The sequence below is a fragment of the Carcharhinus amblyrhynchos genome, chromosome 3 (assembly GCF_965287045.1).
Source record: "Carcharhinus amblyrhynchos chromosome 3, sCarAmb.v2.hapA, whole genome shotgun sequence".
Lineage (NCBI taxonomy): Eukaryota > Metazoa > Chordata > Chondrichthyes > Carcharhiniformes > Carcharhinidae > Carcharhinus > Carcharhinus amblyrhynchos.
Genome location: NC_137326.1, coordinates 77,014,231 through 77,086,319, shown reverse-complemented (window position 1 = coordinate 77,086,319; position 72,089 = coordinate 77,014,231). Strand labels below are relative to the sequence as shown.

At 43.7% G+C, this 72,089-nt stretch overlaps 1 protein-coding gene across 1 annotated transcript; it reads left to right on the top strand.

The window, feature by feature from the left end:
- The first annotated feature begins 25,393 nt into the window (after positions 1 to 25,393).
- Positions 25,394 to 48,441, top strand: map6d1 (MAP6 domain containing 1). The gene is made up of 4 exons (XM_080186350.1): positions 25,394 to 26,131; positions 32,938 to 33,163; positions 37,127 to 37,718; positions 47,664 to 48,441. Exons 1-3 carry the CDS (start codon positions 25,584 to 25,586, stop codon positions 37,208 to 37,210), a joined length of 858 nt encoding a protein of 285 aa, XP_080042476.1. The 5' UTR covers positions 25,394 to 25,583; the 3' UTR covers positions 37,211 to 37,718; positions 47,664 to 48,441.
- The last annotated feature ends 23,648 nt before the right edge of the window (positions 48,442 to 72,089 follow it).

The window sequence follows — 72,089 nt, the reverse complement described above, 5'->3', positions numbered from 1 at the left end:
TGCAATAGAAAGTGTAGGTATGGAGCTGACCTCATTCTAAGGCTGAACCCAACAGTGTCCACCTGCAGGCTTTGGGTCAGATATCTTCATACATCACTGTATGCAGTCCCACATTAACCCTTTCACTACCGTGAGGAGGGATGTCAGTATTGGACAGGTGATTGAGTCTTATGGGAACAAAGTTCCGGATGTACTGCAGGAAATGAGGACAACCAAGAAAGCAGTAGTGTAGCTGAGTTGGGAGGTATGGATTAATAGTTTCAGCAGCAGGTGGACTGATGCAGAGCTGTAACAGGCAATGTTTGAGGTGGCCATTGTAATGGGACATATGAAGAGGAAAGCTTAGGGTCAAGCAGGCTGCTGAAGTGAGGGATAAAATCAGTGGCTCTCTGACTAGAGTTTGGATCGGGGATGAAGGTAATGAGTTTAATCCTAACGATGCTTAAATGAATGACATTATGGCTAATTTAAGAGTATAAATCAGGCAAGCTGCTGTAAATGGCAGTGGTCAATTAAACAACTTACCACAGAAAATACAAATAAGAACATAGGAAGTAGGAGCAGAAATAGGCCATTCAGCCCCTCAGGTCTCCTTTGCCATTAATTAGATCATGCTTCATCTTCGACCTCAACATAATCTGCCTGGGCTATTTATGTACCCCTTGATGTCATTGATATCTAGAAATCTGTTGATTGCTGCTTTGAACACATTCAATGACTAAGTTTCTACAGACTTCTGGGGCAGAAAATTCTAAAGATTCACTACCCTTTGATTAAAAAAATCCTCCTCACCTCAACCCGAAATAGCCTACTCCTCACTCAGAGATTGTATCCCCTGGTTCTAGACTCAGCCACCCCCCAATCGGGGGAGAAGATCCTTCCTACATCCATCCTGCGAGTATCTTGTGTACCTTTCATTCTGCTAAACTCTAGAGAAAACAAATCCAGTTTCTTCAATCATTGTTCATAGAACAACCTCGCTTTTCCCAGAAATTAACATGGTGAATCTTCATTGCATTTCCTCCATGGCAAGTATACTTTGTATCTTTTCAAGTATCTTTTAAGGCACTAAGCCCAGCTGGGAGTTTGTGACTAGTGGGGTCCTGCAGGGATCAGTGCTTAGGCTCCAGCTGTTCACAATCTATGCCAATGATTTGGCTGAGGGGACCAATTCGTGATTCCCCATGCAGATCATGGGGGTTATCACAAGGGGATTATCAACCTTCGGCCACATTAATTTCTCTAGCATTCTCTGATAGTGGATGCCTTGGTGGTTATTTTCCAAACGTCGTTGGATTCCGGGGAAGTGCCGGAAGATTGGAAAACGGCTAATGTTACGCCGTTGTTTAAGAGAGGGTGCCAGGCAAAAGGCAGGGAATTATAGGCCGGTTAGTTTAACGTCTGTTGTAGGTAAAATGTTAGAATCCGTCATCAAGGAGGAAATAGCGAGGCATCTCGAGGGGAATTGCTTGATAGAGCAGAGGCAGCACGGTTTCATTAAGGGGAAGTCGTGTCTGACAAATTTACTGGAGTTCTATGAGGATGTGTCTAGGGCGGTGGATAGAGGAGAGCTGGTGGATGTGGCCTTTCTTGATTTTCAGAAGGCGTTTGACAAGGTACCTCACAAGAGGTTATTACAGAAGGTAAGGGGGCATGGAGTTGGGGGTAGGGTGTTAGCGTGGATAGAGGACTGGTTGTCAAATAGGAGGCAGAGAGTGGGGGTTAATGGGTGCTATTCAGATTGGCGGTTGGTGACTAGTGGAGTGCCCCAGGGGTCGGTGCTGGGGCCTCAGCTATTTACTATTTATATAGATGATCTGGAGGAGGGAACCAAGTGTATGGTGTCGAAATTTGCTTATGACACCAAGATTGGTGGAACGGCAAATTGCGCGGAGGGTGTGGAGAGTCTGCAGAAGGATCTAGATAGGCTGGGCGAATGGGCCAGGAACTGGCAAATGGAATTCAATGTTGGCAAGTGCGAGGTGGTCCACTTTGGTAGGAATAATGGTAGGAAGGACTATTACTTACGTGGCGAAAAACTGCAGCAGGCGACGGTGCAGAGGGACCTTGTGCATGAGTCACAAAAACCCAGCCTGCAGGTGCAGCAGGTGGTCAGGAAGGCGAATGGGATGCTGGCCTTCATAGCGAGGGGGATTGAATATAAAAGTAGGGAGGTCTTGCTGCGGCTGTATAGGGCATTGGTGAGGCCGCAGCTGGAGTACTGTGTGCAGTTTTGGTCGCCGCACTTACACAAGGATATTTTGGCCTTGGAGGGAGTGCAGAGGAGGTTTACTAGGCTGATACCGGAGTTGAGGGGGTTGAGCTATGAGGAGAGGCTGAATAAACTAGGCTTGTACTCGTTAGAGTTTAGAAGAATGAGGGGAGATCTCATTGAGGCATATAAGATGATGAATGGGATGGATAGGATAGAGGTGGAGAGACTCTTCCCGCTCAGAAAGGACAGTAGGACTAGGGGGCACAGCCTCAAGATAAAGGGGGGGCGGTTTAGAACGGAGTTGAGGAGGAACTTCTTCACTCAAAGGGTGGTGAATCTCTGGAATTCTCTGCCCGTTGAGGTGGTGGAGGCTGCCTCGCTAAATATTTTTAAGACGCGGGTTGATGGGTTTTTGATAAGCGAGGGGATTAAGGGTTATGGGGAAGGGCAGGAATGTGGAACTGAGCCATGACAGATCAGCCATGATCTTATTGAATGGCGGGGCAGGCTCGAAGGGCTAGATGGCCTACTCCTGCTCCTAATTCTTATGTTCTTACGTTCTCTTTTTACTAATACCAATTTATTTCATATCCTTAATCTCACCCTTGGCCCCCCCAACGTTTTTTGAGCCTTCTTCTATGAAGACAAAGTGTTTGTTTACATTCTCCACCATTTCCTTATTATCCATCATAAATTCTCCAATGTCCTCTTTTATAAAGGGTCCATAAATGTCTTTAATAATCTTTTCATTTTTATATCCGTACTGAAACTTTTATGATCCATTTTTATGTTCCTCACTAATTTACTTTTATATTCTTTTTTTCTCTTTCTTTCTCAATTTCTTGGTTCTCCTTTATTGAATTTTAAAATGTTCCCATTTCTCGGGCTTACTCCTATTTTTGGCAACTTTATATGTCTCTTTCTTTGATCTGATAGATCCCTAACTTTACCTGTTTGCCATGGTTGGATCACTTTTCCTATTGGCTTTTTGTGTCTTTAAAGGAACATAAATTTGTTGCAAACTATTGGTTAATTATTTAATTGGCCATTGCCCATCTACCTTAATACCTTTTAATGTTCCCCAAGTTACTTCAGTCATTGCCCCTCATACCTTTGTAGCTTTCCTTGTTTAGATTAAAGATACTGGTTTTGAACTATATTATTTTCAATTTTATAGTCACTGTTCCCTAAAGGCTCCTTTACAACAGAATTATTAATTAGCCCTTTCTCATTGCACAATATTAGATCTGAAATAACTCATTCTCCAGTTGGATCCTTAACAAGCTGTTCTAGAAATCCATCACATATACATTCCAGGAATTCATCCTGCTCAACATTAATGCTTATTAGGTTTACTCAGTCTGTATATTGAAGTCACTTATCATTACTGTGTCACTCTTGTAACATGCACTTCTAATTTCCTGATTTAGACTTCCTGTATGTTGCTACTACTATTTGGTTGCATTTGGACAACTCCCATGATAGTTACCTGCTCCTTGCTGTTTCTGATCTCCACCCAAACTGATTCTACACCTTGACCAGCCAATCTAAGATCCTCTCTTACTAATGTATGGATCACATCTTTATTAACAATGCAAACCCCCCACCTTTTCCTTTTCTAAATGCTGAATTGCTTTGAACTTACAGCTCCAATCACTGGTCACTATGCAACCATGTCTCCGAAATGGCAATTAGATCATCTCCACTCCTATTCCTACTGTCAATTCATCTAACTAGTTGCGATGTTGTGTGCATCCAGGTAAAGTGCCTTTAATTCTGCATTGCTATTTTTGGAATCTTTAGCTTTAACTGCTGGAGCACTCTTATGTTTTTACATTCTCTCCCCTCCTGATGAGGAGGCTAAACAAATCTCCCCATCCACGATGTTGGGGGAGCCAGTACGTCCAAAAGACAAGGCTGAAGCCTTTAGAAACACTTTCAGCCAGAGGTGCCGATTGGATGATTCATTTTGGCCTCCTTCATAAGTGCCAGTCTTTAGTAAATTCAATTCATTCCACATGATATCAAGAAATGACTGATTAAATTCATTTAATGACTGCAAAAGCTATGGGCCCTGGCAACATCTGGCCTATGTGCTCCAGAACTAGTAATGCCCCAAGCTATGCTGTTTCAGTACAACTAAAACAATGTGGAAATTGTCTGGTATGTTCTGTCCACAAAAAGCACAACAAATCCAATTAAGCAAATTACTATCAAATCAGCCAACTCTCAATGATCAGTAAAGTGATGGAAGATGTCATTGAGAGTGCTATTAAGTGATACTAACATAGCAATAACCCACTCACTGATGTTGAGTTTGGATTCTGCCAGGGGCATGCAGCTTTGAACATCATTATACCCTCAGGCCAAACATGGACAAAAGAATTGAAATTCAAGAGGTGAGGTGAGACTAACTGTTCTTGATATAAAAGCATTAAGTGTGACGCCAAGAAGCTCTGACAAAATTGAAGCCAATGGGAATGAGGAGAACACTCTCCACTGGTTGGAGTCTTAACAACAACCAAGGAAGATGGTGGTGTTGTTGGAGGTCAACCACCTCAGTCCAGGATACCTTAGGGTAGTGTTATAGGCCCAACCACCTTCAACTGTTTCATCAATGACCTTTGCTCTACCATAAGGTCAGAAGTGGAGAAGTTCAATGATGATTGTATAATATTTGGTAACATTTGCGATTCCTTAGATACTGAAGCAGTGCATGCCCAATGCAACAAGAACTGAGTAATAGCAGGCTTGGTTTGATAGATAACAAGTAACATTTGCTCCAGACAAGTGCCAGACAACGACCATCACTAACAAAAGAGAATGTAGATAGACATATTTCTAATTTAAAAAAAAGGGAAGGAGGGATATGGGGAACAGGTGGACAGGTGGAATTGAGGCCAGGGAGAAATCAGCCATGATCTGATTGAGCCTGCTGTGCCATTCAAAGGGCTGAATTTGCCTACTTCTACTGTAATTCCTATGTAACTATCTCCCTTTGACATTCAATGACAATATCATCGCTGAATCCCTCACTATCAACATCCTGGGGATTACCATAACCCAGAAAATTAACTGGGTCAGCCAAAGAGTAGAGCAGAAGCTATGAATATTTGCAGTAAATAACTCACCTTCAGATTCCCTAAAGCTTGTCCACAAGTCAGGATGATGAAACATTTGCAACATGCTTGAATGTGTGCAGCTCCAACAACACTCAAAGTTTGGCACCATCCAGGACAAAGCTGCTTGCTTGATTGGTACCCCATTCACCACATCCACCACTGATGGACAATAGCAGTAGTGTATACCATCTATAAGATGCATTGCAACAACTCACTAAGGCTCCTTAGACAACACCTTCAAAACCTGCAACTCCTATTATATAGGACTAGAACAACAAATGCATGAAAGTTCCTGCAAGTTCCCCTCCAAACTTTACACCATGCTGACTTGGATGTTTATCACTGGCCCTGGGACAAATCCTGGTACTATCTTCCTCACCAGATTGTGGGTGTACCTGCACCACATGGACTGCAATGGTTCAAGAAGGCAGCTCTCCAGCCTTAACTAGTGACATTCACATCCTTTGATCGTATATAAAAAACCTGTCTGACAACATAGAGGTGGTGGAGGGGTTTAGAAAGAGGTGGCAGAGAGATAGAACTATTATTCAAAATGACGAATAGAGAACGAATGATGAATAAGTCCACCAACAAGAACACATTATCATCTATCACCCACATTTCAGTAAATTACAGAATAAACATTTGTAGATTACTGAGAGTATCATTAGTAGTGATATCAAATAGAATGGCTGAATGTGGACAAGCTTACCTCACTTTATTCAAAAAAAGTTGAGAGAATCTCTAACCTATTCTACATATCAAGGAGGGCCCTTTAAACTGGAAGATACAGGATATTTTCATCCAATCACCCTGCACTTGATACAAACCCAAGTCCTTATAGTGAAGGGCCTAACTGACTGCACCACCCAGTTGGCTGACTTTTTTTTATTATTGTTTCCTTGTTAAATTGGTTTCTGTAGCATTGCAGTGTGGTTTGATGTCTTTCAGTATAGTCCCGCTGTGGTTGTGAAGGGTTGAGCTGTGGTTCCTGTTTTCTTTTATACCAACTTCTCCCCAGAGATTCTTATGTAGTCAATGTGTCTCACTTAACTTGTTATTAGCGTGGAGCTGTAGTGCCAGCCCAATAAGGAGACTTGGAGCCCTGCCTTTATCACAGTTCAACATGGAAAACCTGTAAAATGCTCCCAACATTAGAAGCAGTAATGAGCACCATGCAACCCCAGCTCTGGGAAGCCTACAGCAGCAAGTCCTCAATGAAGAGCAAAGAGGAAGGACAGCGCCATCTGGTGACAGGCCAAACTGTCCCAATTACACAATACCCCCAGTGTCAGCCAGGTGGCACAATGCTCCAGGGGAAGACCAGGACAATGACAGTCAGTGACAGTGCAACAGTTTGCAAATGCTAACTCTGCGGAGGAACATAAAGTACCAAAACAAACTGCACAGTTTAAAAGGATTTAAAGATTGTCTCCAATAAGATGCATAGAGTTAAGGCCACGGTGTAGTTGCACAGTACCCTTGGGGTACCTTGCCAAAGTTAAAGCTGACTTATTATTTCTGCGTAAGTGTGGAATACCCCACCTCTGCACCCACATGGTGGGTTAGAATGGGGATCCCATGTGCCATCAATCAGGTAAAGAAGAGTCGAGGCTGGTTCCTCAAACCTGAGTATTCTGCTGCAGGGAGGCAACTTCATCACCTCCAAAGTTAAACAGCTGATCAGCAATCACTTCCCTATAAATGATGTAAAACCTAAAGGACTAAAGTCTGACAAATCCCCAAGACCTGATGGCCTACACCGTAGGATTCTAAAAGCGATAGCTGCAGAGATTGGAGATATTGTAATAACCTCGCCCAGTCCTCCGGCACAAGGCTGTGTCCATGACTTATGACAAATCAAGGCCTGAACTCTGGACTTACATAACCTGGTGTCAAGGCCATGAGTGCGGTTTTAAACCCATGCTGCCTATCTCTCATTGGGCAAACTCATGTGTCCTTCATGGTCACTATGATAGATATCCTGCCTACGATTTTCCAGAATATTTTAGATTTGGTGTTGGTAGTTTAAAAATCAACAGTTTTAGTGTTGCCCAACCAATTTCAGCTTAATGTAAGTTATATTCATTGTAATGAAAGGTTAACATGCCATTTCATGCTATTATTTGAGATAAGCTATTTTAAAAAAAAACAAAAACCAAGTTACTGTTTTATTGGAAACCAGCCAGATTGGTCAAATAATAAATTGTGAGACAATTAAAGAATAAACAATCAACCAATAAATGTATTAGCAAGGCTGGTAATATAACCTGTAACACAAAGTTTGTAATTATACATAATTAACACATGATGTTAAGTACAGTAGTCATAAATCATAAGAATTGTAAAATAGTGGAAAGACGAAACTTTTGAAACATTTATGGCCTTGGCTCAATGAAAGAATGGGGCTTTATCCAGGCTGTCTCAATTGTAAACTGACAGATAGTTAAACTCACCATTATAGTTTGACACTTAGACTAATTTAAGATAAAATATATAGCTTGAGAGAAGCCATTGTCTCAATGTCAAGACAATGTACATAATTAACTAAAACCGATGGGATTAACTCTTATTTCATTATTGATGCATTATAGGCCAGTTGGTTATTTCTAACAACCTAGCTAAGGGGGCTTACAGCATCTTTTAGGTATGAAATAAAGGTCCCATTTTGTTAACATGCTATCTTCATGTGGGAGTTTTCACTTCATCTTTCAACCTTCATCAACCGATGGAGTTTGGGAAATCTGTTTATTTGTTTAAATTTAAGCTTTCTTTTCTTACTATTAATTACTGCTAATTAGTGTTAATTGACACTGCTTTTTATCTTTCTGACTTGTTACCATCGTAGCTTTCAATGGTTAATAAAGCTTTTGAATTCACCATTTAAAATGTTTCTTCTGGCCGGACCGTTAAATCTTGTGATTTGATTTATAGCTTGGGCTTATTGTAAATAACGAAAACCCCATAAATCACAGAATCCCTACAGTGCAGAAGGAAGCCATTCAGCCTATTGAATCTGCACTGATTCTCCAATAGAGTATTCTACCCAGGCCCAATCTCCAAAACCCCACATATTTACCCTGCTAATCCCTGATCCGTGCATCCTGGGACACTAAGTGGCAATTTAGCATAAGCAATCCACCTAACCTGCACATCTTTGGGAATGGTCCCATTAGTTCAGAGGTTGGCAAACGTACCACCACTTTTCAAGAAAGGAAGGGGGAATATAGTTAACTACAAGCCAATTAGCCTAACGTCAATGGTTGGGAAAATGTTACAATTTACCATTAAGCAGGACTTAACAATGCACTTAGAAAAGCATGTTGTATTTTTTAGAGAGGCTTTGTGGATGATCTTGAAGCATTTCCTCTGTCTCCCCAGGGGTCACTTGCTGTGTCAAAGTTACAGGTAGAGCATTTGCCTCAGGAGTCTCATGTCAAGCATGCCAATGATATAGCCCGCCCAGCAGAGCTGATCGAGTGTAGTCAGTACTTCAATGCTGGAGATGTTGGTTTGAGCAAGAAAACTGATGTTGATGTGCCTATCCTGCCAATGGATTTTCAGGATCTTGTGGAGACAGTGTTGGTCGTACTTCTCCATGATTTTGAAGTGCCTGGTGTACACAGTCTGCGTCTCTGAACCATATAGTGGGGTGGGTATCACTACTACACTGTAGATCATAAACTTGGTACCTGGTCTTAAGTCCTGGTCTTCAAACTCTCTCTTTTTCAGGCAAGGGAAGGCTGCACTGGCACATTGAAGGCAGTGTTGAACTTTATTGTTGATATCTGCCACTATTAACAGTAAATTCCCATGGTATGGGAAATGGTCCACATTGTCCAAGATTTTGTTGTAGATTTTGATAACCAGGGGCAGTACTGTGTGGCAGGGCAGTAGAGGATGTTTGTCTTATGGATGTTTAGTGTAAGAACACTCTCACGGCCTCCTTGAAAGAGTGCAACATCTTCACCAAAATCTGGGAATCCTTGGCCCAAGATTTGAACTGTCACTTATACAAATGTTATGATAAAGTGTATTTTTTTAATAAAAGCCTGTAGAATGCTTTAAAAATTCAATTTCAGTTCGTGTGGCTTTCAGATTTGTGTTTTTCTGGTTATTCTGTTTTATTCAATCCCACCAGAAATACATAGTGCAAAACAGGCTGGCCAATTAAGCACTTGCGTGGTTTAGGTATTGGCCTTTCACCTCTCTGTCCTGACCTGAAAGTAGCCCCATCTGCTGGTCAATTTGAGCAATGCCTGCATTGCTTACTTGGTTGAAGTCATTAGGTTACATTTTAGCTTCATTTGAAGCAATTTTTAAAAGCCTTTTGGCTAAGATGCAAATTGGATCAAGCCTTGGAGGAGGTGCAATGCCTACTCCAATCAGCTTGGACTGTGTAAATCAAGCCCAAGGCAGAAGGTGAGAGCCCTGTCTTGTCAGCTCGGATCAGGAATGTCTCAACTTGTTTAGACTCTGAATTGGACTTGATTTGATTGAATTGGATTTAAAAAAATGCCTGCATTGGGGACAAACTACAGTGAGCATTGCACGTTCCCAGTTCATGTTCAAAGCTGGACGGAGGGGCAAAGGGACCTGGGGGGGCAGGGGGGAGCAGGGGATGGTGGACGCATCTTCAAATCATTAAAGATAGCAACACAAGATTTAAAAAGTTGTAGAGGTGAGAGCAAAGCACTGGGGTTCATTTCTAGAGGGCTGGAACTGAAAAATACAGAAGTTCTAATAAATTTGTAGAGAAGTACTAGACAGAGATCTGGGCTCCATTTTACAAGAAAAAAAATGAAGAGACAAGCGAATGTGCAAAAATATTTTATAAGGCTAACACCAAAATTTAGAGGTTATAACTATCAGATAAGTCTAACCAGGCTGTGGTTCTTTCCAGTGGTGTAGCTAGGGGGGTGTGCAGGGGGAGCGACCACTCCCCTGACCACATTGATCTGAAGTGGCACCTTTTTTAACGGGGTGTTCCTCATGGGCCCCTACCAAGGTGCGAAGGAGAAAAGCAACCACCATAATACAGTCGACACCAAGCATCCCTCACCGACGGACATCACCAGCCGAGATTGGGTGAGTACATTAAATTTTACATACATTGCAAAGATCAAGTTAGTTTAATCAATCAAATTAGTGAATGATTTAGTGAAAATATTTGGAGCGTAATTTATAGTTTTAGTTACCATTCATTTACTGTGATACACACTATTGAATGAATGGTGACTAATACTATAAATTACGCGCCTGTGTATCATTCGAGTTAACTTCTCCAAAGCTGAACCAGAATCTGGCACTTTGTATCTCTCCATTTGCATGAACATTTGATTGATTTGTCCGTTTTAAGCACAGGTTATTTTGAGCTAGCTGTGTCTCGAGCATAGCCAATGAATTAATGAGTTTACAGAAGTGACATGATTGCTGTTATTGCCATGATTTCCAGTTTCTGGAGGGTACAAGTGCGCACGCCCTGCCATGTGTGCTCAGCGGGTACAAGTGCGCACGCCCTGCCATGCGTGCTCAGCAGGTACAAGTGCGCACGCCCTGCCATGTGTGCTCAGCGGGTACAAGTGCACACGCCCTGCCATGCGTGCTCAGCGGGTACAAGTGCGCACGCCCTGCCATGCGTGCTCAGCAGGTACAAGTGCGCACACCCTGCCATGCGTGCTCTGCAGGTACAAGTGCGCACACCCTGCCATGCGTGCTCAGCGGGTACAAGTGCGCACGCCCTGCCATGCGTGCTCAGCGGGTACAAGTGCGCACGCCCTGCCACTCAGGAGCAAAGTGAGAAAGGCGATATGGATTATGGGGTTGTTCAATTTAATATAAGGCATATATATTGCAAAGACAAGTTTAAGTTGCTTTTTCGTTTCATTATGAGGGTGTTATATGTCTATTGTTAAGATTGCCTAGAAATACTATCATTTTTTTCTGATAAAGAAATCCATGGAGAAAAACAGGAAGAAGAAGAAACTATCTGGGTGGGACAGAAAAAGGATAAAAGAAGTTGCAAATCGAGAAAAAGAATTGTCAAAATGTCAGAAATTGGAGGCCTACTTTTCATGTGGCAAGCACATGACATCCACTGCGCCAGAGATGGAACCCTGTGAAGACTTGCTAGTACCTATTTTGTCGGTGACAGCACCCTGGCTGCTGTGGCTGCACAGGTGGTGGAAGTGGAGCCCCTAGAAGACGTGACCACTTCAGCAGACTATCATCCAGGGGACAATGATGACACAGCAAGACTATGTGCGATCATTGTCACACATATAGAATACCTGATAGATCCATACTTGTTTTGTGAAATACCTGTAACACCTGATCTAGTAAGTGCTCTACTTGAGTTAGGCCCTTGTCAGCCAGGTCTTAAAGATAATTTTGACAGTTTTCCAAAAGATGAGGCTGGATGTCATTTCATTGTAGCTTGGTTCAAGAAACAAGTCAAAAGTGGTTGTGAAATGGATAGGCACTGGCTGGTTTACTCACCAAAAGCAAACACTATGCTTTGTTTTGCTTGCTAGCTTTTTGCAAATCAGTCAGATAGTTGGAGTGATCCAAAAACTGGTTGCAAGAATTCTGTTAAAGGTACACACAAAATAGATAAACATGAACAAAGTGAAAGTCACAAAAAAGCGGAGAAAATTCTTTTCCTTACCGAATTTTGTTTGTTCAATGACAGAACTGTCTTGGTTGGCCTTGTAATGGTGAGAAGGAAAGAGATAAAGATAAATAGGATTATTCTAACCTGTATTATAGATGTGGTTCTTTATTTGGGAAAACAGGGATTGGCGTTCCGTGGTCATCACAAGTATCAAGGTTTAGGTTCCCCAAGTACAAATGAAGGCAATTTTTTGGAATTTATTAAGGTGTTTGCCAAAAGTAATACATTACTGGAGCAACATTTATTACTGAGTGATCGAAATGCAGTAAGAAGTCTGACAACGATCAAAATGCAACGTATCTCAGCCCTGACATACAAAATGATCTGATACAGTCCTTATCAACCCAGATTCTATCAAAGATAATAGCTGAAATCAAGGTGGTTTAGTACTTTGCGATAATGGTTGACTCTACTTTTGTTATCAACAGAACTGATCAATTTTCTTTATTTTTGTGATATGTAACAGTAAACGGTGATGTAGTGGAATGATTTATACAATTCAGCGAATTATCTGGAACAAGGGCTGAAGATTTTTTTCAACGTTCGTTTTCCGGCAATCAAAAACTTAGGGCTGTCAATGACTATGTGTTACGGTCAGTTTTACAATGGAGCAAGCACCATGTTGGGTGAAATATCTGGTCTCCAAACAAAGATTAGGGAAGTTGCTCCAAATGCACTCTTTATGCATTGCTGTGCACATAATTTAAATTTGATTCTAATTGATGCAGTAAGCTTCAATATTCAATCCAAGTTGTTTTTTGGAACTCTACAAAGTGTCTATACCTTTTTTTTCTGGCAGTTTACCTTGTCTTTCCGTACTAAAGAAAGAACAATGCAATCATATCAAATCTTTTGCACTGACTCTAAAGAAACTTTGTGATAGTAGATGGGCATTCAGAAAGGTAGCAGTAGAGGCAGCCTTGCAGAATTTACCAGCACTAGTTGTTGCTCTGCAAAGAATTCAGATGGTGAGATAAAAAACTGTACTCCTAAACAGCTCGCTGAGGCAAACGGTATACTGGAAACGCTCAGTACTTACAAATTCTTAGTTTTTCTTATATTCTGAAGTAAAGTGCTAGACAAGGCTTTCAATTTATCCATATATTTACAGAAAAGTAGTTTAGATCTGGCTTCTCATTTATTTCAGCTTTTTGAAAAATATATGAAAAACATGCGAATTGAGTATGAATCTCAATTCAAACAGATTGAGAATGAAGCAACTGAGTTGGCTTGAAAATGTGATTATTAATACAGAATACAAGCTGCACAGAAAATGTAAAAGAAAAAGATGCCATGAAGAAATTGCAGAGGATGAAGGAATATTTGATGTCCGAAAGAATTTCATAGTTGAATCCTACTTAGTGTCCTTAGATTCTATTATGAATAGCATAAGTAAGAGATTTCAGCATTTTAAAAATGTGGCTTCCAAATTTAGTGGGTTAGATCCAAAGCATTTTGACAGCGCAGATAATGTGAACAAATTAGAATTTTTAGCAGACATATACTCAGACATCATTGACAGTCAAACTGAAATCGTACAAGAGTTTCTTTCATTCAAAGACATGTACAAAGAGATAATGAGCGCTAGCAATAAGGCAAATTCAAGTGTCGAGAAACTGACCATCAACAATGTACTAAAATTCATGATCGCCAATAAACATGTGTTCCATTTATCCCTAACCTGTCCACATTGTACCAGATTTTTCTGACCTTACCAATAAGTAGCGCAGTTGCAGAATGATCCTTTAGCCGACACAAACACAAAGTCCTACCTTCATTCTACAATAGGCAAGGATAGATTGTCTGGGTCAGCTTTGATCTCCATTGAAAGACAGTTGACGACTGAGGTAGATTATAAATAATAGATAACTTTACTAGAATGAAGCCTAGATGAAAGAGACTGTTGTAGTTGCTTCATACCTTTTCCATATTGCTTTGTTTTGTTTTCATTTTACACTTAAAATGTAAAATAATTAAATAACACATGTCTTTTTATTATGTTTTGGTTTTTAATACAAAACAATGCAGCAGACATATTTAATTTTTGGAAGGGGTTTGATAGATTAGATACATCATAGAATCCCTACAGTGCAGAAGGAGGCCATTTGGTCCATCAATTGTGCACTGACGACAATCCCACCCAAGCGCTATATATCGTCGTATCCATGTACTTACCCTACTAATCCCCCTGACACTGAGAGGCAATTTAGCATGGCGAATCCACTGAATCTGCACATCTTTGCAACGTGAGAGGAAACTGGAGCACCTGGAGGAAACCCAGGCAGACACAGGGAGAACGTGCAAATTCTACACAGGCAGTGACCTGAAGCCAGAATCGAATCCAGGCCCTTGGAACTGTGAGACAGTAGTGCTAACCACTATGTCACCATGCTGCTGTGTAGAGAAAATGTTTCAATTTACCCACACAATGATTAGAAGTCACTACCAAAGGAGTAGTTCGGGATGGGAGCGGAATAGTATGGATACCTTTAAGGCAACATAGATAAATACATGAGAGAAAAAGGAATAGAAGTGTGGCAGTGTTTTCCCTTTCAGAGGCCAATCCCTGAGGGATACGTGATCAGGCCGGACCCTATGGAGAAGCAGCGCAGGAAGCCGAGAAAATCAGGAGCAGAGGCATGAATCCTGGGTCAGCGAGAATCCTCAGTTAGAGCCAGGGAAGAGTGGAAAGTGGAGAAGTATTCAGTTCTGCCAGATCCTTGCTTGTACATATCAGGCATAGTAATAAATCTTCTGTAACTTGAAGCCACAACATTCAAACCTTCAAAGTTTTATACAGGTGACAAGGAAAAACTTTTGTTAGTTGTTGGGATTGCAGTGTGCAGCTAGAGGGGGAGGACAGTGAGCACCAAAACTATCATCAAGCAAATGCCTTTAATTGGAACGATTGAAACATTTGATTCAGAAATGGAAAACTGGGGATAATATAAGGAAAGGCTTATATATATTACCAGTGTAATAGGAAGGGTCACTTACAAGCATGGAGCAGAATGAAGCAGTCAGGAGAGAACATGCAAATAAAAAATGCTGGATGAGAAGCTGAAAAAGGGACCCGAGTCATTTATCCTAAACCAGGTCCAGCTACGTAAGGTGCCCAGATAGAGGTAGTCTTGATGGTAAATGGCAGATCTCTTCAAATGAAAGTCGATACAGGAACTGCGGCCAGAATCATAAGGGAGCAGGCATTTTGTTACCTTCAGAAAGGCCTCCGACCATTGAGATTGAACAAATCAGGAACCCAATTGTCTACATACACAGGAGAGACATTGAAGGCAGTAGGGTCAGCAACAATTACTGTGTTCCACAGAAAGCAATCAGCGCAACTATCTGTTCTAGTAACTGAAGATCATAGACTTTGCCTAATAGGTCGCGATTGGCTAAAGCAGGTCAAATTAAATCGGTTGAAAATATTAAACCAAGAGATGGAGGTTTTCAGAAGTTGCTATGTAAATATTCTAAGGTCTTCCAAAGGAGCTAGGGCAAATAAGGGAGAGAAAAGTATTCCTAAACATTTTCGGGCCTGCCCAGTGCCCTATGCATTTGATCAAAAGGTTAAAGTCAAGCTTGGGAGGGGGAGATTGGAAGATTTAGGTATGATAAAACCTATACAGTTCTCTGAATGGCTGCACCCATAAACTCTATCCATAAACTGGATTGTACTGCAAGAACCTGTGGAGATTATAAACTAACTGTAAATTCAGGAGCTCAGAGAGATAGAACTTCATTCTGAGAATCGAGAATCTCTACGCTAAATTAGCAGGGGACCTAAAGTGCACCAAGTTAGATCTCAGTCACATCTACCAGCAGCTGGAATTAGATGAAGATTCCCAGAGGTTAGTTCTATCAACACCCAGAAGGGGTTATATCAGTACACACATTTACCCTTTGGAGTCTCATTGGCCTGTGCTATTTTCCAGGGTATGATGGACAGTTTATTACAGGGCATTCCTAACAAAGTGGTGAATCTAGATGACGTCCCAATTACAGGAGCCTCACCTGAGGAACACAGGTCAAACTTATTGGAAATTTTAAGAAGATTTAAAGAAATATATTCCATTTGAAACGAGAGACTTGCACTTTCCAAGCAGATGAAGTTACATACCTTCAGGATAGATGTCTGAAGTTTCAGGATAGATGCTAAAGATTTACATCCTTTGGAGAATAAAGTTAAAGCCATTAAGAAAATTCCTCAGTTGAAAGCATATCGAAGTTAAAATCGTTCTTAGGAGTGGTGAATGATTAAGGTAGATTCTTACATAATGTGCTTACAATCTTAGCCCCACTTCACCAGCTTTCAAAGAGGCATCAGTGTTGGAGATGGGGAGAAGAACAAAAGGAAGTATTTACAAAAGCAAAGCAGGCTTTGCAGTTGTCGGCACTGCTTGCACACTTTAATCCAACCAATCCATTGGTAGTTACTTGTGATGCTTCAATAGGCACTGCCTCCACCAGTGAATATGCATCCTTGGGAATAGTCAGGTCGTTATGGGCAACATTGCCCACAGGGCCATTCAGGGAACATACTGAACTGATGCACATTCTAAATGGTTGGATATCCAATTGATGAAGTTTACAACAACCACAGCTACCACTGACAAATTGAGGTAATCTTTTGCCATCTATGGCATCCTAGAGGTTTTAGTGTCAGGCAATGGCACATTATTTACAGCAGAGGAATTTCAAAAATTTGGCAATTTAAATGGTATTTTCATGTTAGTTCAGCAAAAGTAAAAAGTTTAATTACTAGTGTCACAAGTAGGCTTACATTAACACTGCAATGAAGTTACTGTGAAAATCCCCTAGTCACCACACTCCGGCGCCCATTCGTGTACACAGAGGTAGAATTTAGCATGGCCAATATACCTAATGAGCATATCTCTTGGACTGTGGGAGAAAACCGGAGCACCAGAAGGAAACCCACGCAGACACAGGGGGGAAATGTGCAAACTCCACACAGGCAGTCACCCAAGCTGGGAATCAAACTTGGGTACCTGGCACTGTGAGGCAGCAGTACTAACCACTGTGCTGCCCACCCTTGCCACCCAGCTTCCAGTGGATCAGCAGAATAAGCTGCACAAACATTCAAATCATTGATGAAATAACAAGTTCATAGGCCTTTACCTCTACATATGGCTAATTTCTTGTTGTCATACAATACCACAACAAATGCAACCACAGGGGTCACGCTAGCTGAGCTACTAATGGGATGCCGCTTATGGACATGATTTTATATGATATTCTTAGATTTGACAAGGAGGGTGGAGGCTTGATAAGTCTCCCAGAAAGAAAACCACACTCAAGAAAGAAGGACAAGTTGATGATTCAGTTCCGGTTAAAAACTTTGCAACAGGACCGACATGGGTGGCAGGAAAAATTGTGGAAAGAACTGGACCAGCCCCTTATGATGTAGAGATACAAGGTCATTGTGTCCAAAAACATGTCGACCAGTTGAGGAAAAGAGCCGGGCCTGATACAGGGAATCAACAGGTGACCCCTGCAGTAGATTTGGATCACCATAATGGAAACAGGAAACCCTGTTGTAAATGTGGAACTGGAGCAACCAGCGGTTTCTGTAGCTGAGGAGAGAGCAGCTACAAAGGAGGATCTTGACCCTTGATTGATGAGTTTACCATTGGCAACCATCCAGCAGATTCATCATTCTCCAAAGAGTATAACACAGAATTGAGATGTTCTACCAGGGTCCAGAAGTCTCCTGACCAAGCAAACTTGTGATGAGTCTTTCCTTAGGTATTCATGATGTGTTGTTGTGTCATATAGTCTATGTTTAATGGTGTTCCTTTTGTCTCATCCATAGGTGAACTCAGAAGTTAGAGTAGAAGGAGTGTGATAGTGTGGCCCCTGTAAGGAGGTGATCCCGGAGGGCCTCGTGATCGGGCCAGACCCTATGGAGAGACAGTGCAGGAAGCTGAGCCAAGTGGTTCAAGGACATGTGTCCTGGGTCATGGAGATCCTCAACTTGAGCCAGAGAGAAGCGGAGAATAGACATGTATTTAATCTGTCAGAACCTTGCTTATATATATATATCTATTTATTGTTGGTGATAAACCCTTTATAACTTGAAGCCTTCAAAGTTATTACAAGAAGTTTATGTTGTAAAGGTTCAATGAGATATTATGGGAGGGGACTCACATGACCTATTGGGCTCACCTGGTTAAGTGTTTTCAATTCTGTGTAATTCTGTCAAGAATGGTTTAACAACTTGTACAGTTTGCTGTGTTTTTTTTTGTCTGAGGGAAAACCTCAGGCAATGAAAGGCACAGAGTTTGCCTGGTGAAGTCTTGTATCAAAAGTTTGTGTTGGCGGAGCAATCAATTTACTTCAATTTTTAAATTTGCTTGTGGCCATGAGTAAGTGCTTGAGTTATACAGACCTGAGGCCATTCTAAGGATCCACCTCTCCAGACCCACAGATACTGGTGATCACCCTCCCCATAGATTCTGGTTTGAAAATTGCGGAAAGTGTACGTAAGGCATACAATGTATATTAATTCTATATTAAATGTATAAATACATAGAAACATAGGAAATGTACAGAACTATTATATATCTAAGAGGTTGCATGATTACTTTATTTAGGCTGATTGGTGTAACAAATTGTCCCTAAATTAGTCTTCCCTCAATCTTCCCCAATAGGTGTAGACAAAGGTCATGGGTAGAGGAGGGCACTCATAATGTTAAAATGGCAGCGCGGGCTCGTTGGGCCAAAGGGCCTGTTTCCCGTGCTCTGTTGTTCTTTGTTCTTTTAAGAGCTGGTCACATAATTTGATGGTGATATCATTGGGGTGTTTCACAGGCTCCTGCTTAGTTAAATTTTCTCTATGTATAGGCAACCACTCCTCCAATAAACCTTGTTGTTAGTTTGAATCTACATGTGCAAGCCATGTCCTTTTCTTTTTGTTTAAAACCCACAAACCTAATGTAGTTAGGACATTACAAGCACAAAGGTCATTCAGCCCATCCTGTCTGGGCTGTCTGAAATCCTGCAATCCCACTTTCCGGCTCCTGACCTGTAACCCTGTAGCACTAATACAAATGTTTCACTGATGAGATGAGGGTTTCTGTCTCTGCCACTCTCTGGTGTGAAAGAGTGCATGACACTATCGTGAAGAAAGGCAGGGCAGTTCTCCCTGGCCTTCTGACCAATTCCTCTAGCAACATCACAAAAAAAACAGAAATCACATTATATTAAAGAGATCTTGCTCTGCACAAATAGCAACACTTCAAGAAGTACTTTATTGGTTATAAAGTGCTGTTTATATATAAAGAACAAAGAACAATACAGCACAGGAATAGGCCCTTCAGTCCAATAAGCCTGTGCTGATTCCTGATCTTTATTAGTTAGTTTAACGTCTGTGGTAGGTAAAATGTTAGAATCCGTCATTAAGGAGGAAATTGCGAGGCATCTTGAAGGGAATTGCTTGATAGGGCAGACGCAACACGGTTTCATTAAAGGGAAGTCGTGTCTGACAAATTTACTGGAGTTCTATGAGGATGTGTCCAGGGCGGTGGATAGAGGAGAGCCGGTGGATGTGGTCTTTCTGGATTTTCAGAAGGCGTTTGATAAGGTACCTCACAAGAGGTTACTGCAGAAGGTCAGAGGACATGGAGTTGGGGGTAGGGTGTTAGCGTGGATAGAGGATTGGTTGTCAAATAGGAGGCAGAGAGTGGGGGTCAATGGGTGCTATTCGGATTGGCGGTTGGTGACTAGTGGGGTGCCCCAGGGGTCGGTGCTGGGGCCTCAGCTATTTACCATTTACATAGATGATCTGGAGGAGGGAACCGAGTGTAGGGTGTCGAAATTTGCTGATGACACCAAGATTGGGGGAAAGGCAAATTGTGCGGAGGGTGTGGAGAGTCTGCAGAAGGATCTAGATAGGCTGGGCGAATGGGCCAGGAAATGGCAAATGGAATTTAATGTTGGCAAGTGTGAGGTGGTCCACTTTGGTAGGAAGAATGGTAGGAAGGACTATTACTTACGTGGCGAAAAACTGCAGCAGGCGACGGTGCAGAGGGACCTCGGGGTCCTTGTGCATGAGTCGCAAAAACCCAGCCTGCAGGTGCAGCAGGTGGTCAGGAAGGCGAATGGGATGCTGGCCTTCATAGCGAGGGGGATTGAATATAAAAGTAGGGAGGTCTTGCTGCAGCTGTATAGGGCATTGGTGAGGCCGCAGCTGGAGTACTGTGTGCAGTTTTGGGCGCCGCACCTGCGCAAGGATATTTTGGCCCTGGAGGGAGTGCAGAGGAGGTTTACTAGGCTGATACCGGAGTTGAGGGGGTTGAGCTATGAGGAGAGGCTGAATAAACTAGGCTTGTACTCGTTAGAGTTTAGAAGAATGAGGGGAGATCTCATTGAGACGTATAAGATGATGAATGGGATGGATAGGATAGAGGTGGAAAGACTCTTCCCGCTCAAAAAAGATAGTAGGACTAGGGGGCACAGCCTCAAGATAAAGGGGGGGCGGTTCAGAACGGAGTTGAGGAGGAACTTCTTCACTCAAAGGGTGGTGAATCTCTGGAATTCTCTGCCCGTTGAAGTGGTGGAGGCTGCCTCGCTAAATATTTTTAAGAAGCGGGTTGATGGGTTTTTGATAAGAGAGGGGATTAAGGGTTATGGGGAGAGGGCGGGAAAGTGGAACTGAGCCACGACAGATCAGCCATGATCTTATTGAATGGCGGGGCAGGCTCGAAGGGCCAGATGGCCTACTCCTGCTCCTATTTCTTATGTTCTTATGTTCTTATGTTCTTATGTTATTTGGACCCACTGTTTTTTGCCCATACACGGTAGCTTTTTTTAAAATTTAATTCATCGGACATGGGTATCGCTGGCTGGCCAGCATTTAATGTCCATCCCTTGTTGCCCTTGGAGGGCAGTTAAGAGTCATCATATTGTTGTGGGTCTGGAGTCACGTGTAGGCCCAACCATCCCTCCTGTTCTTGTGTCCATCAAGATACACCTTGAACATTCTAACCTGCCTGCTTCTACCACCTCCAATGGCAGTGTGTTCCAGGCACCCTCCATCCCCTTCAAGGTGAAAACCTTTGCCCGCATATCATGCCTAAATATTCCCCCTCTCACCTTAAACCTGTGCCCTTTTATAGTTGACCTTCCTACCCTGGGAAAAAGCCTCTGACTATCCATCCCATCAATACCTCTCATAATTTTGTAGACATCCATCAGATGGCCTCTCAGCCTCCGTCTTTCCAATGAAAACAATCCAAGTTTATCTAACCTCTCTTCAGATCTAAAACCCTCCACGCCAGGCATCATCCTGGTAAACCTTCTTTGCACCTTCTCCAAAGCATCCATGTCCTTCTGGTAGTGTGATGACCAGAATTGCATGCACTATTCCAAATGTGGCCTAACCAAAGTTTTATACAGCTGTAACATAACTTGCCAATTTTTATATTCAGTACCCTGGCCAATGAAGGCCAGCATGCTGTATGCCTTCTTGACCACCTTATTCACCTGTGTTACTGCTTTCAGGGATTCATGAACCTGTACACCCAGATCACTCCGTATGTCAATATTCCTAAAGGTTCTGCCATTTACTGCATAATTCAGACTTGAATTTTATCTTCCAAAATATATCATCTTGCATTTGTCCTAATTAAACTCCTGCTGCTATTTCTCTGCCCAGTGCTGCATTCCATCTACATCCTGCTGTATCCTTCGACAATCTTAGTCACTATCTGCAATTCTGCCAATTTTTGTGTCATCTGTAAACTTAGTAATCATATATAGTGTGCAGTTGTTTTAGAATTATCTGTTTATTACATGTTAAGTATGTTTATTTAAGTTATGTTTATTATGTGTAATGATATATGATGATTTTCAATTCTATATGTTTATGCAGTGATTTATATATAAGCTGGAGTGAGTGCTCAACAGAGGGTGCTGTAGGACAATCAGACTGCAGACAAGATCATTGAGAAATAAAGAGGGCTGGCTGTAAATGGACTGTAGCTGGGTGCTGCTGTGAGTTTAACATTGACTTTCAGTGCTTGGCTTGCTGCTGCTCAGAGTCTGGATGCTCTGAGTGGGGGTGGAGGGTGAGTGTTGTGTGTGGGGGGGGTGAAGGGTAGGTGCTCTGCGGGGGGATGGTGGGGGTGTTTTGTGTGTGGGAGTGGGTGGAGGATGGATGCTCTGTGTGGGAGTGAGGGGGTTGTTTTGTGTGTGGTGATGGAGGGTGGGTGCTCTGTGTGGGGGTGGAGGATGAGTGCTTTGTGTGTGGGGGTGAAGGGTAGGTGCTCTGTGTGGGGTGGAGGAGGCTGTTTTGTGTGTGGTGATGGAGGGTGGGTGCTCTGTGTGAGATGCTGCAGGATGAGTGCTCTGTTGTGAGGGTGAAGGGTAGGTGCTCTGTGGGGAGGGGGTGGAGGGTGGGTGCTTTGTGGGGGGGGTGGGGGATGTTTTATGTGTGGGGGGTGAAGGGGGATGATTTGTGTGGGGTGGAGAGGGGTGCTCTCTGTGAGGGTGAGTGGGTGTTCTGTGGGTGGGGAGGTGGGTGCTCTGTGGGGGAGGGGGTGAGTGCTCTGTGGGTGAGTGCTCTGTGGGTGGGGAGGTAGGTGCTCTGTGGGTAGGTGCTCTGTGGGTGGGGGCGTGGGTGCTCTGTGGGTAGTTGCACTGTGGGGGGGTGCTCTGTGTGAGGGTGGGTGGGTGCTCTGTAGGTAGGTGCTCTGTGGGTGGGTGGGTAGGTGCTCTGTGGGTGGGTGCTCTGTGGGTAGGTGCTCTGTGTGAGGGTGGGTGGGTGCTCTGTAGGTAGGTGCTCTGTGTGAGGGTGGGTGGGTGCTCTGTGGGTAGATGCTCTGTGTGAGGGTGGGTGGGTGCTCTGTGGGTAGGTGCTCTGTGTGAGGGTGGGTGCTCTGTAGGTAGGTGCTCTGTGTGAGGGTGGGTGGGTGCTCTGTGGGTAGGTGCTCTGTGGGTGGGTGGGTAGGTGCTCTGTGGGTGGGTGCTCTGTGGGTGGGTGCTCTGTGTGAGGGTGGATGGGTGCTCTGTAGGTAGGTGCTCTGTGTGAGGGTGGGTAGGTGCTCTGTGGGTGGGTGCTCTGTGGGTAGGTGCTCTGTGGGTAGGTGCTCTGTGGGTGGGTGCTCTGTGGGAGGGTGGGTAGGTGCTCTGTGGGTAGGTGCTCTGTGGGAGGGTGGGTAGGTGCTCTGTGGGTAGGTGCTCTGTGGGAGGGTGGGTGGGTGCTCTGTGGGTAGGTGCTCTGTGGGTGGGTGCTCTGTGGGTGGGTGCTCTGTGGGTAGGTGCTCTGTGTGAGGGTGGGTGGGTGCTCTGTAGGTAGGTGCTCTGTGGGAGGGTGGGTAGGTGCTCTGTGGGAGGGTGGGTAGGTGCTCTGTGGGTAGGTGCTCTGTGGGAGGGTGGGTGGGTGCTCTGTAGGTAGGTGCTCTGTGGGTGGGTGCTCTGTGGGTAGGTACTCTGTGGGTGGGTGCTCTGTGGGTAGGTGCTCTGTGTGAGGGTGGGTGGGTGCTCTGTGGGTAGATGCTCTGTGTGAGGGTGGGTGGGTGCTCTGTGGGTAGGTGCTCTGTGTGAGGGTGGGTGCTCTGTAGGTAGGTGCTCTGTGTGAGGGTGGGTGGGTGCTCTGTGGGTAGGTGCTCTGTGGGTGGGTGGGTAGGTGCTCTGTGGGTGGGTGCTCTGTGGGTGGGTGCTCTGTGTGAGGGTGGATGGGTGCTCTGTAGGTAGGTGCTCTGTGTGAGGGTGGGTAGGTGCTCTGTGGGTAGGTGCTCTGTGGGTAGGTGCTCTGTGGGAGGGTGGGTAGGTGCTCTGTGGGTAGGTGCTCTGTGGGAGGGTGGGTAGGTGCTCTGTGGGTAGGTGCTCTGTGGGAGGGTGGGTGGGTGCTCTGTGGGTAGGTGCTCTGTGGGTGGGTGCTCTGTGGGTAGGTGCTCTGTGTGAGGGTGGGTGGGTGCTCTGTAGGTAGGTGCTCTGTGGGAGGGTGGGTAGGTGCTCTGTGGGTAGGTGCTCTGTGGGAGGGTGGGTGGGTGCTCTGTAGGTAGGTGCTCTGTGGGTGGGTGCTCTGTGGGTAGGTACTCTGTGGGTGGATGCTCTGTGGGTAGGTGCTCTGTGGGTAGGTGCTCTGTGTGAGGGTGGGTAGGTGCTCTGTGGGTAGGTGCTCTGTGTGAGGGTGGGTAGGTGCTCTGTGGGTAGGTGCTCTGTGTGAGGGTGGGTAGGTGCTCTGTGGGTAGGTGCTCTGTGGGAGGGTGGGTAGGTGCTCTGTGGGTGGGTGCTCTGTGGGTGGGTGCTCTGTGGGAGGGTGCTCTGTGGGTGGGTGCTCTGTGGGAGGGTGGGTGGGTGCTCTGTGGGTGGGTGCTCTGTGGGAGGGTGGGTAGGTGCTCTGTGGGTGGGTGCTCTGTGGGTGGGTGCTCTGTGGGTGGGTGCTCTGTGGGTGGGTGCTCTGTGGGAGGGTGGGTAGGTGCTCTGTGGGTGGGTGCTCTGTGGGTAGGTGCTCTGTGGGAGGGTGGGTAGGTGCTCTGTGGGTGGGTGCTCTGTGGGTAGGTGCTCTGTGGGAGGGTGGGTAGGTGCTCTGTGGGTGGGTGCTCTGTGGGTAGGTGCTCTGTGGGAGGGTGGGTGGGTGCTCTGTGGGTAGGTGCTCTGTGGGAGGGTGGGTGGGTGCTCTGTGGGTAGGTGCTCTGTGGGAGGGTGGGTGGGTGCTCTGTGGGTAGGTGCTCTGTGGGAGGGTGGGTGGGTGCTCTGTAGGTAGGTGCTCTGTGGAAGGGTGGGTAGGTGCTCTGTGGGTGGGTGCTCTGTGGGTGGGTGCTCTGTGTGAGGGTGGATGGGGGTGGTGGGTGCTCTGTGTGAGGGTGGATGGGGGTGGTGGGTGCTCTGTGGGTGGGTGCTCTGTGTGAGGGTGGATGGGGGTGGTGGGTGCTCTGTGGGTGGGTGCTCTGTGTGAGGGTGGATGGGGGTGGTGGGTGCTCTGTGGGTGGGTGCTCTGTGTGAGGGTGGATGGGGGTGGTGGGTGCTCTGTGTGAGGGTGGATGGGGGTGGTGGGTGCTCTGTGGGTGGGTGCTCTGTGTGAGGGTGGATGGGGGTGGTGGGTGCTCTGTGGGTGGGTGCTCTGTGGGTGGGTGCTCTGTGGGAGGGTGGGTGGGTGCTCTGTGGGTGGGTGCTCTGAGGGTGGGTGCTCTGTGTGAGGGTGGATGGGGGTGGTGGGTGCTCTGTGTGAGGGTGGATGGGGGTGGTGGGTGCTCTGTGGGTGGGTGCTCTGTGTGAGGGTGGATGGGGGTGGTGGGTGCTCTGTGGGTGGGTGCTCTGTGTGAGGGTGGATGGGGGTGGTGGGTGCTCTGTGTGAGGGGGGCGGGTACACGTGAACTGAATTTCCAATGCAGCATCTCAGTGACAGCGCAGAGACAGAGGGAGGGAGCAGACATGCGCCAGCTGGCTAATCTCTCCGCTAATATTGCGGATTTGGAGCCGGTCATGGAGGAGCCCGCAAAGGAAGCTCTTGCCGGGTGAAGCTGCCCAGGGAAGCCCGGGGAAGACTGCAGGTTTCGCTGCTGGGTTTCTGGTGCTGTTGGCTGCTGCACTGCCTGGCGTGGCCATGGCTTGGCCATGCATCAGCCGGGTCTGCTGCCTCTCCCGCTTCTGGAGCCAGTTGGACAAATCGGATCTGTCGGTGCCACTGACTGTCCAGAATTATTCCGAGGTGATAGAGCAGGAGGTGAGATCGGTGGCCCAGCAGGTCCCCGCAGACTCGTCCCTAAAGAGCAAGCCGCCCCTGGTGCCTGAGCCCCGGGGAGCAGACGGCGCCACTGTCCAGGAGTCAGTCTCCAAGCACGACTTCAGGTCCTGGAAGGTGCGCAGGGAGGCGAGCTGCAAACCCCGGCGGGAGTACCATCCGTCCGAGGTCCCTTTCTCCAGCGACACTCAGTACAAACTCGACTTCAGAGCCTGGCCCATCCCCAAAAAGGAGAATTATCCCTGGGTGAAGGGAGGGCAGGAGCAGCGTCCCATCCCCAACAGCGCCAGCGCTCACACTCTCCATCCCGGGCCAGTGGCAGACAAGAAGCAGCAAAACCCCAGGGAACCCGTCCCCAGGCACGTCAGGGAGGAGCAGATCAGGCCCGCAGTGAAAACCACCTCCTACAGGTCAGTGTTTGGTGTACACTGGATTCCACTCCAGGCTGTTTGCTTTGACCCTCTGGATAAACAACCCGATGACATTTTGCAGCTTGTTCTACTGAAACAACCCAAAATTCCCAAATGTAGTTGAACTAATCCTATGAGTACAACCGCTGTGAGATGAGTTTTTTTTTTACGCCGTAATCATAAAACAATGATTTGATTGTGTGACATTTGTGAATTGGATTATGCTCCCCTTCAAATTAATCCCTGTGTTTCAGTTGTTTAATTCATCATACATCCTTACAAAGGAAAATATCCACAGGTGGGGATAAGGCAGGATGAGCTACACTGGGATCACTATGGTGCTTTACCAGGCCAATGGTAATAATGACTGTCTTTCTCACTTCCTCTCACACTGTATCAAAAGCTCACCATCATTCTCCGGTGATTGCCACAGAGTCCCCCCTTTATCAGGAGGTACTCCGCCCCTCCCCCTTTATCAGGAGGTACTCTGCTCCCACCTCCGTCGGGAGGTACTCGCACATTATCATCTCATTTTGAACTTGGTTCAAACCTGATTTCCCTGTTTTTCCACCATATTTTCTAATAATCATTCACTTACTCTGTCTTCTTGAAATACTGTTATTGTCTCAACCTCAGTTTTCACTTGTTTCCCATGTGGGTAAACACGTGATTCAGATTCCTCATTCTTCTAGTTATAGTTCTGAATCTATTCCAATTTGCCAAATGATGCGAACCATGTTGAGGAAAACAGGTATGAAGATTTTAAGTTTGCAACTGATTAACTCTACAGAAACAAAACATATGAGCAGTACAATCTTAGCACATCTTGACCCCTGAATTAATTGAAGACTTAGCTAAACAATTGAACATTCTGGTCTTAAAGAGCGACCATTTTAGTGAAATAATATGTTTATGTGATGTTTCAATCTTCATAACAACTGTAACTTGCATTTATATAGTGCCTTTAATGCAAAAAAATCCCCCTCAATGCTTTACAGGGTTCTAATTAAAATGATTGTCAAACTAATGACGATACAGGGACCAGGACTAGATGATTGGCTTTACAGAGGATCTGAAAGGATAGTTGTGGGGAGGACATTCCTGAATGTGGAGCTCATGTGGTTGAAAACACTGCAATGGTGACAGTGGAGTGGAGATACATGAGAGACCAGAGTGAGAGGAATGATGAATTGAAGGAAGATTCATTAGAATAAGGAGGATCAGAATTACAAATAATTTATACTCAAAGATAAGAATTTTATATCAGAGGCATTTTGGACTGTAAGCCAATACAGCTCAGTGAATGCAGAGATGATGGGTGAGTGGGATTTAGTCCAGGTAAGGGCCTCAGAGGTTCGGATGACCTGGAATTTACAAAAAGTGGAGAATGGAGGGTCATCCAAAGCAGTGATACAATCAATTCTAAAGATAAGGAAGGTGTGGATCATTTTTTTCAGGCTGAAGTAGGGGCAGAGGCCTGTGATATTATGGAGGTAAAAGTAGGTGACCTTATAGTAGACCAGAAGCGTTAGGATTAGGACACCAGGGCTGCAAACAGCCCAGTGTGGAACAAAACATTCGCTGAGATGCGGAATTAAATAATTGGCAAATTTATGTTGGGTGAAAGATACTTCCTAATGCTTATTCAGGAGATTGTGGTTTATCCTAGATTGACTGTTCGACAAACAGTCCACTAAATAGAGGTAGCAGAAGAATTGAGCTGGATTTGTTAACAGAAGAGCAGATACGTTATCAGAAGCATTGGCGAATTACTGCAATACTTCCTGTAGATAGTACTACCTCTGGTAGCTCACTCTAGACACTCACAACGCTCTGTGTGAAAAAATTGTCCTTCTGGACCCTTCTGTATCTCTCCCCTCTTACCCTAAACCTATGCCCTCTAGTTTTAAACTCCCCTACCTGTTTCCATGCTGTAAACCTCTATGACTCTATTACCCTACACACAACAACAGAACACCAGTTTATAGAGAGAATGGCAGCTTAAACTCATAACAGATATTCATGAATGGTTATATAAATAGCAGTTAGAAGTGAACACTGAAGTAAACAATTAATACGAGGGAGTGGTGCACCAAACAATCTTAGATTCTTCAGAGTGATTACTTGGGAGTGAAACTAAAGGATAAGTCCCCTTTTGTCAACACTACACAGGCATCATTGTATAGTATTTTATAAAATTTGTTGGTGGTACCAGGATGCTGCTAGCTAACTGTGGTAATGAAGATTAGCAGCACTCAGAGCCTCTGGATAAATGAAATTGGTTGGCTAAGATGTGGAGAGTGGGTTTTAATTTGCTGATGCATATTGAAAAGAAAAATAACATGTGTGCAAGGGGAAAATGCAATTATTAACAAACATGGTGCATTTATGAGGAAGAATGTAAGTGTGATCATTGGCCTGTCATTAGAACGTCCCGCCATTGTGAAGCTGCAACTAATGGTGCTTACCATAAACTGTGATAGCAAAAAGAGATTGACTATTTGTGAAAACTAGATTTTTGTTCATTGTTGAAGCAGGTTTTAGAATATCGTGTATTGCCTTGGATAGATGACCTTTTAAAGGACATTGATGTATTAGAGAGGGTTCAAGGAAATACAATTAAAACAATTCTAGGATTTGATGAATAATAAAGAAACATACAATGAGATAGGCAACCAGCTCATGTTCTCTTTTGCCTATCGCTCTCATTTATTTCTCTCTTTGTTTCGCTTTTACTCACTTGTTCTTCCTTCCATATCATAATCTTTATTTCTCTCCTCCTTTACACCTCCTGTCTCTGTCACTGTCTTCTCTGACCAGACAATGGCACAATGGTGAGTACTGCTGCCTCACAGCGCCAAGGGCCCACATACAATTCCTGGCTTGGGTGACTGTCTGCATGGAGCTTGCACATTCTCCCCGTGTCTGTTCCTCCGGGTGCTCCAGTTTCCTCCCACAGTCCAAAAATGTGCATGTTTACAACAATCTGAGGTCGTATCTGCTGCAAGAAGATGACCATCATGCCAGTACCTAAGAAAAACCAAGCAACGTGCCTTAATGACTGTCGGCCAGTGGCTCTGACATCCATCGTTATGAAGTACTTCAAAAGGCTAGTCATAGCATGAATCAATTCCAGCCTCCCAGACTACCTGGATCCACTACAGTTTGCCTACTGCTGCAACAAGTCCACAGCAGACGCCATCTCCCTGGCTCTGCACTCAACCCTGGAACACCTAGATAACAAAGACACCTATGTCAGAATCCTATTTATTGATTACAGCTCAGCCTTCAACACCATTATTCCCGTGAAACTCATTTCCAAACTCCATGACCTGGGCCTCAGCACCTCTCTATGCGATTGGATCCTGAACTTCCTAACTCACAGACCACAATCAATAAGGATAGGCAACAACATTTCCTCCTCGATTGTCCTCAACACTGGTACCCCACAAGACTGTTGTTTTGTCTTTTCACTGTGTGTCAATACATGTGACAATAATAAATCAAATCAAATGTTAGGTGGATTGACCGTGTTAAATTGCCCTTTACTGTCAAAAGATGTGTAGGCTGAGTCCATTGGTCATTGTGGATGCATTGTGGGTTGCAGGGATGGGATGGGCTTGCGTGAGATGATCTTCTGGAGAGTCGGTGGGACTCAATGGGCTGCATGGCTATCTTCTCCACTGTAGAGATTCTGTGGTTCTCCCTTTTTCACTCCCTTACTCTGTGACACTATCACCTTTCACTTTTCCCCTTCTTTGTCTCTCTATTTTTCCCTTTCTCTCTTTCCCTGTTTGTGCAAGGAGAGTTTGGTCCATTGAAGATTAAATTGTATGATAAGCTCTGTGTTGTAATTGTCACAGGGTAATTGGATTCACTGCCTTACTCCCACCAGATACATATATACAAGTGAAGAGGGCACATCTTCACTGCATTGCATTAACTCAGTGACATTATAATTACGCAATACTTGGAGGCTTTTTTCATTCCTGTTGAATGTTCTGCACCGCAAAGTTGAAAAAAAGGAATCCTTTTATTAGGAGCTTCCATTCTCATTGAGGAAGATCATTCTATCTAGGAGGCTGTGGTCAGAAATCAATGTCACATGTGAAGTGGAAAACCTCATACAGTTATATCTAATCAGTTGTAATGTTAGATTAGTCAATTTAGACAAAAAAAACAGTGCAGGCTTTATTGGGTTTCGGTACACTGCACCCTACGCAAACCACCACAAAAAATACAGACTGACTGATGAGGATCCAGCTCCCTGAAGTTAGAGTACATCGTTAGAATACCACGAGGTCTGCAATAATTAGGTAAGCACAAGTAGCTTCTTAAACATGACGGTGCCCCGCACATCACTGTCCTGAACACACAAGAACATGAGATTGTCCACCTAATGGAGGCAAGTTTAATTACCATTAAATAAATAATCTTGGGTCCTCCCTATCTTTGTAGGAATCAGAGAAGATGAATCTAGATAATAATTACAGTTAATTTATGAAAGTTAAATAAGGGGACGTGGGTTTGAAGCAAACAGAATTAAATCATGGAAGTTCTGCTTTGAACAAAAATGATTCAATATTAAATAGACTATCAACCTGATGGAATTGCAGATGCAAAATCCCTAGAATTATTGATGGTCAGTTACAAGCTGCAGTAGGAGGACTTTAGTGTCATTTATGCTTCCTTGCTTTTTTATTCATTGATAGGTTGAGGGCATTGCTGAGGCCAACATTACTTGCCCATCCCTTGAGAAAGATGCCTTCTTGAACCACTGCGATCCATGTGTGTAGTTAGAAGCAGTTTCAAGTTTTTGGTCCAGTGGGAATGAAGGAACAGCAATATACATCCAAGTCAGGATGATGTGTAACTGGGAGGGAACTTTGTTCTCATGCACTTGCTTCTCCTATTCTGTCATGCCCGCCAGATACTGGTTGTTTCTGCTCCTGCCCACCCTACCTCGCTATTGAGCAGAGCAGGTGAGTAAATCTTTATTGGGCCACTTTGAAAGTGAAACTGCACTTCACAGGGTTACCTGTTGTATGCAGAATGCAAGTGAAATCGCAGTGCAAAAGAATAAGGAGAAAAATATAAATAATGGACAATTTTAGGAAACTATAATTTAGATGTACCTACAAGACAAGTACTACAAAGATTCTAATGTTAACATGCTTTAGTGAAGTCAAATTTGAAACTACAAGGCTAAAATTTAGTAAACATTTTGCTACTTACCAAAATCAAAACATCACCTTTACTGTTTTAGAACTGTCAAGGAATGTGCCCTAGCTTCCATGCCAGAGTTGCACTGTGCCCTGCTGTGAAGGACTGTTTAAGTCCCATTTCAGAGTTATCATTTGGTAGAATCATCCCCGAGCTTTCCAATGGATCCTTTATTTATTGTGTGTTTGGGCACATTGTAGGTGGCCTGAATAAGAAGATTGTAGAACTCATTCTTTCAGTGACAATCCGCAGACACCTGTTTCTTAGTCTCTCTGGGATTAATGCTGCTCAAGAAATCATATTTTCCGAAACCACACCTTTGAAGCTCAATAGTTCTTGCAATTGTGACAATATTAATTGGAGAGAAAAGCAGACTTCTTCCTAACTTTCATTAGGAGCGATTTCAGTCATTTTTATAAACTCAAGGGGTCATACATTTTCCCTTCAGGCTTTTAAAACCCAAAAATGACAACATCTGATCAGTACTTTCTGTTTTATTGGTTGGCTACTGGTCTTCTGTATCTGATGGACTGCTTGATCTCCACGCAACAGGAACAACTTGCATTTATTTGGCACCTTTAATGTATCAAAATGTCCTGAGGTGCTTTACCAAAGTGTTATCAGTGAAATAAATTGATGCTGATCTATGAGGACACATGGTCAAAAGCCTGGTCAAAAAATAGGTTTTAGGGAGAATCTTATAGGAGGAGAAAGAAGCAGAGAGGGATGGGGACAGAATTCCAAAACTTAGGGCTTACACAATTAAAAGTACAGGACCCAGGGAAGATTGATTAAAAGGAGATTGCTCAAGAGGCCAGAATTGGAGGAACACCGAGTTCTTTGGACGGTTGTAAGGCTAGAGGAAGATACAGAGATAGGAAGGGGTGAGGCCATGGAAGGGTTTGATCACAATGATGAGAATTTTCAAATTAAAGTGTTGCTGGACCAGGCACTCAGTGAGCACAAGGGCCACGCGTGGGTAGGATTTTTTTGAGTTGGGATTACAGAGAGTGAATGGCATCAGTCCAGCCAGGAAAGCATTGGAAGTCTGGAGATACAAAAAGAATGGAAGAGTTTCAGCAGCAGACGGACTGAGGTGGATACAGGTGATATCACTGGAGGAGACAGGTGATATCACTGGAAGCAGACAGTGTTGATGATGGAGAGGATAGGAATTGGAATCTCGGCTCAGAGTCAGTTAGGAAAATGAGTTTAAAAGCAGTCTATGATAACGGAATAAGATGAACCTGGAGCTAGGAAACTCAGTCTTTGGTGTGAGCCCCTTGTTTTTCTTTTGAGAGAATGGAAAACAATTGCCTTCAATCAGAGGCAAATATTGGTGTGGTTTGTGCTGGATAATAATCAGGGACAATCATAGAAATTCAAGGTTAATTAGACTCTGGTTTAAAGAAAGGTGGTGTGTTCATTGATGTACTGTAACAATACATTCATTGGAAGGAAACAGAGAGAAGGAGCAGTGCATATTGGGCACTGGGGTAAAATGTTCATGGCACTAAAACACAACTCGCAAAAACTCCTTTTTGTAGCAAACACTTATACTAAGTCCCCATTCTTTGTTCCAGACAGGAATTCCAACCGTGGACTGGAGTTAAAGTGGTCAAACCTGTGAGGGTGAGGCAAGTGTACACTCCCCCAGGGGACAAGATTGTCCTTGAGAGCAGTTACAGGGCCGCCTTCACAGAGGATGCCTTCCGCCGTATTGAACCACTGCAGGTTACATCCAGTAAATCTCAGAACCAAATAGCTTCAGTCACAGAGATGGACAACACAACAAAGACTGAGAACTCAGTAAGTACATGTTAAGCTATTAACATCGATGGCCTTTGATATCCTTAAGTAGCAAACACACCGGAGGTTTCTGGTTGTCTTAAGTTCAATTTTGCATTATTCTTTGTGAGTGGATTCTACCTTTGTTTAGTTAGTCAGGTTCATCAAAACTTTTAGTGCAGGGTAGAAAATGGAATTTAATAAAATCAATTGCATGTTTTAAGCCTTGCCAAAATTTATTTTCCATTGGAAGCAAGTGTGTTGTACAGCAAACGACTGATCACCCATTTACCGTCTCTTTACAAAAGTTTAAGTTAACCCCATAAATTCTTAATTCAGTTCCCCACTGAGCATTTGAGCTTCTAGCTTGTAAATTAGGATGATGCTTCTGTGCATTAATCAGGGAATGCTGCATTGTCAAAGATGCAACATTACCGCTTGAATTAGAGTATCATTTAGCTGGATAGTAATGATGAATTTTGTTACAGTGATTTGTGGTTTTTCTGTGCCTCCAATTATTTGGAACCTATAAACATCATGCCAGAAACCCAGTGTATTGTGAATGCCTGTTTAAAACTGAATGGCAGCACTGGACTTTGGTACAGTACAGTCAATTTGCAAGCCAAATATGGGTTGAATGGCCATTCTCATCCCTATTTATATGTTAGAAAAAGATTAAAGCATCATTCAACTGGGCAGAGCCAATGGATTTGCAATGAGTGGAACAACAATATTGCACTTGTATTGTGTCTTTAACATAGTAAGGAATTCTGAGGTGCTTCATAAGAGCATAACCAGAAAAACAAATTAACACCAAACCAAACAATGAGATGTTAAAGCAGATGGCCAAAAGCTTGGTCACAGAGGTAGGTTTTATGGAGCATCTTAAAGGAGGAAAGTGTAGGAGAGAGGTGTGGAGAGGGCATTCCAGAACTTAAGGCCAATGAAGCTGAAAGCATGGCACCAGTGCTGGAGTAATGAAAATCAAGCATGTATATGAGACTGGATTTAAAGGAGCTCAGGTATTTGGATGTTTAACAACATGGAGGGGAAAGGCCATGGAGGTATTTGAAAACAGAAGTGAGAGTTTTAAAATCCAGACATTGCTAGATTAGAAGCCAGGGGTGAGAAGTGAATGAAGTGAGTTCAGATACATGCAGCAGAGGTTTGAATGATTCCAGTTTGCCAAGTCTGGAAGATGGAGCAGCCAGTCTGAAGAGCATTGGAGTAGTTCAGCTGACAAGTAACAGAGGTGTGTGAGGCTTTCAGTCGCAGATGGGCAGAGACAGAGGTGGGCAACATTATACTTTTGTTCATTGAGCTGTCAGACCTGCCGTATTTCACTAACAGGGTGCAGACCTACTGCTGCAAGCTGTACACAAATGGACCCATTGCCTTAATCTGTACCGCATTGTTAAGTGCAGCATTACCAAACTAATACTCTGATCTGCAAGGGATTTAGAGAAGTAGTGGATAAAAAAAGAGTAGCTTCTGGTAATGTCATCCCCTCCAGTGATAAAACTCCTGCTACACTGTGTCACAAAAGAGGCTGGATCTGGTTCAATTAGAGCATCTTGCCTCCTGCCACTTTATTTACCTTTTTATGCAGCCTTCAGCTCAAAAATGTTTTGCACAGTAACGTCTGGAAGTGTGAGCTGATAATATGGTGCTGAGAGCAATAAGAGTGCTAGGGAGTGGCCAATCTACTTAACCAATGAAATTAAAGATAGAGAAAGAGGTTAATTAGAATCAGATCAGATTTGAAAGAAGGAATAAAGAGGAAGAAAGGTTGAGGGAAAAAGAGAAAAAGAACAGATAAGAAAACATTTTATGATTTAAAATTTGTCATTTTTATAATTCCAATGAGCAATTTACCACTCAAAAAATATAAGCAACCACAGTTCAGACTGATCAGTTTCTGAGCTAGATGTTTTGACCAGCATTGTATTAACAAGGTACCTACGCTGTTAATTACCAGATGTAGCTTTCTAATGGGCAATTAATGTGAAATTCCAATATTTAAACAGATTTAATCTTTCAACAGAAATATTTTCCCAAGGTCAGATTGGCATCAGCAGGTGCATACACCCATAGCAACCATCAGTGAGGCCTGTTAGAGACAAAAGCCTAACTCTTGGCAAAAAGTACTTGCACAAACTGACTCAGACAGCAGGTTCTGCATCTCTCAGCGTTTCTCGATGCAACTAATGAGCTGCCCTGGCAACAGGATGTGGAGTACTCTTGCTGACACTGAATCTTTTCAGAAGCTGAAATGCTAAAATTGTGCAGTTTTGATCAATAGCATTATTTTAAGGCCCTATTAATAGCAGGCAAACAGCTAACAGCACATTTTGTTAGAGAGAATACCTGAGTATGTGGTTTGACTGATATTAATTTCAGAGCTTTCTCCCTCATCTCTGTCTCGTGCTAATTTAATGGCTATTCCTTACAAGGGTTAGGTTACGCTGGAGAATGAGAGTGTAGGCCTAACTTTTGCCCCAGTAGCCTGGTTGGGATGGTGCTGACCACTGGGATATGGCATCGGCCATTCCTTCCTGGGCCACATTCAAATAGTCACTGGGGGCCCGGCCTTAGGTCACAGAGTTCTGATCTCCTGTCCACCCTGCTTACCACTGCTTCAAAAAGCATATGTTTGGAAGTCAATGACAGTTTGTGCCAGGAAGTGAAAGTCTATGGAAATAAATTCCAAGAAAAGATGTAAGAACGACAACAGACTTGTGAGCACCTGTTTTACACTATTGCAAAAGTAGCACTCAATTCACCTCTTTTGTGTCTGTCATCTGTGTGTGTGTGTGTGTGTGTGTGCATGTGTACATGAGTGTGTGCTGCTCCATCTGCTTGCAGCTCCCATTGTGTGCATCTCCTACTCTATATGCTGCCTCCTCTGCGTGTCGCCCCCCCCCCCACCCATGTGCGTCACCCCACCTCTGTGTGCTTCGTCCCCCTCTGTGTGTGTTACAATTCCTCTGCGTCCACCACCCCCTCTGTGTGCATTGCCCCCTCTCTGTGTGCATCAACCCCCCATGTGTGTCGCCGTCCCCTCTGTGTGCGTCACCCCCCATCCATCAACCCCTCTGGGTGCGTCGCCACTTCCTCTAGGTGCGTCATCATATTGTGTGCATCGTTCCTCCAACCCCCCCCACCATGTGCGTTTCCTGCTCTATATGCTGTCCCCCTCGGCCCCCACCCCCAGTGTACTTCATGCCCTTCCCGCGCACGCCACCCCACCCTTCCCATGCTGCTGCCCCACCCCCCCCAACACCACTGCCCCACCTCCTGTGAACACCACCCCACCCATGTGCATTTCCTTCTCTATATGCTGCCCCTACTTGTGTGCGTCCCCTCTGTGCGTCGCCGACCCCCATGTTTGATGCCCGCTGCCTCTGTGCATACGTCCCCTGTACACTGCCCTCTGTGTGCATCACCCCCCTGCACTTCAACCACCCATGTGTGTCACCCCCGTGTGTGCATCACCCCCTCTGTGTGTGCATCCCTCCCATGCGCTTTGTCCACCTGTGTGCGTTGTCCTCACTATGTGCTTCACCCCGCTCCGTGTGCGTACCCCCCCCCCCCCCGTGTCTTCTCCGTGTCTCTCTCTCTCTACATGTGTCACTCCAGCGATGTGAATCAATGGAATGATAATGAGGTCCAGGATTTTAAAGGTTCTGCACCCTACTTCTTCAGCCAAGGGTGGGTTAAACCAAGATCTATCTACATATTACAGTTGATGTAAAAGATCTCACATCTGTTTTAATGAAACAGATTATCTTGATAATCTTTCTCAATGCTGTTTTGTGGGAATTGCTGATTACAAATCAGTGTTTGCTTATGAAACCACACAATCTGCACTTCCAAAGTAATTTATTGGCTGTAAAGTGCTTTGGGATTATCTGAGGGTACTGTGGAACTGCTGCGAGAAACTACTTCCCTCACTTTTTTTAACTCTTTCTGATTTATGCTAAGGAGCCGATGGTGAAGACAAAGTTATCACCGTCATCCAATTCGTCAGCGGTTTTTCAGAGCCGTTCCCGTGTGCTGAATATATAAACCCAGTCACAGCTTCCCCTTCGAAGGAACTGATCCCACTGCTGACGTAACCCCAGACTAAAGGCAGCTGCTTTAAATCCACCACAACAAACTATGCAAAACAAACCTTGGAGAAGAGGAATGCAGGTGTTTGAAGTGACCCTAACCCGGATGTTTTTCTGCAATTGCCTGATAAATACTTGGCCTTGTACAGTAGATGATAAATCGAACTGGATTTGAACAAACCTCCATTTAATGTGTGTATGCCTCATCTGCATGTTGGGTAAGGATTGATTGTTTAATTACGCACCAGAGACTTGGACAACAAGCAATAGGTCGGGCAATAAAAGCTGAGAGAAAACTAACGTCTGTGTGAGTTTTTCTGCTGCTGTTGCTGTGCCTTCTGCAAGGAGCTGCTTCTCTATTCCAACCAGGAATACCCCTTTTCAAAGGAGGGAGATTTCCTCTGCCCGGATACCATTCCAATCAGGAATATGCCTCGGATTCACAACAGAGTTGTCCCCTCCAGGTGAGGAGAAGATCTGTGTATGTCAGTTATAAGCTTTGCCTTACAGTCCTGGGATCACTGTTCACTTCTATCTTAAAGGGTTTTAATGATTGCTTTGAGAGTGTGTGCTTGAAAGAGTACAGTGGGTTGACATAATTGTGTCACAATAATGGAAGGATATACTGGAATCAGTCAGAGGAATGGACATGGTCTTTTTCAGACATGTTTACATCTTGTTATGGCAATAAATGCTGAGTTTCATAGCGAGGCTTACAGTAATAAAGGTGCCTGCTTAGATGAACGAATTTCTCTGAGAAGAAAAGCATTTGAGTGGAGAGTGAGCATGTTCGAGAGGTTGACTGATGGCAGGAATTGGCTGCGAGTTAGATAGCTTGAGAATGGGTTTCATTACAGGGTCAATGTTCTAGAGTATGCTTGTCCAAACTTTTCATGTGCTGGAGGGGGTGAGGGGGAGGGCAGGTCATCAAAACCTTGGTGGTTGATGAGGAAATTTTGGAAACATGAAAGTCTGGCACATTGTAGAGATGGGTATCACAGTGTAATAGGGTGAGTGTGTTGTGTGTCCAGCTCACTCCCAGTCTCAGGGTGTTCACTCACTCACCATCACACACTGTCAGAGTGGATGAGAGTGCTTGTTGCTGTGTGTGGGTGAATAAGAACTCCAATACTTAGAGTAAACCAGACTTATGGACACACATGTTGCATCCCCACTAACACATACTCCCCTCACACACACACTCTCACCCCCCCACAAACTCTGTGTCAGCGCCCTCACACACTCTCTGCCCCCCTCACACCCTCTCTCTGCCCCCTCACCCTCTCTCTGCCCCCCTACACCCTCTCTCTGCCCCCCCACACCCTCTCTCTGCCCCCCCACACCCTCTCTCTGCCCCCCCCACACCCTCTCTCTGCCCCCCCCTACACCCTCTCTCTGCCCCCCTACACCCTCTCTCTGCCCCCCCACACCCTCTCTCTGCCCCCCCCACACCCTCTCTCTGCCCCCCCCACACCCTCTCTCTGCCCCCCCCACACCCTCTCTCTGCCCCCCCACACCTTCTGTCTGCCCCCCTCACACCCTCCCTCTGCCCTCCCCACACTCTCCCTCCATACACTCATCCACCCACGCACTCTCTTCTGCCCACACTCTCTCTCACCCCTCCACACACTCTCTCTGCAGCCCCCGCCCCCAACACACTCTATTGCTGTCCCCTCACACACACTTTTTAGTGTCCATGCTCTCTCTCACCTACATACACTCCCCCCACCCACCCTCTCTGCCCCTCAGTCTCACCCTCTCCCCCATGCATACCCATACTCTCACTTCCCCCACCACCCTCACTTCTCTCCCTCTGCACCCTCATACTCTCTCTGATCCATCCTTACACTTTTTCTCTTTCAATCTCCGGTCACTCACTCACACCGATGCCAGTGAGCCCCACTCCTGTTGCCTCCTGCCTCGCTCCAGTGTGCCTGAGCCTCACTCCACCGTTTCACACGTCCTCTGGATGCCTGGGCCCCATTCCCTGGCTCCAAGCATCTCTACTCCTGGGCCTTCTCTTCAGCTTGGACGGAAGCAGGGTTTTCAATTGTAGTTGGGTTGCTGGGAGGTGTGAGAAAGGATGGGAGGGTTCGTTTGGGTTACAAAATATCATACAGAGTATACAGCACAGAAACTGGCCATTCAGCCTGACTTGTCAATGCCAGGTTGGAGATTTTTGTGAGGGTTGGTGGGTAGCTGATTACACTGAGAGTGGTATTTAATGGAGGTGGTGGGAGCCTCGCCCACCAGCTGGAGTTCTGGCGAGAATCCTGTGTCACTTACTTTTGGAAAGTCCTGCCAGATTAAGTGTTAATGCCAGCAGGTCATCCCCAGGATGAAGATCCCAGGGCGGAAATCCTGCCCACCAAGAGCTGCCAGCCAATCATTGCTCAGCAGTGCCACTGGAGAGGGGGTGGCAGCAGCCAGTACACGGTACACCCCTCTCTGCACACCCCCCTCTCGCCAAGGACTTGGATTGCCTTGGACCCAGGCACAGATGAATGATAGCAAGAGGGAGTTTTATGGGGTGGGGCTCAGCAGCAAGGGCAGAGGATCCCTCTCTGGGATATTCCCTGCCTCACCTTCCCACCCACACCTTCCCAAAGCTGGATCCCTTGATCAGGCATGAGTGCTTAACAACAAGTGACAATGCCTGGATGTTCTAGGCAACCCGAACAGGATTTGCTTTTTGAGCTGTCCATATGACAATCCCTCCATCCTCTGCTCAGCTAATACTAGGGACGACGGGTGGTATGAGTCCGCTCTCCCACATTCCCCGTACCCTCCCCCCACCTTGGAGACCATTCACTGCAGCAGGATGGAAAAGTCCCACAAGCGTGAATGGCTGTAACATTTTGGCCTTAGAATTTATTTTGTAAAATTCCACCCTAAAACTCCAAACTCTTTGTAATAAAAACTAACATATCATTTGCCTTCTCAATTGTTTGCTGTATCTGAACTTTAACTTTTTGAATCATGTGCCAGGACTCAAATCCCTCTAAATGAAATAATTTTCCAATCTCTCACCATCAAAACATTTTTTTAAATTTTTCCTACGAAAGTATACAACTTTGCACTTTGCCACTTTGCATGTCTTCTGCCCCAATCTTGCCCATTCACCCAACCTGTCTTTCTCCCTCTACAGCTGCTTTGCTTGCTCCTGACTGTTTATTTTCCCACCTAGCTTTGTATCAGCGTTCATATAGGTTGTAAATATCCAGGGCCAAGTACTGATCCTTGGGGTAACTTGCTAGTTATCACCTGCCAACCTGAAAATATCTCATTTATTCAAACTCTACATTCTCTGTCTATTCATCGCTCCGAAATCCATGCTCATATATTGTCCCAATATCATGAATCCCAATTTTGTGACAGACCTTCTTGTATGACACCATATTGAATGCTTTTTGAAAATCCAATTACATCCATTGATTCCCTCATCCATTATTTAATTACATTCTCAAAAAAGCTGTTAACAAATTCATCAAACATGATTTCCCTTTAATATATTTTCATACGTTCATGTTGAAATTATATTATCTTCTAAATGCCATTTTTGCCAGGTTACTAATAATAGATTCTAGCATTTTGCCTGATGCTAACCGATCTAAGATCCCTTTTTTCCTCTCTTCCTTTCTCAAAAAGCAGGGTTATGTTTGCTATCTACCAATCCTTGGGGACTATTCTTGAATATAAGAAATTTTAGAAGATCAAAACTAAGGCATCCACTGTCTCCACAGTTAAATCTTTTAAAACCCTATGATGCAAATCATCAGATCCAAGGGATTTATTGCCACTTAGTTTCATTAATGGCTCCAGCATTATTTATTTATACTGATTTCTTTCGGTCCCTCATTCTTGCTAGACCCTTGGTTCCCCATTGTTTCTGGAATAGTTTTTGTGTCTTCTACCATGAATATAAATGCAAAGTATTTGTTTAATGATGCTGCTGTTTCCTTAATAACCACTATAATATCATCTGTCTCTGCCTCTAACTGGCCCATGTTTACTTTCACTAATCTCTTTCTATTTATATACCAATCGAAACATTTGCGATCTATTCTTATATCTAGTATTAGTCTACTCTCAGGGTCACTTTTCTCTTTGCTGGTGAATTTCTTAGTCTGTCTTTGCTGAAATCTAAATTTCTTCCCATCCATAGGCTTACTGCCCGTTTTGGCACAAGATAAGCTCCTTTATTTGACCTAATACTATCTTGTTGGCCACGGTTCGATCTCTTTTACTGTGAAGCTTTTTTCCTTTAAATGTATATTTGTTGCAAATTGTGTATTAATTCTCACCACTGCCTGTCAGTTAATGTGATTTCCCAATCTATCTTTGCCAGCTCACCCATTACTTTATGTTTAAAGCTTAAGATCCTCTCAGAATTAATTAAATCACTTTCAAACTCAATATTCCATGATATTATGGTCACTCTTCCCTAAAGGCTGCCTCACTACAAGGTTATTTATTAACCCATCTCATCGCACAATACTAGATCTAAAACTAGATCCTGTCCTCCTAGGGTCCTTGACATTCTCGTGTAGGGAATTATACTGCTTACATTCCATGAACCCGATCATCATAGATCGCAGAATTCCTATAGTACAGAGGTCCTATTTCCATAACCTTCATTTACCCCGCTAATCCCCCTGACACGAGGGTCAATTTGGCACAGCCAATCCACTTAACCCGCATGTCTTTGGACTGTGGGAGGAAACCAGAGCACCCAGAGGAAACCCACACAGACACAGGGAGAACATGCAAACTCTACACTGACAGTGACCCAAGGCCAGAATTGAACCCGGATCCCTGGAGCTGTAAGGCAGCAGTGCCAACCATCGTGCTGCCCAAAGAAATGGATATTGGGACTTGAAATGAATCAAGGCTCCGGTGGGATTTGAACCCAGGATTGTCTTGTTTATCAGATAGGCGCTTCAACCAACTAAGCCACAGAATCTGACACCAAATCTCCAAACTATTACTGCAAATTTGGTTTTCCTAGCCCATACGGAGATTAAAGATTCCAGGTGATTACTGCATTATTCTGTGACACATACCTTTAATTTCCTGATTTGTACTCTGCCTGACACTACATGTATTGATGAGGGTAAAAGCAGCAACTACTAATATTTTCTGCCTATTCTTAACTTCATCCAAACTGACTACTTTTTGATTTTCTGAGCTAAGATCCTTTCTCGTGACTGTCTTTCATCCATTATTACCAGGACTACCCCTCTCCCTTTTCCATTTTGCCTTTCTCTTCTAAAAATATCCTGCATGTTTAATTTTAGGACTGAGGTTTTGCTGGACAGAGATTCAATGTAGGTCGTCGAGCATATGGGTGATAGGTGAAGGGGACTTGGCGTGAGTTAGGTGTTGCACTGAGTACAAAAGGAAGCTTTTAAAACATTTTTAAAAATGTATAACTTCACTGCCAATTGAGACCACAATAGGGCTTTAGAGAGGGAACCTAAAACAGCTGTTAGACTTATATTTATATAAAGGAGCTAACGCTTGTTTTGGGCAGATACTTGGAATGTGGAATGGTGGGTCAGCCATTTTTCAGATAATCTTCAGGTACAAGAGGTTGGTCCTGAGGTTGTTTTGTGTCTGTAATATCTAACCTATGAAGGTAGATGTCACCATGCTCCTGACAAGCTATGAACCCCTGATGTCAACTCTGGTTGGACACGTTCTTGAAAGATTCATCCTTCTCTATGTAAATTGCCCTACTATACCTCTCCCCTTGTAACTGGAAAAATAAAGAGCTTTCCAGCCTGTCTTCCTAATATTCCACTCTTGCCCCACCCATCCATAGAATTTAACTCTGCCCTTCTACGTGTATTATTGGGTGTAGTGTGTGCAGAGTAAACAATCAACCCCTCTGGCAGCAACTGCACAGAAAGCTACCACACTGACAGAATATTTTAGCTTAAACTAAAATCACCAATTGTTTATTACAGAAAAGCAATGCACACAGAAGGAAGTTATATAAAGAGATGAAAATTGATTAATGCAGAATGATCAATAGATAAGTGTTTTCTTATGTTAAAGGGGCTATATAAATGCAACTTGTTAGATTTGACTTACATGCTTACATTAAATTGTTTCCAAGCCAATTTAAACAAATCATATTCAAAGGCAAATAAGTACTGTAGATGCTGGAAATCTGAAATAAAAAGCAGGAAATACATACCTTCATCCAATAAGAACAGACACCTCTCCAGATGGAAAAGCCTAAGTTTCTTCAATCTTACCTCACAAATGAAAACTTCTGACACGAGGGGTCAACCTCCTGGCTCTTCTCTGCATTCTCTCTAGTTGCCTTTGTTTCTCAGTGAAAAGAGCTAGGTAAACCTCGAGCTTTAGAAGAATATAAAGTATTAAATTGGAACATTGCTTTCAATTAAATAGTAGGAGTAGAACAAATAGACACCAGCAAAAGATAACATTAGGAATGATGTCAGGAGATTTTCAACATAAGTAACAGTCCATATTCCATATTAGAGGATAAAACCTCTGGAATCATTTAAGGAGCAATGAATGAGGTAAACTGAAGAATCCTGTTTATTGGGGAAATTAATTTGGAACAGCCTGACCTTATTCCTCCCTAAGTATCTACACTGACTGTCCCTACAATCTGGCTAATTCAATTCTGCTGCCAGTTAGTGGGAACTCAGCCAGTGAAATTCAAGGGTAATAATGAAATGATGATTCAGTAATTAGAATGCCAAACCCTTGACCGCCAACTAACTATGAGTCATTTTATTCTGGACCAGTGATGTCCAATACATTAGCCACAAGCCACCTGTGACCAACTGCAATCCAGATGTTGCTCATTTCATTTCTGATTCATGAACTAAAGTTGACTAATGGACCATTGTTGAACAAGTGATCTTAATACTCATTCTCACACGGTGCATGCATATGAACTTAACTGTTTTTTAAAATTCATTTATGGGATGTGGGCATTACTGGTTAAAATGGCATTTAGTGCCCACCTCTAGTTGCCCTTCAGAAGATGGTGGTGAGATGCGTTCTCGAACACTGGGTGTGGGTACATCCAAAGTACTGTTAGGAAGGGAGTTCCAGGATTTTCACCCAGCAACACTGGAGGAACAGCAATATATTTCCAAGTCAGGGTAGTCAGTGACTTGGGGGGGGACTCTCCAGCTGCTGTTTTCGTCTTTCTAGATGGGGTGTTTTCTAGTAAAATGTTAATGAGGAAAAGTGGTGTTTGAAAGTGGTTTTTGATCATTGAGAGTATTTCACATCCTTAGTCATTGATCAGCGTAGATGCCTGCCATTAAATAAACTGTAAACTTTGAACACTAGCCAGTTGACAAGGAGTAGCTGCTGACTGTACCATATGTGCATATAATAAAAGTATTTGTTTATAAACGACACCTCAAATATTCTGAGAGAGTATGTACATTCGGCCTGCAATTTGAGTAGGGTGAAGATGCTAGAACAAGCTGTCACCAGTTACTGTTGTACACGTGTCTCTTACAGTCAGATCTTTCGAAAAACCTCTGAGATTTGTCCTTTTAATCTGAAACATTGCAATTGAAAAAGATTAGCAGCAAAATCAAGGATCAAGAAATTTGTTGCAGCAGATGGGATCTCAGTGTGTGTCCAGTTTAAAAGAAAACTCCACACTGCAGAAGTTCCTGGTTAAGACTGTTCACCTGGGTTGCCTCCTACACCTAGGATGAGGGGCAAAAACATCAGCCGTGGTTCCCACTCCCGATTGCAACCCATTGGCACCAGCTGGAATAGTGAATTGAGTTTGTGTGTCTGCGGGGTGCAGATTGGATGCTAGGTAGCTACGAATCCCTGGCTCTCCCACCCACAAACTCATTGGTTGCCCCATTCCCCATTGCGAAAACAATGCCAACTGCACTGACTCAGCCATGAATGGCAACAAATCTGGGTAGTGAGCAGAGAGTGCAACCCCTTGGCCTGTGACAGATTTTGTGACAATTGAAAATGGAGCTAAGGAAGCAGTACAAGTAGTCTACATGAACCCTTTGTGCTTATTGGCAAAAACATAACCAAATAGTTAGCTAATTTCAGATGGCTGAGCTATCATGAAGATATGAAGAGCTGAAGATCATTTATTCTGTCAATACACAGACAGCATAAAGCACCCTGTCAATATACACACAGAACAAAGCACCCTGTCAATGTACACATAGCACAATGCGCACTGTCACTATACACACAGTACAATGCACCCTGTCGATACTCAGACAGCACAATGCACTCGGTGACTATACAGACAGCACAATGCAATCTGCCAGGATACACACAGCACGGTGCACCCTATCAATATATGCACAGCACAATGCAGCATATTAATACACAGACAAAACAATGCAATCTGTCAATACAGAAAGCACAATGCACCCTTTCAATATACAGACAGCACAATGCACCCTTTCAATATACAGACAGCAGGATACATTCTGTCAGTATACAGATATCAATGCCCTCTGTCAGTATACAGAAAGTACAATGTGGCCTGTCGATTTTCAGACAGCACAATGCAATATATCAATGCAGAAAGCACAATGCACCCCGTCAATATACAGATGGCACAATGCACCCTTTGAATATACAGACAGCATAATACACCCTGTCAATATACAAACAGCACAATGCACTCTGTCAATATACAGACAGCACAATACAATCTGTCTATATTCAGACAGCACAATGCACCCTGTCAATATACAGACAGTACAATGCAACCTGTCAATATACAGACAGCACAATGCAATCTGTCAATATACAGAAAGAATAATGCACCCTGTCAATATACAGACAGCACAATGCACGCTGTCTATATTCAGACAGTACAATGCACCCTGTCAATATACAGTCAGCACAATGCACCCTTTCAAAATACAGACAGCACAATGCACCCTTTCAATATACAGACAGCACAATGCAACCTGTCAATATACAGACAGCACAATGCACTCTTTCAATATACAGACAACACAATGCACTCTTTCAATATACAGACAGCACAATGCACCCTGTCAATATACAGACAGCACAATGCACCCTGTCAATATACAGACAGCACAATGCACTCTTTCAATATACAGACAGCACAATGCACCCTGTCAATATACAGACAGCACAATGCACCCTGTCAATATACAGTCAGCACAATGCACCCTTTCAAAATACAGACAGCACAATGCACCCTTTCAATATACAGACAGCACAATGCACCCTTTCAATATACAGACAGCACAATGCACCCTTTCAACATACAGCACAATGCACCCTGTCAATATACAGACAGCACAATGCAACCTGTCAATATACAGACAGCACAATGCACTCTTTCAATATACAGACAGCACAATGCACCCTGTCAAAATACAGACAGCACAATGCACTCTTTCAATATACAGACAACACAATGCACTCTTTCAATATACAGACAGCACAATGCACCCTGTCAATATACAGACAGCACAATGCACCCTGTCAATATACAGACAGCACAATGCACCCTTTCAATATACAGACAGCACAATGCACCCTGTCAATATACTGACAGCACAGTGCAATCTGCCATTATACACACAGCATGGTACACCTTGTCAATATACAGGCAGCACAGTGCACTCTGTCAAAATACACACAGCAAATGCACCCTGTCAATGTACCCACAGCATAATGCGCTGTCAAAATACAGATAGAACAATGCACCCTCTCAATGTACAGACAGCACTATGCACTCTCTTAATATACAGACAGCACAATGCACTTGGTCAATATACAGACAGCAAAATGCACTTGGTCAATATACAGACAGCAAAATGCACCCTGTCAATATACACACAGAACAATGCACTCTGTCAATATATAGACAGCACAATGCACCCTTTCAATATACAGATGGCATACTACACCCTGTGAATATACAGCCAGCACAATTCACCCTGTCAATATACAGACAGCAAAATGCAGCCTGTCAATATACAGACAGCACAATGCACCCTGTCAATATATACAGCAAATGCACCCTGGCAATGTGCACACAGCATAATGCTTTCTGTTAATATACAGATTGCATAATGTGCTGTCAATATATAGATAGCACAATGCACCCTCTCAATGTACAGACAGCACAATGCACCCTCTCAATATACAGACAGCACAATGCACTCTATCAATGTACAATCAATGCACTCCGTCAATATACATACAGCACAATGCACCCAATGCACGCTGTCAGTATACAGACAGCGCAACATGTTGTTAAGCATCTCCGTCCTCCTGGATAGCTCACCACTGGCTGCATGCAATTGTTGATAGATATCATCCATAGATTCCATGGAATAAGGACATATTCACATTTTAATTGCTTCCTTCAACAGAAGAATGATTCTGCACAGAAGAGACAACAATACTTCACAGGGATTAACAGTGGATTCCAAGCGTGTGGTAAGATTCAGGAGTTTCTCTTCTAACAGATCATCACTCGCTTTCACTCTGTCCTGAAAGGGCCAATCAAGGTCTAGAAACTGGTCTAGTAATGGCCACAGTCTGGTGTATCCTGTGTGTCAAAATGTATTTAACCATCATTCTCTGCAGTTTTTTTCAAACAGGCCATGGTGTTATTGTTGCTGTCATGTCTGAGCCGATGTCCTCTAATTGTTACTGAAGCAATATAATGGGAATCTTGTTTATTTTTAATCTGGGCTAGTGTAGTGTCCTGAAGTTTTATGACACTTCTGGAATTGTTGGGTGGAGCATGGTTTATGAATCAAGTGCTGGCTTTGGACAGCTTTTTCCCCACAGGAAAGGTCCAAGGTTTTAGTTTAATTTTGTTAGAAGCTGTTTGGACTTCATAGTGTTCCTTATCTCTGTCTCTGTCTCTGGAATGAAAATTCTGCTGTCTGAGTTGCTAGCTAGTTGCTAGAGGCAAACAGTGTCTCTGTCTGCCTCTCATGGTGTGCTAAATGTTCTAGGATTGGGAAGTCAAAGTTTTATTTCAGCATCCAAAGGACTAATTCACAGCAGGTGTGAAATAGTTGCAAAATCCAGCATCCCATGAGCATACTTGCTTTCTATGCCAAGCCAGGAATGGGGTGTATGTCTGTAGTGGTTGTTTGATCTGGAACAGGATACCTAGCTGTTAAGATTTATGCAATATCATGGGTTTTTTTTGTAGTTGGTTAAAGTTATGCTAATTTTCTTACTATATTTTAATTGTATTCTTAAATAAAGATTGTTTGTTAAAAGCTTCCTTGTGGGATATTTGAATCATATCTGGATTGAAACACCTTATGTTCACCTGTGCCAAAATCAAAGTGCAAAACTTATGATCTAGAGTGACTTCGCAAAACACCTTGGAGTTTCTGACCTGGATTATAACACCTGTTTCTGCCTCTTCTAGCGTATCTTGAAAGAGAAGTGAGATAGCTGCAAACTCCTCCTGTGTTTTATTGGATGATGTAGGAGCGTTTTGGAGAGCATGTATTATACTGGCTTTCAGTTGGATGATTTTACCTCTTAATTACGGCTCAGCTAACATAAAGACTTGCGGAGACAAGTATTCTTCTGATAACAGATGTTCTTTTTATTTTAAAAGCTTGGTTCAACATAGAAGGGAGAGGGATTCAGGGCAAATCCAAATCACTCTGAAATTACATCACTCTCAGTATTACAGTTATAAAATTTTTGAAAGTCATTTGTCCATCCCTTGCTCATCTCAGCCAGAAATGTGCCAATCATTATTAGTATAGATTATTTACCTTGGCCAATAACATTTACCCCTCATGGGACTACATGAGTTTGTGGACTTTGACAGTCTTTCTCTCAGTCTTCTGATGGTTACTAACAACTCTTACCGGGTATAACATATATTTTATTCATTAGAACTTTCTGGGACCTCTGCTGTGCCCTTAGTTAGTGAATATCCTATTCATTAGGACTGTCTAGAGATACTGATAAGAGTTGCTCTTCCCTTTGCTTAGTAACTGCATTGTTCCAAGGAATGTTGTTCTTTTTACTTGACTATGTCCCATCATGTCTTAGTGCATTGTGCCATTGACCAAAGTATATGCTTTTAATGCATAATGTTTTTTAAAAAAATATAGACTAAATTCTTTAACGGTGGTTATATGTGCCCCTATGCAACTAGTATTTTTTCAGGTACTTTGTAACTCCTCTATACTCCATTCACTCTGATTTAATTTACACTGATCTATTAGTTCTTTTAATCCCAAGTTATTCCAAATTCCCTCTAACAGATGGAGTTTCTGCAATAAAGACTGACACGTTGCAGTCAACTTTAATTTCTGTTGCCCTGCCTTCCCTGTCCTCAAAACAACTTTGGAGATTCTTCCCTGAGTATTGTTCTGCTGTCCTCTCCTGCTCCAATAGCGACCTTTTGTAGAGGACCAAGTTCTGAACGCTGACCTGCTAAGCTGAGCAATTTGTTGGTTCTATAAGAGATAAAGAATTTTCACCATTTCTTGATTTTCATATTATACTGGTTGCACTGAACTGACCTTTCAGTGTAAGATCTGCGTCTCCACTCTCCAATTTGTCCAATAAGATTGTGACCCCAGCCCCAATGTCCAGTTCAAAGTTTGTCTGTACCCTTGAACTTCCAGTGTTACAGACCAGGACTGCTTATTAGGACTTTGATTTTTCCTAGGGAATCATCAAGATGAAATACTGTATCTCTAATTTCCCGGATTTCAAAATGTTTGGAAACGTGCTCCAGCTTTCTTCCCTTAAATTGTGCTTTTGATCTGCAGAATTATTTAAAATTACCTTTCTTACCAGAGGAAGCATTTGCAGTGATGTTGTTTTCTAGTGCTGAATCTGGAACATTTTAAAAAAGTGTTCTTTCCAGTCCTGCAGCAGTTTTGGTGGGATTTTTGGTGGGTTAGACTCCTGACTTAGGGACTGGTTGGCTCAAAAGTACACACTGATCTGCTGTCGCAACTCCGCCTCTCATGCAATCTGTTCAGCTTGTTCTAATGTTAAATCTTCTCTGATTCCCCAAAGGTCCTTGTCAAGCATGCCATGATACAGTCATGAATTAACTCGTGCTTCAAAGTTCTATGTTGCAACTACAGGCGAGTCAGTATAAGTCCTCCATAACTGAATCAATAGATTTAGCTGGACTTTGGCTTCTTTGGTTAAATCTTACTCGTTCAATGTCCAGCTATGACACCTATTGCATATAAAAGGGCTTGGGCAGGATTTTCCATGCAATCTGCCACATGTTACACAGCTGCAGAGGTGGCCTGCTATAGGCTGGTGGTGGAATTTTTTGGTCCCTCCAATGTCAAAGGGGTTTCCCATTGAATACACCTTTCACCACTGGGAAACCTGGAAAATTCCAGCCTTGGTGTTGTAGGCCTTTTTTTGTAGACCTAGTTAAACCTTTCAAACTGTTGCCTCCAAAACTCCTTTTTCCTTAAGCAGATGCTCAATGTGACCAAAGAGCTGTGGAAGAAATAGTAGTTGTTTAATGGCTGCTGACATTGTGAGTGGTTCACTGTGCCCAACCAGGGAACATTTCATTTTTGTTCTTCTTTATTGGAAAGTTGAACAGTTCCAAGGTCTTCACCCATGAGTTACCAATCTGTGATCTCAGTTTCTTAAACTCCAGCCTCCAGTGCTGCCACAGCATTTTGATGAGGTTTCACTTACGCTATGAATCACTGGAAGATAGTTGGTTTCAGTGGAAAGTTTTTCTTAAGAATTATATGCATCCAAGACCTCATGATTGATGCACTGTTTTCCGGTCACAGACAGTTCTGTGTCCTGCTCTCTTGGAGCTCCTTGGTCATTCTACATCAGAATGAATGTCATTGTCTCATGAACATAACCATTAACTCTTTACTCTACAGGGGAATCAGTGGCAGAATCCTCAAGCTGAGCAGTAGTAACAGCCGTGCTTCATCTGCCTGACATCTGAGGGGCAGCAAAGCCTGAGACATGGCTTTAAAATATATGCCGGTAACTTCTAAGGAGTGGGAATCTGACTCAGATTGCCACTCAGCTCCCAGTTTTTTTTTATATCTTAAAATCCAGCCAATCCATTCTCACCTGACCTCTTGGCTCAGGCTGGGTAGAGCAGCTCAGGGCAACTATTTCCTTGAGCCTTGTGTCGAGGACAAGAGAGTCGGAAGTGAGGAAGCCAGACCTCTGAATTCATGTATTGAATTTTGGGATGGTTCCTATTGCAATTGCCTGATGGAAGTTTGAACTTCCCAGGAAATTGCCATGCAACCTGTATCTGGGGGCGTGCAGGAAAGGTTGGCGGTGGGGAGGCAGTTGGTGGTGAGGTATTACAGCACATTTTTGGGGTAAGTCTCAGCTACGACATCCCAGAGTTCAGACATTACGGGCCTAGTATCCACTCATCAAACTCCCCTATTATTACTGCATTCCAGAAGATAGCTTGTTCCGATAATACTGGAGGTTAGCTGTTGTCCAGAGTCTATTAGTGTGGGGTGGTGCAGATGTCTCCTTGGGCATTGGAGGATGGAGTGGTACCCAGCTTCTGGAGGGAGCATTGGTGCCAGGAAACAAAAGCAAATGACACTCGGGGTACTGGGGGCAATTGCGGTGGTCTGTGGGCTGCTGGAAATGATTGAAAGCTGAGACAGAACTGGTTCCCACGAGCCAGGCTGACCCTCCAGAGCAGCACTGTGAGAGTGCTGCCCTGAGAGAGGTGCAGACTTTCAGACGAGTAGCCCTTTCTGCTCTCAGGGGTAAATTTGAAAGATCCCATGGCACTATGAACAGGAGTGTTTCCTGGTATCCTGGCCAATCAACTTCAAGAAGCGCAGTCGAGGACATGCCCCTATCTACGTCAATGGTGATGTAGTGGAAATGGTCAAGAGCTTCAAGTTTCTGAAGCTCTTGACCATTTCCAAGAGGAAAAGGTGTCCCGGTCAACAGCAATTTCTCCTGGTTCCCCCCACATTGATGCTATAGTTAAGAAAGCCCACCAATGCTTCTACTTTCTCAAGAGGCTAAGGAATTACAGCATTTCCACTATGACTCTCACCAATTTTTACAGGTGCACCAGAGAAAACATCTTTTCTGGATGTATCACAGCTTGGTATGGCTCCTGTTCTGACCAGGACCGCAAGAAACCACAAAAGGATGAATGTAGCCCAATCCATCACATAAACCAGCCTCCCATCCATTGACTCTGTCTATATTTCCTGCTGCCTTGGAAAAGCAGCCAGCATAATCAAGGACCCTACGCAGCCTGGACATACTCTCTTCGACCTTCTTCTGTTGGGAAAAAGATACAAAAGTCTGAGATGACGTACCAAACGACTCAAGAACAGCTTTTTCCTTCTGCCATCAGACTTTTGAATGGACCTACCATATATTGGAGCTGATCTTTCTCTTCACCCTATCTGTAGCTGCAACACTATATTCTGCACCCCCTCCTTTCCTTCTCCCACAGTAGCACAATAGTTAGCACTGCTGCTTCACAGCTCCAGGGACCTGGGTTTGATTCCTGGCTCAGGTCACTGTCTGCGTGGAGTTTGCACATTCTCCTTGTGTCTGCGTGGTTTTCCCCTGGGTGCTCTGGTTTTCTCCCACAGTCCAAAGATGTGCGGGTTAGGTTAATTGGCTATGCTAAAAATTGCGCTTAGTGTCCTGAGATGCGTAGTTAGAGGGATTAGTGCGTAAATATGTTGGGTTATGGGGGTAGGGCCTGTGTGGGATTGTGGTCGGTGCAGACTCGATGGGCCGAATGGCCTCTTTCTGTACTGTAGAGTTTCTATGGTTTTCTAATGGTTCCCCTCTGTACTCTATGAACGGTGTGTTTTTGTCTGTATGGTGTGTCAGAAATAATACTTTTAACTATATCCCAATACATGTGATAATAAATCAAATCAAAATTAAATTGATCATTCTGCTTGCAACTGCTGTACTTTCTATAACAATGATGAAGGTTAAAAGCACCCAATTGGTTGTAAAGCACTTTTGGATGTCCTGATGTTGTGAAATGTGCTATTTAAATGCACATTTTTTTCTGCTCTACAAAAGGAGGAAAGAATATAAATCAGTCACTTCCTGATTCGATTAAAATAGAAGGAAATAGATGAAGGGAATGTGGCAGGTCTGAGGGACGGGTCTGCCTGTCACATTATGATGCTCATAGCATTGTCTCCTAGCCATCTTGCTGCTCTCTGTTTCACTATAAGATTGTGTCTGCTGCATGGAGACAGGAAGGGGACCTTGTTCCATTCTGGGGCTCAACAGACAACAGTTGTTTTCTTCGAGCAGCCGCAGCCTGTAGCACAAAAGGCACTATGCTAAAAGAATGAACAGAGTGAGAGCAGCGGGGAGTGACGAACTCCAGCACCACCGGCATCTGCAAGAGAGTCATTGTTATCAGGAGGGGCTCCTACTCATCTGTCAGTCACTGGAAGCACCAAGCTAGCAGCCATTGTTGGAAGGAGCTGTTTCCATTGCACCTCAGAGGAGAGGTTTGGAGTGACTGGCATTTAAGGTATAGAATCAAACCAAATAAGATTGTTTATTCAAACCCGGTTCAATTTTGGAATAATGTCTTCCTAAAAATTAATAAAGATTGGAATCTAGGAGTTGGACAGTTAATTACAGAATAATAGAATTACACAAATATGATGCCATGGAAACAGGCCGTATCGAGATTTCTTCTCTCGCAATCTTAGATATCTTATTGTGAATCTCTGTCCCCTCATTCTAGACCCCTAAATCAGTGGAAATAAACAGCCTTTATCATTTCCTACCTTATACTTCATAATTTTATCAGGTTACAGGCTGGGACCAGATCGAGTGGTTTAGATGATTTAGACATGAAATGAGAAATACAGACTAATCTAATGGATCATACATTGAGTGATGGATGCATAATCTTTGCACACTTCCGTGCTTTCAAATCCAAGCATCAATGTGGTGGAGTGGAGAATAAACTGTGAACTATAAACTCCAAAATGGGTCTCATTCATTGCTGACCAGCCCCTTGACTGGATCTTATCTATTGCTAGTGGGGCAGGAAAGCCTAGAAGTTACATTACAGGACCAATGATCCAGAGACATGAGTTCGAATCCTCCTAAGGCAGCTGCAGACTTTAAATTCAGTTAATTAAATAAACGTGGAATAAAAGTTAGCCTGAGTAATGCTAACCATGAAACTGCTGGATTGTCATAAAAATGAACCCAGTTCTCAGTAATGTGACTTACTGCAGGGTGGCTGACTTTTAAATGCAAACCACTCAGCTGCATTCAATAATGCAGCTCATAATGCCCGCCTCAGGGGTAATTAGAGATAGCCATGAAACAACTACATATTGTGAATGTATAATAACAAAATACCCCTTTGGTTCGCTTGGATTTACTGCGGAAGCACCAAGTTTCCTGTGTTCAGTTTCAGAACCATTTTAAAATTGGTTAGGGCCCACCTTTGGCACTGCAGCAAACTGTCATTTTGCATTGTGAGCTGCATTCCTCCAGCAGTCAGTGCTGTCTTGCCATCAGAGGGTTGGTTGCATTTAAAGTAAGTCCTTGCTTAGCCTTGACTCATTTAACACTGTTCCACGTTAATGTTGTTAATAGCGTCAGTGTAGATGTTTAACATTGCCAGTTTCACTTAAACTCCCTTTTCCACACTTTTCTTCTCCTGCGACCTATCTGCTCACATGGCTTTTCTGCCAGTTGTTCCACCCTCTTCCCCTCTCCCTCCCATCCTGCTTCTTGCCTCTCCCAACAACCCCCAACCACCAAACCCCCATCTTGCCCCTCTCCCTCTTACTGACCATCCCCCACACTCCACACTCCACACTCCCCCCTCCTCCATCCTTGCTGATGCCTAACCTCTGTCCTTACCAGAGTGCTCAGGGTCTGTTTCTTCAATAGCTTTCCACTTCTGGCTCCACTCCTAAACACACACTCGGTCTTGAATTCAATCTAGTGGCAGAAATAGGTGAGTGCAAGTAACTGCTAATTGCACTTATAAACATCTGTCAATAGAATGGAGTCTGGTCAATCAAGTACTGTGTACTGAGATGACTCCTGTAATTTCTTTTAAAGAATTTAATTTGTGTATTGTATTTCTTTCATATTTAGTGATGGATTTTTGTTTGCAAGTTAGGAATGCACAGTGCTGCGAATGTATGGTACAGTATTTCAACTTGTACATTGGATATTTCTTGCCCAGGGAAAAAACACAGGAACCTAACTCCCACTTTAACATTGATTTTCATGGGAACCCAAGATTCATTTAAAATTGTTTCACTTAAAATCGCGGCTTTTCAGAGCTGCAACCACAACTTAAAGTAAGAAATTCACAATTGCCACAATTCTAGAGTGCAGTGGAGATAATTAGGATGTTTCCCCCAGTAATCTTACCAAGGGACTGTAATGGACAGGTTTGATTTTCTGCCCATTACTTGTTTAACAAAACTATCGTGCACTCACTGCATTTTGCTGGGATATCCATAGAATCATAGAAACTCTTCAAATACAGAAGGGTATCATTTGGCCCATCAAGTCTGCATCTTTGAATTGTGGGAGGAAACCGGAGCACCCGGACGAAACTCACGCAGACACAGGGAAAATGTGGAGAACGTGCAGACTCTGTACAGACAATTACCCAAGCTGGGAATCAAACTGGGCCCCTGGCACTGTGAGGCAGCAGTGCTAACCACTGTGCTACTGTGCCACTCAATACATTTACTGGATGAATTTGCTGCATTTTTATCATGAATTCAGTTTGCTGCAGTTTGTAGATAGTCTTTTCAAATAGAAATTGTAATTAAACTTAGTGTGCCTTGTTGTTGGCTTTGTTTTTTGCAAATTACATTCCAGCAATGCCTCTAACTGCCCTGACACAATGGTGTCAATTAACACTCTGCAAAGGGACCAAGGACGCAGCTTCTTTTAATAGAAAGTGTACAGAATGTCACTCATGAATAACCTTCATTGGTCAAAGATGGTTGATTGGGAAAGAGGAGGGACTGATGCAGAGGTCAGTGGTGGTGAATTTCAATGTTTAAACAGCAATAGAAAAGTGAAGACAATGATGAAGCATTTTTGTCCCCAGTACTGGAGGCTGCTGAAGTTACTCCGATGTACACTGTAATCAGCAGATTCTACAACTTCTTAGCTGTCAACCACAAGTTGATCGAAAACTGCCTGGGATAATCCAAACATACAGCATTTACAGAATTGTTTGAAATAAACAGGACTTTGTGGAAAACTGACAATGCAGGTAAATATCATAATATTGCAATGATTTCAGGCAGGGCAGAATTTCACCCCATCTAACCCACTGATCCAGTATTCCATGGGCACTTTTTAATAACTTTATATCCCATTTGTTCCTTCTTAAAGCTCAGCAGAAAGGTTTCTTATTGCACCAACTGTGCAGTTACTCTGTTCCACATACTCACCACCCAATAGGTTAGAAAGTTCTTCCTATGTTCCTCTTTTTTCTTAGTGTCCTTAGTTTGTAAATCATCAGAACAAACTAGAGCGGTTTCCTAAGGCTTCAGTCCCTCCCTGTTCTAGGTTAGCTGATCTCAATGAAATTGGGGTGGTGCAGTGGGGATATGATGGTGGCGGCACTACAGTTTACCGCAGGGGTTTCTGGGTTAAGGATGGGTTCCCGTTCTGGATCACTACCTGATTCCTGTTGAAAAGTGTCAGTATGAGGATTGGGATTGCACACAAGAGCACTGCCTCCATTGATGAATATCTTGCTCACTGGCTGGGGCACTTGGGTGAGAGACACAGCCATTGAATCCCCACAACCTACCCCAGTTCCTTTGGTCCACTCAGGAGATAGAAACAAGAGCAACTTCGGGCAAGGGGAGAAAGCTAAAGGAACAAAGGGTATTTGTAAAAGAGGGAATAGTCACAATGTGGCCTGCAATTCCTCTCTTCATCTGTAATGAGAACATAACAGAAAGCGATGGAATACAGGGTGACCAAGAATGTGGTACTGAACTAAATAAGAAGTCTCACAACACCAGGTTAAAGTCTAACAGGTTTATTTGGTAGCAAAAGCCACTAGCTTTCGGAGACCTGCTCCTTCATCAGGTGAGTGGGATTTCAGTTCACAAACAGGGCATATAAAGACACAAACTCAATTTACAAAATAATGGTTGGAATGTGAGTCTTTACAGGTAATCAAGTCTTAAAGGTACAGACAATGTGAGTGGAGAGAGGCTTAAGCACAGGTTAAAGAGATGTGTATTGTCTCCAGACAGGGCAGTTAGTGAGATTTTGCAAGCCCAGGTAAGTTGTGGGGTTACAGCTCGGGTGACATGAACCCAAGATCCTGGTTGAGGCATTCCTCGTGTGTGCGGAACTTGGCTATCAGTCTCTGCTCAGCGACTCTGCGTTGTTGTGTGTCGTGAAGGCTGCCTTGGCGAATGCTTACCCGAAGATCAGAGGCCAACTGCCCGTGACCGCTGAAGTGTTCCCCAACAAGAAGAGAACATTCTTGCCTGGTGATTGTCAAGCGGTGTTCATTCATCTGTTGTCGTAGCGTCTGAATGGTCTCCCAATTTACCATGCCTCGAGACATCCTTTCCTGCAACGCATCAGGTAGACATCATTGGCCAAATTGCAAGAGTATGTACCGTGTACTTGGTGGATGGTGTTCTCACATGAGATGATGGCATCCATGTCGATGATCCGACACATTTTACAGAGGTTGTGACAGGGTTGTGTGGTGTTGTGGTCACTCTTCTGCTAGGTCGTTTGCTGCAGACAATGGTCTGTTTGAGGTTATGCGGTTGTTTGAAGGCAAGAAGTGGGCGTGTGGGGATGGCCTTGGCGAGATGTTTGTCTTCATCAATGACATGTTAAAGGCTGCAGAGATGTTGTAGCTTCTCCCCTCCTGGGAAGTACTGGACGACGAAGGGTACTCTGTCTGCCGTGTCTCATATTTGACTTCTGAGGTCGGTGCAGTTTTTCTTGGTGGCACATTGGAACTGTTGATCCATGAGTCAAGTGCCATATCCTGTTGTTATGAGGGCACCTTTCAGTGTCTGGAGGTGTCTCTTGCGATCCTCCTTATCTGAGCAGATCCTGTGTGTACAGAGGGCTTTTCCCAAGGGCTGGCTTCTTTAACGTGTTTAGGGTCGAAGCTGGAGAAGTGGAACCACAGCAACTTCTGCAAGACATGTCGGATCATCAACTCGGATGCCATCATCTCACGTGAGAACACCATCCACCAGGTATACGGTACATTCTCTTGCAACTCGGCCAATGTTGTCTACCTGATATGCTGCAGAAAAGGATGTCCCAGAGCATGGTACATTGGGGAGACCGTGCAGATGCTACGATAACGCTCTGATCTTTGGGTAAGTGTTCTCCAAGGTGGCCTTCATGACACACAACCGCACAGAGTCACTGAGCAGAGACTGATAGCCAAGTTCTGCACACATGAGGATGGCCTCAACCAGATCTTGGGTTCATGTCACCCGATCTGTAACCCCCACGACTTGCCTGGGCTTGCAAAATCTCACTATCTGACCTGTCTGGAGACAATACACACCTCTTTAACCTGTGCTTAACCCTCTCTCCACTCACATTGTCTGTACCTTTAAGATTTGATTACTGTAAAGACTCGCATTCCAACCATTATTTTGTAAATTTAGTTTGTGACTTTATATGCCCTGTTTGTGAACAGAACTCCCTCTTAGCTGACGAAGGAGCAGTGCTCCGAAAGCAAGTGGCTTTTGCTACCAAATAAACCTGTTGGACTTTAACCTGGTATTGTGAACATCGTCGTAGCATTCTTACTGCGTTTACCCCAGTCCAACACTGGCATCGGCATCGTCCACGTCACATACTGAACTAATACAGACCTCACACTGAAAACACAAATCATTTGATATATTTCAATAAATGATGAGGTTTTAGCCTGAAACACTGTCAGACTGAGATTTGCAGAGAGGCTATAGTAGTATTAATCTCTGCTACGTCTTGCTTTCACATTTGTTTTATTATATGGATAACTATGTTGAGAGTTACAGTACTACGTTCCCATTTATCAACATATAATTCACTATACTGCTCTATAATTATCAATCTATTAATTATACACCCAGCCTTAAATAACACAGTTGAATGTAGCTCCCTATGGTGAGACTTGCATACAAATTTATTTTAATGATAAGGATACAGGGCCAAGGAACTGGAGAGGATTCAATGACAAAGAATGGAGAGTTGAGGGAGAGGTGATAGAGAGGACTGAGTGAGAGGCAATAGATGGGATTGAGGGAATGGAGAAAATTGAGGGACAGAGGGTGGAGGGGGAGGAAATTGAGTTGATTGAGAGGGATGGAATGGAGGAGATTGGGAGAGGGACTGGAGGGATTTTTTTTATTCATTCATGGGATGTGGGTATCACTGGATAAACACAGTAAAAAGTCTGACAACACCAGGTTTTAGTCCAACCAATTTGCATATGCTCTGTCCGAGGCCAGAACTCTCCATTCGCCTGACGAAGAGGGAAACTTCGAAAGCTTGTGCGTTTACTATCAAATAAATCGGTTGGACTAAAACCTGGTGTTGTCAGACTTTTTACTGTGTTTACTCCAGTCCAATGCCAGCACATCCACATCATTATCACTGGATAGACAGGCATTTATTGCCATCCCTAATTATGGTTGAGAAGTTGGTAGTGAGGTGGCATCTTGAACTGTGAAAGATCCTTGGATGTAGGTACGTCCAAGTGTGCTGTTAAGGAGGGAGGTCAGGATTTTGACCCAGCGACAGTGAAGGAACAGCTATCTATTTCCAAATCAGGATGGAGAATTTCGTAGAGGGCAACACAAATGCTGTTGTGTTCCCATGTATCTGCTCCCCTTATTGTTCTAGATGCTCACAGTTGAGAGTTTGGAAGGTGCTGTCAAAGGAGCCTTGGTGAGTTCCTGCACTGCATCTTGTAGATGGCAAACACTGCTGTTACTGTGCATCGGTGGTGGAGGGAGTGAATATTTCTGGAAGAGGTAGCAATCAAGCAGACTGCTTTGTTCTGGATTGAGTATGGCTTTTTGAGTGTTGTTTTAGAGCATCACGCATCCAGGCAAGGGGAGAATATTCCATTAGATTCCTTGCTTGTGCCTTGTAGATTTTGGATAGGCTTTGGGGAGTCAGGAGATGAGTTATTCACTGCAGGATTCCTAGCCTCTGACCTATTTTTATAGCCACAGTATTTATATGGCTTGTCCAGTTTAGTTTCTGGTCAATGATGACCCTCAGGATGTTGATAGTGGGGGATTCAGTGATGATAATGCCATTGAATGTCAAGGGGTGATGGTTTGTCAAAGATAGTCATTGCCTTGCACTTGTGTGGTGCAAATATTACTTGCCAGTTGTCAGCCCAAGTCTGGATATTGCCTTGCAGAATTCGTGCATGGACTGCTTCAGTATCTGAGGACTCATGAATGGTGCTGCATATCATGTCCAACTAGTGGAAAATTTTCCTCCCAATTCCTATTGACTTCATTTTTATTATTTGATTAAATGTGACCTTGACATCAAGGACAAGCACTCTCACCTCACTTCTGAATGGATGGGATTGAGGGAGCAATAATGGAGGGGATTGAGAGGCACGTTTAAAGTAATCAGTTAAAGTATGTTGCTGAGGGAGGCTAAGGTGGTATTTTCTGGGGCTGGGAGGAGAGTTCGGAACTAGAACTGGTCAATGGGATGTGAATAGTTAAAGAGAAGAGGAAAGTATTGATGATGGCCTATCAACTGGTGACTTCAGAGGAGGTCATCTTGCAGAATTCAAGAACTATTTTCTTCCCTAACCTGCAATATTCTGTGACCATTGCTGGAAACACATACTGATAATATAATGTTTATTTGTAGAATGCATGAAAAGGCCATTTTACCCAAATACTTCAGTCACTGGAGGGCCTGAGGTGACCAAAGTGGTTTAGCTTATGTTAACATAAGCTGTCATCTTGGTAAAAGAGTTGAAATGTTGGCTCAGAATGGTTGCTAGAACTATAACCATAGTAAGGAGTTTCACAACACCAGGTTAAAGTCCAATGGGTTTATTTGGTGGCACAAGCTTTCGGAGCACTGCTCCTTCATCAGGTGAGTGAAGAGTTGTGTTCACAAACAGGGCATATATAGACACAGACTCAATTGCAAGGTAAAAGTCAGAACGCGAGACTTAACAGGTAATTAAGTCTTTGCAGGTACGGACGATGCGAGTGGAAAGAAGGTTAAGCACAAGTTAAAGAGGTGTGAATTGTCTCAAGCCACAACACTTAGCACAATTTTGCAAGCCCAGGCCAAATGGTAGGGGTTACAGGTAGTGTGACATGAACCCAAGATCCTGGTTGAGGCCATCCTCACATGTGCGGAACTTGGCTATCAGTTTCAAACTTGGGGTTCATGTCACACTATCTGTAACCCCCACCACTTTGGCCTGCGCTTGCAAAATCTTACTGTCCTGGCTCGAGAAATTCACAACTCTTTAACCCGTGCTTAACCTGCTTTCCAATCGCACTGTCCGTTCCTGAAAAGACTTGATTACCTGTTAAGACTCGCATTCCGATCTTTGTCTTGAGCCTTGAGCAATTGAGTCTTTGTCTATATATGTCCTGTTTGTGAACCCAACTCTTCACTTACCTGATGAAGGAACAGTGCTCTGAAAGCTTGTGATACCAAATAAACATGTTGGACTTTAAACTGGTGGTTCTGAGACTTCTTACTGTGCCCACCCCAGTCCAACGCTGGCATCTCCACATTATAAGCCATAGGAGCAGAAGTAAGCCACTCAACCCATCAAGTCTGCACCAACATTCAATGAGAACATAACTGATCTGATGCAATAATCCTCAAATATACGTTCCTATCTTATCCCCATAATCCTTGATTTCCTTACTGATTAAAAATCTATCTTAGCCTCGAACATACTTAATAACCCAGCCTCCACAACTCTCTGTGGCAAAGACTTCCACAGATTCACTATCCTCATTTCTGTCTTAAATGGGTGTTCCTTTTCTCTGAGATTGTGTCCTCTGATTCTAAATTCTCCCCCAAGGAAAACAACCATTCCACATTACCCTGTCAAGCCCGCTGAGAATCTTATACATCTCCATAAGGTTAGCTCTCTTTCTTCTAAATGCTAGTGAATGCAAGCCCTACCTACTTGATCTCTCCTTATAAGAAAATCCCTCCATACCTAGGATCAACCTAATGAACCTTCTCTGGACAGCCTCCAATGGCAGTATATCTCTCCTTAGGTAAGGAGATCAAAATGTTCACAGTATTCCAGATATGGTCTAACTGGTTTCTTGCATGGTTTTAGCAAAGCTTTCCTATTGTTATACCCCATTCTCTTTAAAATAAGGATCAACATTCCCTATTACCTGCTAAACTTGCATGCTAGTATTTCTGCGATTTAAGTATAATGACCCCCAAATCCCTCTGTGCCTCAGCTTTCTGCAGGCTTTCTCCATTTGATTAAGATTCAACTCCTTTATTCTTCCTCCCAAAGTGCATAACTTCACATTTTCTGACATTATATTGCATCTGCTAAGTGTTTGTCCACATCATTGGCGGGCTATTGAAAAGTAAATTGCTTGCCATTGCTCAGTACAGAGGTTGCAAGCCATTTTGGTGGTAACCCTTCAATTAATGACCCTTCCTCACAGCAACCAGCTGAACAGGAGTAAGCATATCCTTGCAGAGAGTGGGCGGCAGGGTGGCACAGTGATCAGCACTGCGGCCTCACAGTGCTGGAGACCCAGGTTCAATTCCAGCCCTGGATGACTGTATGGAGTTTGCAAGTTCTCCCTGTGTCTGTGTGGGTTTTCTCTAGGTGTTCCAGTTTCTTCCCACAGTCCAAATATGTGCAGGTTGGATGGATTGAACATACTAAATTTCCCCTTACCGGCAAAGCTATATAGATTTGGGGGATAAGCAGGATAGGTGTGGGAGGATACGGGGATAAGGTGGGCCAGGGTAAGATGCTCTGTCAGAGAGTTGGTGTGGACTGCCTATTTTTGCACTGTAGGGATTCTGTGAAACATCAAGCGCTGTGTAAAGCCAAGTTCAGCTTTCTCTGTTGAATGCTTGATTGAGACTGATTTTTTGAAGCACACCTAGAGGCTTCTGGGAAACTTCATCAAGACTTCACCAATACTCTTTTCCTGGATAATCTCTCAGGATTTCATCGAAAAAGATCAGTGATGAGATACTCCACTCATAACAGAGGTAGTAATTCTCCATCAGAATCTTGCGGCTCTTCACGAGCAACTGGAGGAGGAAATGAGGCCAGGTAACGCAGCAGCAGTTGCCGCAGGAGAGATGCAGGGGAGTAAGGAAAGCTCTCAGCATTTCTTATCCACACAGGGCCTTCAGGTGGCATCACTCTAACTGTCCCATGACCCAAGCCTTGTGCATGAGGAGGCTATGCTTACTAAAGAAATAATCACACAGGGCTGCTATCTCTTGAAATGAGATTTCCAATCTTATAATACAGCCTGTGGCAGTCATAGTCACAGTAGCACATGCTTTTAAAATGGCTGGAACATTCCAACCTACTACAGGTGATATAATTCACATATCACAATCCTTTCCGTACTTCAGAGTCTCTCTGGTTATACACACACTGTTGAATGGATAAATATCATTTTCTATTGACAGAGAAGACCAGAGGCAGAGAACACAGGGAATCAAAAGAATTGTGAAATTTCCACTGAGCCAGAGGGAATTATTGACTTTACATGTGATCATTGAACCCCTCATTTAAACTCTAAGGTGTTCAGAAACAGGAAAGGACTCCATTCCCTCAATGGACAGCTTGGCGATGACCTTTATATCAGGTCAATGCCTGATATCCAGCGAGTTGCCATGATGTATTTATAATGAGTCTTTCTGGTTGTACCACAGCTTGGTATGGCTCCTGCTCTGCTCAAGATGCAAGAAACTACAGAATGAAGTCCAGTCCATCGCGCAAATCAGCCTCCCATTCACTGACACTGTCTACACTTACTGCCTTGGAAAAGCAGTCAGCATACTTAAGGACCCCACGGACATATTCTGTTCCAAATTCTTCCATCGGGAAAAAGGTACAAAAGTCTGAGATCATGTACTAACCGACTCAAGAACAGCTTCTTCTCTGCTGCCATTAAACTTTTGAACGGACCTACCTCAGATTAAGTTGATCTTTCTCTACGCCCTATGACTATCACACTACAAAGAACAAAGACAAAGAACAATACAGCACAGGAAACAGGTCCTTCGGCCCTCCAAGCCTGCGCCGCTCATTGTCCAACTAGACCATTTGTTTGTATCCCTCCATTCCCAGTCTGCTCATGTGGCTATCCAGGTAAGTCTTAAACGATCCCAGCGTGTCCGCCTCCACCACCCTACTTGGCAGTGCATTCCAGGCCTCCAACATCCTCTCTGATATCTGAGTTAAACCTTGCCCCCTTCACTTTGAACCAGTGATCCCTCGTGATCGTCACCTCTGACCTGGGAAAAAGCTTCCCACTGTTCACCCTATCTATGCCCTTCATAATCTTATACACCTCTATTAGTTCTCCCCTCATTCTCCATCTTTCCAGGGAGAACAACCCCAGTTTACCCAATCTGTCCTCATAGCTAAGACCCTCCATACTGGGCAACATCCTGGTAAACCTTTTCTGTACTCTCTCCAAAGCCTCCACATCCTTCTGGTAGTGGGGTGACCAGAACTGGATGCAGTATTCCAAATGTGGCCTAACCAACTTTCTATACTACACTCTACACTCTCTCCTTCCCAACGAATGGTATAGCATGCAAGAAAGGATACTTTTCACTTCTGATACATGTGAGAACAATAAATCAAATCAAATCAACCATCTCACATAACCTTGAGCCCCAACATAAAGTGCCTGGCTGGCGACAAGGGATACCCCCTGATGCCAGGATATATCCTGAGCAACTTCCAGGCACCAGCTGAGCACTCATACAATGAGAGCCATAAAACCATCAGGAATTTCACTGAGCAGATCATTGTGTTGCTGAAACAGAGATTTAGATGTCTTGCCCGGTCCGGAAGTCCCTTGCGGTACTGAGCCAAGAAGGTGTTCAGTGTGGTGGTGATTTGCTGCATCTTCCACAATCTAGAGGTTAAGAGTGACCAACCCTTACCACTAGTAACTGTCAGAGGGTCAACCTCAGCAGTCACAGAACAGACGGTGATGTAGAGCAGGAGGACAAAGAATGAGGAGGATGAGGAGAAGGAAGAGGAGGATTTCAGCTGCTCCAAGCATGCCACCACAACCACCTCAAAGGACAAGGGCAGCAGATACCCGGGAACACCACCACTTGGAGGTTCCACTTCAAGCCACTCACCATTCTGACTTGGAAATATATTATCATTCCTTCACTGTTGTTGGATTAAAATCCTGGAACTTCCTCCAGAACAGCACTGTGGATGCACCTAGATCACACAGACTGCAGCAGCTCAAGATAACGAGTCACCACCGTCTTCTTAGGGACAGTTAGAAATGGGCAATAAATTCTAGTCAAGCCAGAGGAACACATCCCTTGAAAGAATAAAGAAAGTAGAGGCTTCCACATTGACAGTCCGCATCCAGCAGGGACACTTACTGCCATCCAATAGTCATTTCAAGAGATGTGATCCATCATCAGAATCTGGATCTCTACTGCCATGTGCTGTAACTTCCATGACTTAGAATTAATCAGGAGGTTCACAATTTGTAGTTAATTCCATCAATCCTGTCCCCATGAATAACACAAGAAAGATGATCATTAATTCTACCACCACCACTATAACTCTTTAGAAACATTAAAAACATGACATAATCAACAGTCACACTGAACTAATTACCTTGGTTCTTACTCATACTGGCTGACTCTAAGCCTACCTGCTTGGCTGCTACCCACTAGTGTCCAGAGCATCCCAATGTAAGGATCTGTGTTCTGAGATAGTTATGATCTGTTGCCTATGTTACACGTGAGGCTGGTCTCTGGTGCCTGGGAAACTGGTTGCATTAATGTTGCACAGTCTTTCTCATTTTCCTCCTCCTCTTCCTCTTAGAGTTGGGGGGGGGTAGATGGTTTATCTACTCTGATGCTTCTACAAAGTACAATGCCGGTGGCAGCAACAGGGGAGCTGGGTAACTACTGAAAATAAGATAAGGATAATGCAGATGTCATCCTATGATGCTGTGAGCAATGATGGTCCCACCTCAGGCTGCAACATCTCAGCATGGGCTCCAGCACTATGGCCCATCTATCTGAACGGCCATTAGGGGTGGGCAATAAATGCTGGCCTTGCCAGAGACACCAAAAATCCATAAACAAACATAAATAAATCAGAGATGGTGGAGTGGGGTGGGAATGCTGCAATCCAGAGAGTGGCCGGTAAGTTCCTGCTCCATAATTCCTGCAGGAGTGTCATGGAGCATCTGTTCGACCTGCCCAGTGAGTTCCTGCAGGACAGATTTTCGGCCCCTTTCTAGCAAGGAGCTCAGAGCCACTATGCCAGTTGCCTGAGCTTCAACTTCAGCAGTTTCCTATTCCATGCAAGCTATAATGACCTTACCCATTGGAGAAGTGTCACCTGTGGTATCCCTTCCAACCCGTTTGGCTGGTGCCCACTAACGTCCAGTGCATCCCAATGTGAGGAGCTGTATCTCCATTTGTGCCTATGTTACACGTGAGGTCAGTCTCTGGACAGTGCCTAGGAAATTGCTTGCTGTTAATGTTGCACAGTCTTCCTCATTTTCTTCCTCTTCTTCCTCTCAGAGGTGGGATGAAGGATGTTGCTCATCTTCAACTTGTTCTATGGGACCAGCTGTAGCTTGCTTCTGGGAGGCTGCAATAGTAAAGCTGGACAGGTCCGTGCACAGTGTTTGTGCCCACAACAGGAGGCTGTGTATGATAAAATCACATAAGTTTGAGAGTAAAATAGGTCTGGAATGGAATGCTTAGGGATCACAGATAGTTGTGCATCTTACCCCAAGCTGGAGTAGACACATACCTTAGAACATCATTTCCCAGCTCCACCTCTGACAATGGCATCTCTCACTCCCCTCCCCATTATGGCTAGGATTACCTCCTCACGGCAACTGATGTCATGCAGATGTGGTTGTTCTCATCCAGTCAGGTCTGGCTGTTGTCTGATATGTACTAGTTTTCCTGAAAGAAAAATAGTAATGATTGTCAATGAGTGTATTTGTGTGTGTATGATCTGACAGAGTTAAAAAGCTGTGAGAAATGTTGAAACTGTGAGTAGTGTCTGTGAAGGATGTAAGTGTTGGGTGTGTGAATATCAGAGTATAGTTAAATGGGGAAAGCCATGTGTTGAGGTTGTGATTTGTGTTTGTTTGTGAAATGTGACCGTTCCGTAAACACTCGCACGACGTCATTAAACTTCTTGCGGAATAAGAGCTACATGACTTGGGGCTTGGGTTCATTGCTGTTGATTTCCTGGGTGATCTCTTCCCATATGCAGCACATCAGCTGCCTCTGTGGCCTCCTTTCCCCCTCCTCTCTGCCTCCTCCAGCAAAATGTGGTATTGGAAAACCTGGGCTCTCCACCTGCTTGAGGCACCTGTCCATTCCCAGCAGCATATTCCTCATAAAGCCAAATAATGTGGATACTGCAAATCTGAAACAAAAATAGAAGATGCTGGGAAACCTCAGCAGGTTTGGCAGTATCTGTGGAAAAGGGAACAGGGTGAACGTATCAAGTCCATGTGACCCTTCTACAAAATAGCTTTCCCTAATACAGCCCCAGCCCTCCCCCAATATTACTCCACCCCACAGTGTTTCCACTTCTGGAGAAAAGTAAAACTAAACAATACGGTCACCATGAAATCCAGTAAGGAATTGGGAAGATATTTCTTTACACTGAGAATGTGAGAATGTGAAACTCATCACCACAGCAAGTGGTTAAAGCAAATCATACAGATGTATTTAAGAGGAAACTTGATATGCATAGGAGAAGAGGATTATGCTTATGGAGTTAGATTAGAAAGGAAGGGGGAGGCTCAAGTGCAGCATAAATGCTTGCATGTACTTGGGTTGAAAGGCCCATTTCTTTACTGTGTATTTGCTATAATTCTGCGTATTTAAGATGAAGATTAAAATAAATCTTTTCTCTGTGACAGTTGTGAATCTTTGGAACTCTTCCCTGAAGAGCAAAGGAGGCAGGCTCATTAAATATTTTTAAGGCAAAGGTAGAGAGATTCTTGAGTGACAAGTAAGTCAGAGGTCATTGAGAATAAGTGAAATGTGGAATTGAAGCCACAATCAGATAGTCAGGATCTTATTGAATGTTGGAGGTTAGAGGGGCTGAAAGGCCTACTTCTCTTAATTAAAATGTTTGTAAATAATTAAATGAAGGATTTGTAACAACACATGCGGATTTGGCAAACTAACAGAATCATTAATAAGGAAGATAAAAATATATGGAATATCAGATTATTAACATGGGAGTGTACTGCTTTAGAGCTGCAGCTGTTGTTAGAAACAACAATGAAATATATAGAACAATCAAAACCATAAAGGCAGAGCGCTATGGAATAAAGAATATTAAAACCAGTTAATACTAGACAACATAGGGACAAGAGTAGGTCAGTCAGCTGCTATTCCATTAGATTAGAGCTGACCTAGCTGCCTTGATTGATATTCCTTAATACCTTCAGCAAACAAAATAAAATGCTCAATCTCAATTTTGATCTCGCCTCAACAGCAATTTCTGGGATGTGGGTGGGTTGTGTGTTGAGAGTTTCAATGTACATTATCCCTTGTGTGAAGATGGGAGTAATTGAGGAGTAAGAACATTTTGTGTCACAGCTATATAGTCGTAGTGAGAGAAAATTGCGCAGATGGAATAAGAACATCCAACAGTTCTCATTCTTTGAAAATACAGGCATAAAAAATGGCAAACTGCAAATCACTTTATTTGGTTATAACAAGTGCACATCTGTGACTGAGGTTGATTGTCATCACTAGTAACAAATAAGATAGTCACTTAATTCAACCCTGGGTGCAAGAATACAAGTGATTGAGGTCACAAGAAATTATAACAGACAAAGATGGGATAGTCAAGGTAGATGTACCAGTGAAAGGAACATGCATTGCTATATTATGTACAGGCATATCAAACACCTAAACATGGTCACCCAATTTTAGTATGTTAAAATCTGAGTTACATTTTTAATGTGTATCAGCCTTGTCTTAGTAAGTAGTGTTCCTGCCTGAGTCAAGTTCTAGGTTCAAGTCCCACACCAGGGACTTAGCCACAAATTTGGGGTTCTCACTTCAGTCAATAATGATGAAGTGCTGCACAGTTGGAGATAAATATTCTCTCTAAGCTGTACGGATACACAGCCATGTAGCAAGGGACAATGTGCGGTGCAGGAAACAAATGGGCCACAGACAAGCGATACTCACTTTAAGATGCCAATCTTAAAAGGGCCAAGTAGTGCAGCATCCCATTGCACAGCAAATAGAAACATTGAAATTGTGGATGCGTCTTTCTGATGAAACATTAAATTGAGGCCTCATCTGCCCTCTCAGGTGGATGTAAAAGATCCTATGTCACCAATTGGAAGAGCAAAAGATACAAAAGTTTGGGTCACGTACCGATTCAAGAACAGTTTCTCCCCTGTTGCTGTCAGACTTTTGAATGGACTTACCTTGCACTAAGTTGATTTTTCTCTACCCTAGCTATGATTGTAACACTACATTCTGCACTCTCTCGTTTTCTTCTCTATAAACAGTATGCTTTGCCTGTAAAGCGCACACGAAACAATACTTTTCACTGTATACTAGTACATGTGACAATAATAAATCAAATCAAATAGCAAGAAAGTTCTTGTAGTATCCTGACTACTAATTATCCCTCAAGATACATCTCAAACAAAAAGCAGAATATCTGGTCATTTAACTCTACTGTTTGTGGGAGCTTGTTGTGAGTAAATTAGCTACTGTATTTTCCTACATTAAAACAGTGATTCCATTTCAAAAAATCTTAGCTGACTGTGACATTATTTGGGAGGTTGTGAAAAGTAATTTAAACACAAGTTTAGAGTCCATTTACTGTTGGCCAAAAGTTGACACGTTATAATGGCAGCTGGACCAGTGTTGGAGGGCAACAATTCTGCTGGAAGATCACAGACATCAGTGAAAAATCCATTGTCTTCAATATGGAAAATGTCCCCTTAACTCAGAGCCTGTCGTTTTTTTTAAATAAAATCCACCGAACCCACTGTGTCCAGTGTCACCTCCTGGTTTGCCTGAGAGAACTCAGATAGATCGACATTAAGTAGATTGAAAGGTGTTAAATGATGAGGGGCTTTAAGCTCAGTCCAACTCCACTGAAAAAAAGCTAACTCCCGTCACCATCGCTACCACCCCCACCCCCTTCATTTCCAATCTATAAGTGGAATTGTTGTCTTCCTAAACTCAGATAAAACAACCTTTTAATAAACGGCCAGCTCCATTTTGTCTAGAAGTGGGTGCCTCTCCTCTCAACCGCCCCCTCCCACTTCTCCAGTCTAGAAATCCCGCAGTGGTGGGGCTGTGCACAGGACGGAGGCTGCAGACTGAGATGTATCTTAGCAACGCAAAGGACTCAGTCATCATTAGCAGCACCGCAGTAACACTTCATCCCTTTCCTCTTAACCACCAATCATCTTTAACCAGGCCAAGGTGCTGCGGCTGTCAGCTGCAATGTCTGTCCTAAATAAAGCAGATTCAAGTGTATGCATCTCATTTAAATATACATCATTGCATTCAATGCAAGAAATTAAGGACACACAACACAGCATTCATTATGTCAGCTGTTCTGCTGAATGGCCAGAGTTCTACAACTTATTTCTATTTATAAAGCACCTAAAATGCCGAGAAATGATGCCAAGTGGAAAAATTGGACTGTGCAAATATTAGATGAAGACCAGTGGTTTATTGAAGGCTGTGTGTGTCGTTGCTCTGGCTAGGATGTGATTTCAGCAGGGTTTGCTCTCTTTGGAACAATCATTTTCTTATTTTCTGATGAAAGCTTGTGCTACTCAAGATGAGGGTTTCCATGGCTGGAAGCCAGGATGGAGAAAGACCACCTCAGCCCATCCGGCCAGTCACGACGGAACACCCAATAGGATGGAGGATGCTGTTAGGTTTCCTTGTCCATATTCCCTCTACTCTCAGCTGAAGTGTTCCTTAGCCCTAACCTCAAAACACATCTATGCTTCCCCAAACCAGCCTGAATGAGAAGCTGTGAATGATCAGGGACTCAATACCACTGGTAATCATTTTTTTCACTCAAGTGACGGTCCAATCTGCCACTCGCTTAATAGAATCAGGCACAAGATCATTCAAACAGAGTGAGGTCAAGGAGAATTAGATATCTCTCTGAAGGAGGTGATTAACAATGTGTTTCATAAGAACGAAGAGCTGGAGATGGTGTTTTGGTCGATTCTGCCTACTCTGCCATTCAACAAGATCATTACTGATCTGATTGGAGCCTTAATTCTACTTATGTAAGTGGTACATAAAAAGGAAACAGTTGATTAAGACAAATGTGGATCCATTATAGGCAGAGCCAGGCAAATTTATAATGGGGGATAAAGAAATGGCAAAGAAGCTAAAGGATTACTTAGTGAGTATTTTCACTGAGCACTATACTGCAGCATTCTGCAGTCCCTCTCCACTTAAATAATATTCTGCATTTCCATTCTTCCTGCCAAAATAGACAACCTCACATTTTCATACATTATACTCCATCTGACATTCTACTACCCAAACACTTAACCTATCTATATCCC

Excerpts from the sequence above, each read along its gene's own strand:
- map6d1 (XM_080186350.1), top strand. The coding sequence starts at position 25,584 with ATGGCTTGGCCATGCATCAGCCGGGTCTGCTGCCTCTCCCGCTTCTGG. Across the intron at positions 26,132-32,937 it reads GTGAAAACCACCTCCTACAG|ACAGGAATTCCAACCGTGGA; the intron begins GTCAGTGTTTGG and ends TCTTTGTTCCAG. Across the intron at positions 33,164-37,126 it reads CAACAAAGACTGAGAACTCA|GAGCCGATGGTGAAGACAAA; the intron begins GTAAGTACATGT and ends ATTTATGCTAAG.